General features: G+C 36.0%; 10 protein-coding genes across 12 annotated transcripts; 7 read left to right on the plus strand and 3 right to left on the minus strand.

The window, feature by feature from the left end:
* Positions 1–5,247: 5,247 nt before the first annotated feature.
* On the minus strand, positions 5,248–7,929 carry LOC108824857 (uncharacterized). The gene is given in 8 exon segments (XM_056994854.1): positions 5,248–5,589; positions 5,682–5,757; positions 5,759–5,793; positions 5,867–6,053; positions 6,055–6,116; positions 6,788–6,903; positions 6,906–7,059; positions 7,918–7,929. Coding segments are annotated over 8 exon segments (783 nt in total). The 3' UTR covers positions 5,248–5,448.
* Positions 7,930–15,485: 7,556 nt separating this feature from the next.
* LOC108826817 (RING-H2 finger protein ATL39) lies at positions 15,486–15,990 on the plus strand. Its single transcript, XM_018600167.2, has one exon. The coding sequence runs from the start codon at positions 15,510–15,512 to the stop codon at positions 15,924–15,926; it is 417 nt and encodes a 138-aa protein (XP_018455669.1). The 5' UTR covers positions 15,486–15,509; the 3' UTR covers positions 15,927–15,990.
* A 1,555-nt stretch (positions 15,991–17,545) lies between these two features.
* LOC108824858 (uncharacterized) lies at positions 17,546–18,106 on the plus strand. Its single transcript, XM_056994855.1, has one exon. The coding sequence runs from the start codon at positions 17,546–17,548 to the stop codon at positions 18,104–18,106; it is 561 nt and encodes a 186-aa protein (XP_056850835.1).
* Positions 18,107–22,831: 4,725 nt separating this feature from the next.
* Positions 22,832–23,709, plus strand: LOC130499890 (uncharacterized). Its single transcript, XM_056994365.1, has 2 exons — positions 22,832–23,169; positions 23,249–23,709. The coding sequence occupies exons 1-2, from the start codon at positions 22,869–22,871 to the stop codon at positions 23,527–23,529; spliced, it is 582 nt and encodes a 193-aa protein (XP_056850345.1). The 5' UTR covers positions 22,832–22,868; the 3' UTR covers positions 23,530–23,709.
* A 129-nt stretch (positions 23,710–23,838) lies between these two features.
* On the plus strand, positions 23,839–24,827 carry LOC130499867 (uncharacterized). Its single transcript, XM_056994320.1, has 2 exons — positions 23,839–24,218; positions 24,310–24,827. The coding sequence occupies exons 1-2, from the start codon at positions 23,903–23,905 to the stop codon at positions 24,534–24,536; spliced, it is 543 nt and encodes a 180-aa protein (XP_056850300.1). The 5' UTR covers positions 23,839–23,902; the 3' UTR covers positions 24,537–24,827.
* An 834-nt stretch (positions 24,828–25,661) lies between these two features.
* LOC108824859 (uncharacterized) lies at positions 25,662–26,993 on the plus strand. Its single transcript, XM_018598233.1, has 3 exons — positions 25,662–25,904; positions 26,032–26,826; positions 26,913–26,993. Exons 1-3 carry the CDS (start codon positions 25,662–25,664, stop codon positions 26,991–26,993), a joined length of 1,119 nt encoding a protein of 372 aa, XP_018453735.1.
* A 457-nt stretch (positions 26,994–27,450) lies between these two features.
* Positions 27,451–28,117, minus strand: LOC108824860 (uncharacterized). Its single transcript, XM_018598234.1, has 3 exons — positions 27,974–28,117; positions 27,614–27,873; positions 27,451–27,466 (listed from the first exon to the last, which is right to left on the minus strand). Exons 1-3 carry the CDS (start codon positions 28,115–28,117, stop codon positions 27,451–27,453), a joined length of 420 nt encoding a protein of 139 aa, XP_018453736.1.
* Positions 28,118–33,900: 5,783 nt separating this feature from the next.
* LOC108829933 (uncharacterized) lies at positions 33,901–38,772 on the plus strand. 3 transcript variants are annotated; one of them, XM_018603532.2, is made up of 12 exons: positions 33,901–34,308; positions 34,376–34,494; positions 34,570–35,014; positions 35,094–35,206; positions 35,293–35,998; positions 36,109–36,253; positions 36,330–36,484; positions 36,579–36,767; positions 36,844–37,071; positions 37,270–37,594; positions 37,831–38,014; positions 38,111–38,772. In XM_018603532.2, the coding sequence occupies exons 1-12, from the start codon at positions 34,129–34,131 to the stop codon at positions 38,562–38,564; spliced, it is 3,243 nt and encodes a 1,080-aa protein (XP_018459034.2). In that variant the 5' UTR covers positions 33,901–34,128; the 3' UTR covers positions 38,565–38,772. The 3 variants fall into 3 exon arrangements, with proteins under 3 accessions (XP_018459034.2, XP_018459035.2, XP_018459037.2); XM_018603533.2 differs by having other exon boundaries at positions 36,333–36,484; XM_018603535.2 differs by having other exon boundaries at positions 36,366–36,484.
* Positions 38,773–53,551: 14,779 nt separating this feature from the next.
* LOC130500131 (uncharacterized) lies at positions 53,552–53,995 on the plus strand. The gene is made up of 2 exons (XM_056994856.1): positions 53,552–53,632; positions 53,741–53,995. The coding sequence occupies exons 1-2, from the start codon at positions 53,552–53,554 to the stop codon at positions 53,993–53,995; spliced, it is 336 nt and encodes a 111-aa protein (XP_056850836.1).
* A 3,692-nt stretch (positions 53,996–57,687) lies between these two features.
* On the minus strand, positions 57,688–58,580 carry LOC108829927 (uncharacterized). Its single transcript, XM_018603527.2, has 2 exons — positions 58,224–58,580; positions 57,688–57,858 (listed from the first exon to the last, which is right to left on the minus strand). The coding sequence occupies exons 1-2, from the start codon at positions 58,537–58,539 to the stop codon at positions 57,842–57,844; spliced, it is 333 nt and encodes a 110-aa protein (XP_018459029.2). The 5' UTR covers positions 58,540–58,580; the 3' UTR covers positions 57,688–57,841.
* Between the last annotated feature and the right edge of the window lie 955 nt (positions 58,581–59,535).

Raw genomic sequence — 59,535 nt, forward strand, 5'->3', positions numbered from 1 at the left:
TTAATTTTTGACCAATATAGATTTATTCACCCTGCGTAAAGCGCAGGTCTCTACCTAGTCAATACTATTAAAAGACAATGAGTTTGAATAAATCTATTTAAAAAGTTGTTTGTACCTATTCATTAGCTAATTAATTATTGGTCTTCCCTTATATATTTGTAACAGTATATTAGTTAATACCATATATTCCCGACTTTTATTCTTTCCTCTAATTATATGTGCGATATATTAATTAATATCACTAGTAATTAGAGTGAAAAAAATTATGGGGACTTTCCTAAAACATTACAGTCAAAAGAAATCAAATTAATCTCACCATTTTCATTAAGTTTTTAAATAAAAACCAAACTCAGTACCATAAACACATATAGCCTAGTATATAGATTCTATGTAGTCTCAAAACTATAATTTTTGAAACTTAATCTCTTTACTATTACTTGAGAAGCATTCTTAGTAACAAACTTTGCATTCATGTGTGATTAACAAGAATGCTATTGCTTATATGTCATCATGAGAGCACTTCTCATAGCCTTTAATAAAAAGCCATCTTTTGCCTAGAATAATTACATGTATGACATTGCATTATATTATGTCTTTGCTTATTTTCTATTGCATACTATAATTGGGTTTGGATGATTTATATATTCGGGCCACTATATATTTGTGCGTATTTATAAAATGTAAGTGATATATGAAAGTAAATTAAATAAGACTATTGGAAAAGATTGCTTTGTTTTTACTTTCATGCGATACTTATTTTATTGATTATATATTTTTCGATTTAACAACTCAAACTGGTCGTGTTAATATACTTAATTCGATTAGGCTAAAACCAGATTGTATAATAAAAAAAATTCACATATATATTTGCAATGGTTTCTGATAATTAGATGTAAAACCATTCTATATTTGTTCCTCGTCATGTACTTTTCTATTGTTTTGGTATGTTACATTTTTTATATCGTACAAGTATATACATTTTCTTATATATATGTACGTCTCAAAGTTATTACATGTATTATATATATAAGACTATCGGGAAAAATTCATCTGGTCTTACTTTCATGCGATATGTGTCTTATTGATGAACACTTCTCTATTTGGCAACTCAAACCGTTCGTGCTAATTTTATAGGTTTACACTAATTTTAAATCTATCATATAAATTTTATTGGTTCTATTTTATACGTCATAATGTTTTGGGACTGGATAATATAAATGATATTATATAATATATGTCGTATAACCATATGTAACTTGAGATTATAAGATTTATTTATCATGATTGGATTGTCCAATATATTCAAAAAGGAAGTCCATATTAATTGTCCATTAATCACTTAACTTAAGCACCAAAACTTTGTAATTGAGAAATCATCATAAATGGTGATATACAAATTATTTGTCAATTTCCACAATTCGACCCGGTTAAGTTTATGGTCAAATATCATGATTAATATTATTTCCTGTTTTTTGTTCCCTTGCATATAATATTTTCCAAATTTTAAAATTGAAAACGAACAATCAAATATTTTCGTGATTGAATTGTGGATATGGAATATTCATTTTACTCAAATCTCGTGGACCTAACCCTAGCACTTATGATTATATATATTCATTCTAAGCGAAGAGATACGATATCATAACATATACGTTTCAAAACTAGTAAAGAAAATGAGTGGCATGAATTTCATCTCTGACTTGAAGTAAAAAAAATCTATATGGAAGACTAAGGTAAAATGCACAAGACTTAAAAGCAGTATTTGGCTGTTGGTGGAGAGACCATTGAAATGATTTTCGTAGATGCAAAAGTGTGTTGTTTTTACTCTATATATTGTTTAAAGAGTAAATATATTGTGTGTTTTCATATTTGATAATTTCGTTTGTTTTGCTTTTAAGGGGATAAAATCCATGCTTCGACCAAAAAAAAACTGATTTCACAGTTTGATATTTTAGTTTAGACTCTAGAGCTTTGGAAAATTAACGGACCGACCGTCAGATGGGATGGGATCCATGGGCCGAGTGATACAGCCTCAGAATCTCATTTTAGCTTTTCTCACAAGAAATCAAAACCTACGGCTTAAATGGATTGAAGATCGCCACTCAAAGATGTTAAAGACTGTAAGATAAGATCATGAACCAGAACCTAAGTGAATCTCACACAAAGATAAAGGCTCCACACTTGCATCCTAAGAAAGAATCTCACATAACTTAGAAATAACAAGAACAAGAGATCTTAAGAGAAAATATCACTTTTTATTCAATACTCAAGTCTGATTTTACAATGAAATGAGAGGATCTTTATATATAGCTCTTAGACAAAGGTTTCAGAATCAAAAGACATAAATGAAAGGAGGATTTTTAGGATAATTCATCATTAAGAAAAGAATCAAATGGCTGGTCAAAAGGCTGATCTCAAGGAATTGAAATCTGCTTATTAATGAGTCTTGATCAAGTATTTAATACCTTTGGACAGATCTTTTGGAGCTGATAAGGAGGCTTAAGTGGTGGCCTTTGTTTGGGGACAACCAGCTGATAAAACGAACCATAGGCTTGATGTCGTCTAGGTTCATCCGAGTCCAAACATGGAAAGTCTTGTCTACTTTATGAGCAGTGGATTTGATGCCCGCATCATACCCTCCTCCTTGAAAAAGTTTTGTCCTCAAAACTTGATCATGTGATATAAGGATGTACCTCGAATTTTGCTGGACCTCTTCTGATGGATCAAGCGGCTCAGGATCTTTGTTCTCATACTCAATTTGGAAGGGCTGTTGGACCAACCCGTCCAAACCATCACATGTGTATCTTTGTATGTGAAAACGTATCTCACCTCTTAGCCCGTAAACAAACTGGTCCATAACATTCTCATTTCTTACTCTTGGATTGAGCCGAATGCGAAGATGGTTGAATTGCTTGTGATACTCCATGACAGTCTTATCTTCTTGGCAAAGTGTACGAAACTGCCTCCGGATTTCTTGATATTGATCGCGTGGGATGTATTGCTTCATCATCAGATTTTTCATCTCATCCCAAGTTGATTCTCGAAAATACCGGCGACGATTTTCTTTTGCAGTAGATTGGCTCCACCAGTGTTGATCTTGGTTGATGAGTTGATCAGCAGCAATGCATATCTTCTCAAATTCTGGACAGCCGCAAGAATTGAAGAACTCGTTCATCTTGTGCTCCCATTAAAAGTACTCATCAGGGTCTGATCTTCCGGCAAAATAATAATCTTCTTGCTTCAAAAGACTCCAAGGATGGTTCCCCATGTTGCTGGACTGGTTTTCCATATCTCTTTATATATATTTTTTTGACAGAAACTTAGAAAAACAAAACAGAAAAGAAAGAAAGAGAAAAAACATTTTTTTTTTGGTTTTCTTTGGAGAATATAATGAAAAAAAAAATAAAACAAAAACAAAAGGATAGATGATAGGAGATTTTGGCTCTAATACCAAACGATACAGCCTCAGAATCTCACTTCAACTTTTCTCACAAGAAATCAAAACCTACGGCTTAAATGGACTGGATCACCACTCAAAGATGTGAAAGACTTTGAGATAAGATCATGAACCAGAACCTAAGTGAATCTCACACAAAGATAAATGCTCCACACTTGCATCCTAAGAAAGAATCTCACATAACTTAGAAATAACAAGAACAAGCATAAAAGCTCTCAAGAGAAAATCTCACTTTTTATTCAATACTCATGTCTGATTTTACAATGAAATGAGAAAAGCTTTCTATATAGCTTTTAGACAAATGTTTCAGAATCAAAAGACATAAATGAAAGGAGGATTTTTAGGATAATTCATCATTAAGAAAATAATCAAATGGCTGGTCAAAAGGCTGATCTCAAGGAATTGAAATCTGCTTATTAATGAGTCTTGACCAAGTCTTTAATACCTTTGGACAGATCTTTTGGAGCTGATAAGGAGGCTTAAGTGGTGACCTTTGTTTGGGGACAGCCAGCTGAATAAAACAAACCATGGGCTTGATGTCGTCTAGGTTCATCCGAGTCCAAACATGGAAAGTCTTGTTTACTTTGAGCAGTGGATTTGATGCCCGCATCACCGAGAGAGTGGGTGTGGGTGGCCCATTATCCGTGGACGTTGGGAACGTTACATATACCTTCCACTTTTTTAAGCTCGTTGACTTGTTTTTCTGAATTGATATTATTTTATATTTTACCGCTGACTCAGAACTCTCAGAAAACTCAAGATATGCATCATTATATCGAGTTAACAATATTATGTTATATGAACCATTATTTTGTACACTTGTAAGGTAGTTTAGTTATAACAGAACAAAACCAAATCAAACCCGTATCGCACCAACAATAGCAAATTAACAACACATGGTTTCATGTAAATCTTGACATAACAGAAATCAAATTCCCCACCCCTAGTAGTGTAAGCTTTGTGGAGGCTTCGCATTTTCCTTATAGAAGTTTTCCATTAATTTTCATTAGTTAGTAACATGATTTTCTAGTCAAGTTCTGATAGAAATACATGTTGGAAAGTAGCTTCAGTGAAGCGACAGTGTAACTTCGGGAAATCAGCTATTTCATACATCAACCGAGGATCGCGGTCCCGATCAGTACATGCACTCGGACCCTGTGCTAAAACATATATCAATATTTAATATTTTCAAATTTCATACATGAACAACAAAAATTAGGTCTATTCATACTTTAACCGTGTCTCCGTAAGTCGAAGATTACAGATGCTTATGCGGAGTTAACGGATTACTTACGCGTCAATTAGAAATTAATATGTGGCTTTTATGTTTTAAATATTAAATAGCTAAAAGTATACATATTTCTAAAGTGGTCTTTAACTAACGAAGATACGGTCAAAGTATGAATAGACCGAAATATTGTAGTTCATGTATTAAATTTGAAAATATTAAGTATTGGTGTATGTTTTAGCAAAGGGCCAGAGTGTATGTACTGATCGGGACCGTGACCCTCTGTTAATGTATGAAATAGCCAATTTCCCAGTGTAACTTCACACTTTAACTCATCTGTCTTTCGAAGTTTTCTGTAACATAGAGATGTAGTTGCAGGGCAAAGTTCAATTAGCTTGCTACGCCAGGTTGCTTTGCTTGGGACTTAAGAAGAAGTTATTTTCTGTAGCAGAGAGATAACTTTAGTAAGTTGCAAGGCGAAGGCCTCAAACTATTGTGGTTAATCTAAACCTGTTGTTTTTCCCTTTCCTACAAGACACACATTGATAATACAGACCACATGTTTGGTTGGAGGCTTCACATTTTTCTTATAGAAGTTTTTCATTAGTTAGTAACATGATTTTCTAGTCAAGTTCTGATAGCCATACATGTTGGAAACTAGCTTCAGTGAAGCGGCAATGTAATCCAAACCTGTTATTTTTTTTCCTTTCCTTCAAGACACACATTGATAATACAGAGATATGCATGCTTGATTCATCTGTCATTACTTCTTTTTGATCCTAGAATCTGATGAGTAGTTCCCCACAGGTGATAGAGGATTCCTTCTGATTTCTGGACTGCTACTAAACTCAAGCTTCTTCTCAATGGGACTGCTCATCATCTTCAGACTCTTTCTCTTGTTTGACTGTAAGTTGTAACATAAGAGCATCTCTAAGTTAGATAAAAAAGAATCCGTATTTAAGATAATCCTACTGCTTTTCATTTTGTGGCTTTTACCTTTGCAGATGCGCTTTTGTGACTTTTCTCACCAGAAACAAGAGGGCTTTGTTGCCATAACAACTTACGATTTTCTATCCAGCTTTCGGTTTTGCATGCTCATAAGTTCTGCCTGTTAGAAGTTTACAGGTTAAGTGTTATAATTTCAGAACAAGAGAGTGCGTTACGGTGGTGTATTATATTACCTCTTGCCCGGCTTTAGCGAGATTCTGGATAATGCATTACTTTTCTGCTTCAAATTTATTTGCCTTTGATACAAAAGTCAGAACCTTTTCCGTTGAAGGCTTTAATCGATCCCACCTGCTCAACAAGGCTTGGCAAGATTTGTCTTGAGTGTTTGACTCCAAGAAGAGACGCCCCATTGTACTTTCCGCTTATGAGTGATCCCAAAACTGAATCAGGCAAATCTTCTTCTAATGGTGTGCAGTTGTCAACCTTTTGAAGAACAAAATGAGAACACATACATTTGTCAGATATTTCTCTGAGGAACACAAAGATGTTATATTTCCAGATGAAATTATGAAAAGTAGATGCTGATAGATGCATCGACTGACTAATAAGTGGATGATGGTAGATACACCTTTCTAACAGAAACACTCAAGAAGGATGCGGAAAGATAAAATCAAGAAATGAAGAAGAGATCTTTCAAGAAGCATAGACAAGGCAACATCTTACAACTTTCTGTATCCACCCGCAGCTAGAGGAAAACGACTAGCAGTAGTGCATAAGTGACAAACCAGTCTAATATCGAGATATGGAAATATCTAAATGATCTATTAACTTCAGCAAGCAAAACAGTATGGACTGACAATTTCCAAATGGCAGAGTGTCTTTTTAAAACAGTGTTTAACAATGTATGGACTGACAATCTCTTCCAAGTGCAAACTTAATAGACAGGAAATGTATATTAAGGATGTTATGCGAATCTCAATGCCCCAGTTAATAGTAGAGGCAATAGTACTTAATAGGCATGAAATGTATATGAAAAAAATTAAAATGCAAACTTGATAGACAAACCATTTGATCCATAACAGCCTAACCAAGCGATAGATCTGTAAGTGCAAAAAGCTAACTAATTTACTTATATGATGAAGAAAAGGTTTTACTTGGTCAATCCCAATTTCTCGCTTAAAGATCTGCAATTCCTCATACTATCTACCAATTTCGTCTTCCAAATCACGAACCCTACCTTCTGCTTCTCTGGCTCTCTCATCAGATTCATCCCGAATTCCATCAACGCATAACGATCTTAATGATAGAGTAAGCACTCTTTCTCCCATTTCCTACACTGACTCAACAGATTTCCACACTCCTCAGCCAGTTTCTGGTTCTCTTCGACGAACTAATTCAACGCCTGGGCATTCAAACTCGCTTCTGACTAAGAACAAACAAGATCAGAGTTCAATCAGTATGTAACAAACACTACAAGAAAAAAGGGTTTTGATAGCAGTCGAGAATAGCGTTTTTTGCTTTTTTCCTATGGTTGACATACCCGTTAAGTTTAGATAGCGTTCACGTATTTTAAAACGCTATGATAAAATTTTATATCTAGAAACGTTATGATAACTTATTTTTAATAGCAAAAAAATTAAAATGATATGTTTAGCTTTTGAATCCCTAAACCCTAAACAAGTTTTTAAACCTTAAACTAAAAATATAAACTTCAAAAATAATATATTCATACTATAACTTCAAATATTAAACTTAAACTAAAAATTTATGTTTTTAATTTTTATATATAACTTCCAAACATACAGACCTTAATTCTTGAATCAAACTTTATACCCTAAACCCTAACACCAAACATATATATTAAAACCATATATTTACTAAATATAAACTTCAAATCTAAGTTTTTATTTAACAAATTTCAAATCTAAATCTTAATCACAAAATCTTTATATAAAAACTTAACACTTATACTTTCAAAACTATAAACCTTTAAATCATAAACATAACCTTTTATACAATCTAATCACACAAACCCTATCATGCAGTTTTTAAACAAGTGTATAACAACAAAATTCTAATCAAAATTTATATTTCAAATGTTAACTTATAATATATAATCTATAAATTTCGAAAATTTCTAAAAGAATTAAAAAGAAATGTAAAAACAATTTTATTGTCTTTTCTTTATGGCCATTGATTTGTTCTAATCCAAAGATTAAAATTTTATCTTTTATCTATCTTCGACCTTTTCTCTCATTGGCTAATTATTTTTGTCAAGGATTACATTCTTAGCCATAGATTTGTTTTTTGATCCAAAGGTCTAAAATCATCCTCTCTCTTTTCTCATGGATCTGAGAACTCATTCTTATCATCCCTCACTTCTCAAACAATTCACTTAACACAAACATCTCATCTCTCTGTATAACCCTCATCTCTCCTCACACACACACACGAAGGTGGAGCCAAGCCCAGCGACCCCGGATCTGAAGATACTGGACCACCGCCATCTCTCCCATTCGCCACCGTCCTCTCTCACCACCAACGGTCACCTCTCTCTCTCTCTCTCTCTCTCCTCTCTCTCTCTCTCTCTCTCTCTCTCTCTCTCTCTCTCTCTCTCTCTCTCTCTCTCTCTCTCTCTCTCTCTCTCTCTCTCTCTCTCTCTCTCTCTCTCTCTCTCTCTCTCTCTCCTCTCTCTCTTAAATCTGACTTTGTTAGCAGATGTGGTGGTCATTTGGTTTGCGGCTAGGAGGCAACAGAGAATCCGGTGGTCGTTAGCAGAATGGTGGTCACGGGCTTGCGGTGATGAGGAAACGGAGAAGCTGGTGTTCGCGAGCAGATTGGTGGTCATGGGGCGGTGAGGAGGCGACAGAGAAGCTGTTGGTCGTGAGATGAGGCGGTGCTCATGGGGCTTGCGGCGGCAATGAACGGAGAAGTTCGTGAGGAGGCGGCGGCAAGAACATTATTAGGTTTAGATTAGGTTTAGATTAGATCTAATTTGTAAACCATCTGGTTTAGTGTAAACCTATCTCCTAGGAGGCCTGGTTTTCTTACTAGGTTTAGTTTTGGTTTAGTTTTAGTTTATACTTTTAATTTGTAAATCATATTCTTTTTTGTACATTAATAAAAAAAATTAAATATAAACGAGTTTAAATTTCAATTATGTTTCTAATTTTTAATTATTTTTTATTTTTTATAATAAAAATAATAACGAAAATTATTCGCTATTAGAGAATATTTAATTGCAGATAGAAAAGCGCTATCGTAGCGGAAGAAGAGATAGCAGTGCTAAAAATCGCTATGTAATGTACGTCACCTATTATGACGGGCGATGATACATCGTTTCAAAAACAGCTATCATATCGTTATATAGCATTTTTCATCCGCTAATAAAACTCATTATTCTTGTAGTGAAAATCTCTCAATAACACAAAGAAACAAATTACTAACCCTAACTTGGTCGATTACATGGTCTTTCTCCTTTAATCTAGAGAGGAGAGCCAGGTATTGATCTCTTGTTGGAGTAAAACAAAAGAGCTGTTGGTTACATGAAGTACAAACAAGCAAGATTGAATCAGTCGTATGTAGTTTGTTTTAGTTTGTTTCAGTCTTTGCGTTGTGCTTAGTGTTTCCGTTTATTTAGGTGCAAATGTGTTAGTTGGTTAGTTGCTTCGTTTTAGGATCTTTTTTTCCATTAAGGCTACTTATAGCCATTTCTCTTGTTCGATAAAAACCACCGTATTTTTAAAGAGATTTTGATCAAACAAATTGGTATCAGAGCTCTGTTATAAAAGAGAGAGAGAGAGAGAGAGAGAGAGAGAGAGAGAGAGAGAGAGAGAGAGAGAGAGAGAGAGAGAGCCCGCAGCTTCTAAGTGAAGAGTGAAAAGAGATGGTAAACGACAAGATGAAGTTACCTCAATTCGATGGGCATTGGGATCACTGGAGTAAAGCGATGGAGAACTTCTTCCGAGCCAGAGGGCTATGGAGGACAATTGAAATCAGCGTGGAGGAACCAGCAACCACCGCTGTTCTTTCACCTGAGCAGCGACTTCAACTCAACAACGCAAAGACCAATGATCACAAAGTAAAGCACTATCTCTACCAAAGTATTGATAGGGTGACTTCTGAGCAAATCCTTGACATGAAGAACTTTAAGATCATATGAGATTCAATGAAGACAAAGTTTGGAGGAAATGCAAGAGTGAAGAGAGCTCTGCTACAAAAGCTGAGAAGAGACTTTGAGTTGTTGGAGATGAAAGAGTCTGAGAGTGTGGAGGAATACTTCACACGGGTATTGAGAATCACAAACCAAATGAGAAGCAATGGTGAGGAGATGATGGACTCAAAGGTGATGGAGAAAATCCTGAGAACTCTCAGCGAGAAGTTCACATATGTTGTGATCTCAATAGAAGAATCTAAGGACACTGAGAGCATAACTTTGGAAGAGCTGCAGAATTCCTTGATGGTGCATGAGAAAAAGATCAAAAGAACCGAGAAGGAAGATGATCATGTGCTAAAGGTGACTCATGGCAGAGGAGCAGGAACAAGAGGCAGGGGATTCACCGGACGTGGAAGAGGCCGTGATCGAGGCATAGCGTACTTAAACAACAGTACCATTGAGTGTTACAACTTCCATCGACTAGGACACTTCCAAAATGAGTACCAAAAGTGGGAGGAGGAATCCAACTACGGTGATCTTGAAGAGAATGAAGAAATTCTCCTAATGGCATATCTCGAGGAGCAGCCCATTGAAGGAAGTGACAACAACAACATGGTGGAGAAGTCATTGATGACTCGATCGGGAAATCAAGAAAACATAAGAAGGTGTGCATGGTTCTTGATTCATGCTGCTCCAACCATATGAGTGGAAACAAAGAGCTGTTCTTAACTCTGAATGAAGAATTCAAACACTCGGTGAAGCTTGGGAAGAGAATGGAGAGGGAAAGGAAATGTGAAGCTGGTGCTACATGAGAAAGTGTATACTATCAGAGAGTAAGATGAGGCCAAACAGAATGTCTATTCTATTTGATCAGTCAGATGGAGGAGTGAAACAAAGGGAACAAAGATGCCTACAGATCACCACCGAGGAGATACCAAACCTATGGCATGAACAATTTGGCCCTATCAGTCATCGTGGAATGAAAACTCTCCAAAGGAAAGGCATGGTGAGACGTGTTCCAAACTTTGACATCCAGACGTACACATGTTCATGATTGCCTAGTAGCCAAACAACCGAGGAACCCCATTCCCAGAAGCGTTCATGGAGAGCCAAGGAGATACTGGAGCTGATTCACTCAGAAATTTGCGGTCTTATCAACCCCATGTCAAGCAGTGGTAAGAGCTACATACTATGCTTTATCGACGATTATAGTAGGAAAGCATGGGTGTACTTCTTAAAGGAGAAGTCTGAAGCTTATAACTTCTTCAAGCTGTTCAAGAGTAAGGTGGAACTTGAATCAGAAAAGAGTATCAAAGGATTAAGGACTGATAGAGGAGGAGAATACACCTCAAACGCATTCTCTGACTTCTGAAAGGAGCATGGGATTCACAGACAGCTAACAACAGCGTACGCTCCCCAACATAACGGTATAGCCGAGAGGAAGAATCGCACTGTGATGAATATAGTATGATCAATGCTGTCAACAATGAAAGTTCCAAATATCTTCTGGCCTGAAGCATATTGGACATTTTATGTCCTAAACCGATGTCCAACTCATGCCGTCAAAGAGACAACACCGCAGGAAGCTTGGAGTGGTGTAAAGCCGAATGTAGATCACTTTCGAGTATGGGGAAGCCTAGCACATATACATGTGGGAGATGAGAAGAGAAGAAAACTCGATGACAAGAGTATTACCGGCTTTCTACTCAGTTTTCCAGAAGAATCAAAGGGGTACAGACTGTGTGAGCCAAAGAACAAAAGGGTCGTAATCAGCAAGGAAGTTGTGTTTGAAGAAACCAAGGGAGGGAACTGGAAAGGAGAGCACGAGATGATGACTGAATCTGATCTTACTTGGAATGATGATGGAACTTGGGAAGAAAGTGATCGGAAAGATGGTGATGATGGTGGCTCTGAGGAAGAACAAGAGCAACATGTCAACAATCAACCTACAGAAGCTCAAGCAGAGCAACAAGCGGGAGTCAGGGAAGGAAGAACAAGGAGAATCCCACAGTATCTAAACGATTATGTCACTGGAGCAGGAGTTGTAATGGAAGAGGAGGAAGATGAACTTAACATGGTGTACCTCAACCTAAACTCAACTGACCTGGCTACATATGAAGAGGAAGAGAAGATAACTCAATGGAGAGATGCAATAGACGAGGAGATCAAATCCATTGAAAAGAATCAGACATGGGAGCTCTGCACTTTCATGATGGCGCCAAGTGCATTGGGGTGAAATGGATCTACAAAACAAAGCTAAACGAACATGGAGAGCTCAACAAGTACAAGGCACAGCTCGTTGCAAAAGGATACTCACAAGAACATGGGATCAACTTCAATGAGGTGTATGCACCTGTAGCAAGAATGAACACAATCAGGACTATCTTGGCTACTACAGCGCATAGAGGATGGGAGATATATGAGTTGGATGTGAAGTCATCCTTCCTACATGGTGTTCTAGCTAAGGAAGTCTACGTGTAACAGCCAAAGGGATACATTATGTAAGGAGATGAGGAGAAAGTGTACAAGCTACACAAGGCTCTATACGGATTACGTCAGGCCCCACGGGCATGGTTTAAAAGGATTGAATATTATTTCATTAGGGACGGTTTCTTCATATCTCAAAACGAGGAGACTCTCTTCCTAAAGAAGAATGATCGAGGTAATGCACTTATTGTCAGTGTGTATGTTGATGACCTCATATACAGTGGAGATGATGCAGCAATGATGGAGAAGTTCAAGAAGTCTATGCAGCAAGAGTTCGACAAGTCGGATCTGGGGAAGATGAGATATTAGGAATTGGAGTACTGCAACTACCTTAGGGAATTCATTTTCACAAGCCAAGTATGCTCTTGAGGTCTTGAAGAGGTTCAACATGGAAGAATGTAATGATGTTTGTAATCCAATGGTGCCAGGGATCAAGCTGGATGTTGATGGAGATGGTGAACGGGTTGATGAGACACTCTACAAGAAAATCATAGGGAGCCTTATGTACATCACAACAACTCGACCTGACCTGCAATTTTTTGTAAGTCTTTTGAGCCGTTATATGTCTAAACCTACACAACTACACTTACAAGAAGCTAAGAGAGTGTTGAGGTACTTAAGAGGAACTATGAACTTTGGGATGTGGTATAAGAGAGGAGGAACTGGAGAGCTACTGGTGTATACAGACAGTGACTTCGCAGGAGACATCGACAGCAGAAGAAGCACCTCAAGGTATGTATTTCTCCTCGGTAATGCAGCTGAGGCATGGTCCTCAAAGAAACAACCAATAGTTACTCTCTCCACTGCGGAAGCAGAGTATGTGGCTGCATCATCTTGTGCGTGCCAAGCTATCTGGTTCAAGAGAATTCAACAAGAGTTGGGATATGATACAAGTGGAGGCACAATGATCTTATGCGACAACACATCAACTATCAAGCTCTCAAGGAACCCTGTGTTTTACGGGAGATGCAAGCATATTGGAGTAAGGTTTCATTTCCTCAGAGACTTGGTCAAAGATGGTGAAGTAAGCCTCAAGCACTGTGGAACGCAAGAACGAGTGGCAGACATCTTCACTAAGGCGCTGAAACGAGAAACATTTGAGAGGTTGAGGAGTCAGCTTGGAGTGTGTTCATCTGAAGTTAAGCTAGGCTTTCATTTGCTGGATTAAAACAAAGGATCCGTTGGTTACTTGAAGTACAAGCAAGCAAGTTCAAATCAGTCGTATGTAGTTTGTTTTAATTTGTTTCAGTCTTTGCGTTATGGTTAGTGTTTCCGTTTATTTAAGTGCAAGTGTGTTAGTTGGTTAGTTGCTTCTTTTTAGGATCTGTTGATTCCTGTAAGGCTACTTATAGCCACTTCTCTTGTTCAATTAAAACCACCGTATTATTAAGAGTTTTTGATCAAACATCTCGGAGACGCAACTGTGATTCTCCACCCGTACAAAGCTTTTTTTGGAGAGACTCCATTGAGATCGAAAGACCCAAGGAGTGATCAATACTGTCTTGGATGAAATCATCCACTTCTTGAGAGTGATTCATTCTCGCTCTCCTTTCTGTTTCTTCTGAATACGTTCTCTAGTTTCGCATGATTAATTTCAGAAAGAAAAAAAAGAAACAAATTAAGAAAAGAGTTCAGGGTTTGGAAGTTTCCAATAACTGGAGCAAGGGGAGAAAGAGAGAGAAGAAAGAAAGAAAGGATTTTGCAGAGACGAGTTGGGGAATTCAAAATGAAATGAGAGACTAGCCGTTATAACTTTTCAATGAAGTAAATTTTGGCTATATTTTATTGCTTAGAAATTTGGCTCTTAACACAATATCTATAAATAGAAATAGACAAATATCAGTAAAATTTGATTCAATCTGTTATTCATTTCGATTCGATCCCAAAAATTCAGATATTTGTAACTTTAAGAATCAAAAAAAATAACAAAATTTAATACCCGCCGAAGATGGAGTAAATTACGAATACTCATTTTTAGAAAAACGGATATCCGATCCGTAATATACATATGCATATATATAGAATTATATAAATTTATATCTCTAAATAAAATTTTAATATCTTTATCCACTAAATTAATTATCTGGTCATTAAATTTTTGAAAGTATATAGTTTTTAATTAATTTGTAGTGAAATATTATTATTTCATATAAATTTTTCTTTTTTATTTACTTATCAGAAAGAAAAAAAAATTAATTATTGTTACCGGATCGATTGATCGAAACACCGAATATCCGAAAAATTACGGATCAAATCAATTCGAAAAAATCGATTATTCATGTGGAACAGAATGAATCACAGATATCTATAAAATTTTGGATATCTGCTATGCATCCACCTCTACCTATCTATAACAATAAAGTTGACTGGAATCCCTCCTCATCCCTCCACCTTAGCATTGGACATCTAATATTGTGGATATCCAATATGCGAAGCAAAGAAATAAGGGCGAAGCAAAGCCTAACCATTTTACCTTTGTCCAGTTTGGGTTGATAATTAATATAAAATATTTTATTTTAAATAGGGGCTCAAAATTTTGTTCTTTGATTTAGATAACAATTACCTTCGGACCAGGTCTTGTTTGATCTTTTCTTATTTTTTCAGCCTAGGCTAATCTGTTGAGTTCGATAACTCATTTGGAATTTATGTGTCATCTGCAAAATTGTTTACGTTTTTCTACACAATCCAAATACTGTTTTATTATTCTGTTGCAAATTTCTTGTGTCACGCAGATAAATGTACTTTTTTCTTTCCTGGAATGGAACCCTTTTTCAAACGGTTTTAGAGGTAGAGTTTACAATATCACTGGTAACTTCACTTCCAATAAGAGGAATAAAGTACAATTTGGCATCATTAGTAAAACATTTGGATAACATGTTCGACCAATCTTATTCAAATTACATTAAATTAGAATTAGTTTGGTCCAGTTAAAATTTTTCTTTTGATAAAAGAATTATATCAAGGTCCAGTTAAACCACTCAACCTTGTTAATCTAAAAAATTAGCAACTGGGATAGTGGAAGAGTCATTGCCTTTATTCAAAGCGAAACAGGGGATGCGTATCAAACGCAAAGTACAGTGGCGCATGGAAATTAGCTAGAAACTACGAAGAAAACGTGAACGCCACTTCTCTCTCACTATGTATATATGAATATGTCCGCTTAGATCGAGTCTCTTGTTATCTCTTTATCTATTGCCATTTAACGAGAAGATGTTAAAAATAAAGTTAGCATCATGTCCTACTTCAGAAGAAACGAAGGAACCATTGTGTTTGCGTTTGCGAGTTTAGCGTTCATAGCGTTTTACTGCATCAATTATTTTTTCCGGCGATGCAGAAATCGAGACGTTGCTTTGGCCGCAGGGGACACCGAGGAGGCTGTATCTAGTCCAAATCGGCCACCGCGTGGGCTTGACGCTAAGGGCATCGAGTCGTTACCCTCGTTCATTTACACAGAAGCTAATGGGATTGGGCCAGGACAAGGCGAGCTAGTATGTGCGGTTTGTCTGAACGCATACAAAGAGGACGAAATGCTGCGTCTAGTACTACCTTGCGGACATGTTTTTCATGTTGACTGTGTGGACATATGGCTCTCTCATTGCTCCACGTGTCCTATTTGTCGTGCTGATGTAACTCTTGATCCAGTCTATTAGCCTTTGACTTTGTATTTTTTTCCCACTATTGGCTTTGTGAATAAATTTTTATCTGTACTATTAAAAGGGAAAGAATTTAAAAAATCGATTTTTTCATCTTTTAAAAAGTTTATTTACAAAGATTGTTTAGATCTTTTTATTAGACTTAAATATTTTTTTGGTCTTACCTTATATATTTTTAACAATAAGTTAGTCAATAACATTATACCATATATTTGTCGATTTTTACTCATTTCCTTTCTTGAGTTATTATATAATTGATCAAATATTTTTTTATGTTATAAATCATATGGTGGACGAACCATAACCAACCCGGTACTGGCTCATGCATAGATCATAGGCTGCCAGCTTTTTCCTTTTATGTTCTGCTCTTGTTTTCCTTTTCCTAGTTGGATTATGATTTGTTATCTTTCTATTTATCAATGACGGTCTATTTATAAATCCCTTTATAAGGAACCTTTATGCTTATGAATAAAATAACAATTATTCCCTTCTAGTTTACAACAGGTTATCAGCATGATAGCCTCTAGTCCTAAGCCCCCACGAAATATTCTTCAACTCAGCCGAAAATCATCAAACCTTAAACGCAAAGAAATCTGTCTAGGAACTTCAAAGAGGCCATTCTTTCAAACCGTGAGGAACCAAAAAACGATCAAAATATCAAATCGAAGCCCTCGCCGAGACGAATCCGCAGTGAAAACCGCTTGTCGATCTGACCACCGACGCGCCCTCACGCACATATACAGTGCACGTCAATTTGCTTTGGAAACCAAATCCTATTCCAACAAGGATTTTCTAGCCGAACTCAACTCTTGTGAAAAATAAGTTTATCATACCTTAGTTGATTCATGTTATTTGGTTAGCTTATGGCGTTCATGTTATCTAATGCTCCTCGTGTTGTTTCACGAGCCGAGGAAATTAAAATCTAATATCAAGGAGTTCAAGCCAAGAGGAGTTGCTGCCCGTGCGATCAAACTCTCTTTTCCATCAAAAAGAGTTCATAGCTAACAACGACTTCCACTCGTTCAAACCGACGATCCGACGAATCCAATAGCACAGCCGACCGCCGAACCCGATCCGTGTCCGCGACCCGATAGCAACAAGCTCTCGTTCGCAGCCTGTTCCAGATCGATCACTTTTCTTCGGTGGTATGTTCAACCCTACTTGAGGTTAAGGTAACAATCAAAACCCTAGAACCTAAAGAACCCTAATTCTCGATAAAAACCCTAATCAATAATGAATTAGGATTTGGTTTTAGGTTGATTGAAAGTTAGGTTGATAGATCATAATGGTTACTAAGTGGCAAGATGCATATACCATATTTCATAAGAACGCTCATAGTGTTTTAAAGGAATTAATGGACTGATTGTGTTGCTGTGGAAAATTAATTGAAATTGCGTATGATTTCCTGAAAGCTAAGATGATAGAAAAGAATTGCACGACCAGGTTAATGGAAACCGTTTGATAGGATTGATCATTCCATGTTGTTCTGGCCGTGCGGCTTGTTTAAATATTACATCATACCCGTTTGGTCGTGTGGCCAATTTGCATATATGATTGTCTTGTATGCATTAAACATGAACACTTTTAAATCTAAATTATAAAACATATGATTTAAGATGTTGAAAATAACCAACTTGGATTTTGCTGCCCTAAATCTCTCTGGAGATAATTATTTGCAATATGCACTTGATAATGAGATCATCTTGAAATCCAAGGGACTCGGTGAAAGTATCACTGAGGACAATAATGTCAGTAAGAAAGATCGGTACAGAGCCATCTTGATCATCCGCCATCATCTAACTGAGAGTCTAAAAGACCAGTATCTGACCATTGAGAATCCATTGGACCTTTGGACAGAATTAAAGGCGAGATATGATCACAAGAGAACGGTGATCTTACCAAAGGCTCTGTATGATTGGATGAATCTCAGGATCCAAAACTATAAGTCTGTGGACGAGTATAACTCGGCACTGTTTAAGATTGTTTCTAAATTGAAACTGTGTGGTGAGAGTGTAACGGATAAGGATATGCTTGAGAAAACCTTTTTCACCTTCCACATAAGCAATGAGCTGTTACAACAACAATACCGTGAGAAAGGATTCACGACTTATGCTAATCTCATTTCTTGTCTATTGCTCGCTGAGCAAAACAATCAATTGTTGATGAGAAACAGTTAAATGAGACCTCCTGGACCAGCCCCTCTACCTGAGGCACACACGGCCACAGAAACCAAGAAAGAAGCAAATCACGTCCAATATAATGGCCAACACGGCCATGGTCGTGGAAAATGGAATGGGTGTGGCTGTGGTCGAGGTTCATTCGGCCGCGGGCGAGGAAATCAACATGGTTGAGACCGTAGGCAAGGTCATGGTCGAGGCCGCGGATCTTCATTCAAACCACAATACTCAAAAAACTCGACCAAATCTGTGTGCCATAGATGGGGTATGAGCAATCAATTGGCAAAGACATGTAGGACTCCCAAACATCTAGTCGATCTCTATCAAGAGAGTATGAAAGGGAAGAATCATGAAGCCCACATGAAATATCAAGATAATGAAAATGATTTCGATCATACCAAATATGATTTTATGGAATATGAAACCTCAGATTTCCTAAAAGAATAAGGCTGATTTCGACATCAAATTTTGTGTTTGCTTTGCCTTTGTGTTTTCTTTGTCTTTCTGATTTCTTTGAGTTTATTTTAATATCTTGTCTGATTTCTACTTAATAAGATGAATGTTTTTGAAAAACGTCAATATGAGTACAAATTGCGGGTATAAAAGCCTAGTTGAGGGCCACGGCCAGGCTAAATATATTGTTGCCTAAAGGGCACACATCTAGAGATATCTGATGCATTATATTCACCCTAGAAAGGCCCATTGAATTTTAAAGATATAAGAGTGAATGGTTTCCATATAGAAACAATGGGCGAAGGAAATAAAGAGTTCCTTCAAATATTTATAAAATTCACCCAAGGCCATTAGAAAGTGGTCGAGACTATACATGCATTCTCTACTGGTCTATACTATGCAAATATCAGTATGATAGAGGCCAAATGCCACGGTTAAACAGAGTGTTTACCCACGATTTCACTAAATGGCATAATCGGCTTGGCCATCCCGGTTCAAACATGATGCGAAAATTGATAAGTAATAAAAAGGGCACATATTGAAAGAAAGAAAAAAAGAGTTTTCCCAAATAATCTCACGTGTGTAGCATGTATAGAAGAAAAACTCATTGATAGGCCATCACCAGTCAAAGTGAGTAAGTAAATAATAAACTGGTGAATCCATGTCCGAAGCGTTTAATAATTATCGTATGTCCATGGGGGCAAGTGTGGAACATTGGCGCATGTGCATACATAAAATGGCTTGGCCGAATCTTTTATTAAACACATACAGCTGATTGCTAGACCATTACTTATGAGGTCAAAACTCCCATCACAGCTTGGGGCCATACAAAATTTACATGCATCTAAGTTAATACGCATCAGGCCATTTAGTGAGTATAGATATTCCCCATCTCGATTATTAACGGGTCAGGAGCCCGACATATCCCATCATAAGACATTTTGATGTGCCGTTTATATACCAATTTCTCCACCACAGAGAATTAAGATGGGACCTCAAAGGAGGACGGGGATATATGTTGGATATGGTTCTCCCACGATTATTGAATACCTAGAGCCAAACATGGGTGATCTATTTAAAGGCCAGGTACACGGATTGCAAGTTTAATGAATCCAACTATCCAACATTAGGGGGAGAAAATAATAAGCTGGTAAGAGAAATAGAATGGCAACGAACATCATTGTATTGGCAAGATCCTCGGACTGAGAATGAGAATTAGACGTCCAAAAGATAATACATTTACAAAAGCTAGCTAATCAATTGCCAGACTCATTTGCTGACCCGGAAAGAAAAGAAAGAGTGACTAAGTCATATATACCAGCTTGAAATGCACCAAATTCGAATTTGACGTCCAAGAGAGACACAATCAAGTTGCTACAGAGTCTAAACAACGTGTGAAACCTGGTAGACCAATAGTTCCAAAGATAAGAATCCTCGGAAACAAAAGAAGGGTGCAAAGAATGATAGAAGTGATATATTTAAATTTGTATTGTAAACGATGCTATGCTATTTTTTAAAAAAAAATGTTGTAATTTAAATCTTTTTTGAAATTTTGAATTTTCTAAATTTTAAAATATCTATGAATTTTTATTTAGTATTTCTGTATTTTAATTTAATTTAATTCATTTTTGAAATTTTATATTTTTTTTTATTTAATTTTATGATTTTTTATTAAATTTTCCGTATGTTTTTTAAAAACAATTCTGAATGTTTATTTAATTTTATGAGTTTTTATTAAATTTTCCTATTTTTATTTAATTTTCTGAAATTTTATTTATTTTTGTTCATTTTATTAATTAGATAATTATTTAAAAAACCAGACACATCATTTTTTTACCAGTATAGCCGGTCAACTTTTCAATTTGGAGGTTTTTATGATGCAAATGTCACTTTGAAGGTTAAATGTGTTAGTGAAAAAACTTCAAGTTTAAAGTGCTAGTAAGTGACATTTTGGAGGTTTTAGAAATAAAATTTCATTAAAATATTCGAGATGTAAGTCCAAGTAGTGCGATTTCAAGTAATAAAAATGTATAAAACATTAAAATTAAAATATACACATTTTCTTCGGGTGAGAGTTCTTTAACAGGTAAATTATAGAAAGCAACCACTAAAATGCCAATTATTAAAACAAAGAACGGATTAAGAATTTTTAATTAATGTTTTTAGAATAAGATTTGGAGAGATATAAAATGAAATGAATGAGTTGTAAGTGTTTTTTTATAGATTTTGAAGACACTGTTATTAGCCGTTAACTAGCCGTTTGAAAAGTAATTGTTTTTTCAAATTTATTTATGACTGTTGGAAGTAAAAATTATCCGATGGTGACCTCTGCTTAGGCTCTGACCGCGGCGGAGCTGAGGTAGATGGAGGAAGACAGATCTTTGGAACGGCGGCAAGCAGGAAGAAGAGGAACCTCCGGGATGGGTCGGCTTTTAGGGTTTATTGGTGGTCGTTGACGGTCGTTTTCAACCTTGATTCATCAGATTTCAACTTAGAGATGGAGGTTTGTTGATGTGCTTGTGTCCCTCTTTCTCATTGATCTGAAGGCTGGTGTCTCATAGAAGAAAGAAGAGGGCCCGTGGTGTCGAAGTCTGGAGAGCTTTCGGCGCGTGGAAAGACTCTGGTCTCAATCCCCGACAAGTGAATGTTGGGAGCCTTTGTCTTAACGGTGGCACCAGAGCTCATAAGGCTGGCGTGTGTCAGCTGGCTGGGTTCAGGCGTGGCGCGTGGCTGTGATTCCCTCAGTTGCAGAGTTGTTTATGGCCAACTCGGAGGAGGGAAGAATGGCGCTTCATTGTGGACATAGGGAGCTTCGTCAGCGGCGTGAAGGTTTTCTCAGGAGCAGCTGCTTCTCCGGTTTCGGACACAGAACATGGGGAGATCCTAGCTTCATCGATTGGTCAATGAAGGAGTTTTGGATCTCGGTGGCTTCATGTTTCAAAATGGAACATTCGCAGTGCCGAATTATAGTCTTATCCGGCAGTTTTTCTTTGTCTCCTCTTGGTGGTGAACTGAATAGTCATTGTTGCCAAAATCTCAACTCGACTTTGCAAGGATACATAGCCTTAATTTAAGGACAGTTGAAACTTACACATGGGAAATGCACCTCTCGGTGTTGTGGTGGTTGGTTATGTGCTGCACTCAAATCATGAGACATCAACTGTTCTGAGCTTATTTGGTTTTCCTCTTGTGTTTCCTTTTCAATTGTCTTTGAAATAGTTCTGTATCTTTGTTTGCTTAGTGGTAGAACGTAAGTGGTTTAAGGGGCGGTTCATACTGAGTCGTAGTATGGACTCGTCCCATGTGGTTACAAGAGAACAATAGAGTTTGATTGGGTAGCGTAGGATCCATAGACGTGTTTCTAAAGTGATACTAGATCACTTCATTGTCTCGTGGTTGAATCTCGTGTGAGATGTAATCTCATTGTAAAACTCTTTGGTTAATGATTATTGAAGTTGAGCGAAAAAAAAGTTCCAAGGTGTTTAAAAAAGAGCTATTTGCACCATAAATATAGAAAGATGATGAAATTTGCACGGATGGAAAACCGTTCGGCGCAAATGCAAAGCCCAGCTTCTGATGGAGAGAAAAAACGACAATGACCCTATAGCTTCTTTCTCTTACGTATTAAGGTGGAAAAAGGTGAGCAATTATGACATGCATGTAATGATTACGAAATCTATATATATCACCTGACCGTAAGTAATTATCTAGGTTTAATCTAAAAATAGCCATAAAAACTGATCATTCATATTGTCTAGAAAAGATAAACCTTTTCGACTGTTTACCACCGGTAACAAATCGATATGCATGTTGTGCAAACTGTAACGCCGTGCGTATATATTTCCCTCTATATAACAAGTCTTGGTCTGTGGTTAAAACACACTCCATAACTATCACTTTCTTATAGAATCGTCTTTAATGGCTATTTAAGGTTTCTCCTTCATCATTTCCAGTTCTTGAATATAATCAGGTTAGTTACTTCTGTCATTTATGTCGTAGTTTCACATGTTACATGCGATGGTTTTTGCATTGATGATGGATGCATGTCAGTCTGGAACATAACTATATCTTAGAAAATATTATTAATCTCAAAAAAAAAATCTTTTTGCATGAGGTCTTTCTCTTTTGTTTTTGGATTACATAATGATTTCATGTGAAAAAAAACTTTTCAGATGGGGAAGCTAGTGAGGCTTTGACGTGGTGAGTGGCTCAAGGAAGAAAACGGCGCTTCGAATTTTCATGCTGATCGTACTGACTTTGGTTCGGGGCGATGATAAGAGACGATGAAAGTTACGAGTCTTTGCTGAACATGGCGAGGATGAGGTATGTGGTTGGACAAGGGACTCCGATCGTGCTTTCTTACCAGTTTCCGTCATGGATTCTCGGTCCAATTGGGAGGCGGTCTGCGCCGATTAGCATCACAACAACCGCTGACATACCAGTCATGCTAAGTATAAGGGAGTGGTTCACCGAGCTCGTGCTTGTCGTGACCATAGGGGCTGAAAGCGTCGCTAGAATCCACTACAACTGGAGAGACAACTTCATCGTCGGCCGAAAGCGGTATGTTGTTGACGGAAGTCAAGACGAGTATGAAAGAAGGGAGTTTCAAAGTAAGTGTATGGATGTTTATGTTGTTATACTTTCGTTTTGTTGTTGGTATAAATGGCTCTTTCTAATTTTTTTTTTCAGGGCTCGTTGTTGGTAGAAGGATGACATGCAGCAGATCCATCTTGGAGGATATTTTTAACGACCATGAGATGATGGTTCTGCATAGGGTTGATCTTGAGATGGACCTAGCCGACAGACTTCAAAAACAAGCTGACCGCCGCTACGAAGCTATTGCACGTGAAGTGATATTGGTGGAAGACGACGATGAAAACATGGCTGATGCGCAGATATGTCTGGTTTATATTTTGTTAGTTCAAATCTGTGATGATTTTGTATATGTTAGCCGGTTAATTTCTATATAACCGGTTAAAATTTTAAATGATTGTGCATGTTTCTAATTATTCGGTTAATTGTGTTTTTGGGTTACAAAGGTGGGGGCGATGATCATGCGGCCATCACGGATCCTACGCAGTTGCCCCTGACGCAGCCGAGCACTGACCCAGCTGAGCCACAAGCAGATACGGATAAAGTTCTCTTGAAAATTTTCCCCTATTTGTATTGTTCGCTGTATGTAACTGTATGTTATTATCCGGCTATTACTAAAGTTGTGTGTACATATTATATATTAACCAGTTAATTTTAATGTTCTCATCAGGAGCACTACCGTTGACGCAACAAGCTCCAGCCCTCCCGGAAATTACTCAAACTGAGGGCAGAATCTTCAGGCGAAGTACTATGGAGACATCTATGGCTTTTTGGGAGGGTCTCATGGGTGAAGACCTAGTTCTCCCCGATGGGGTGGAGCCAGATCGGGCAGTAGTCGAAGGTGAAGGACGCGAAGAGGAGACAATAAGACTCGTGGATGATGGACTAGTTGTCGCAGCTCAGAAAGAAGATGATGCTTCCTCCACTGGCTCGTGTGTGGGTTTGGTTGTGGAGGTCACTCCGCCTGTATCTGTGCCGTGTGAACCTCACCAGGCAGTTCCCACCATTCCTGCAGCTGCCCCGGAACCGGCTAACGAGTTGCTCGCAGCGTTTGAGAAGTTTTTACGTAAGATGGACAATATGTTATCTACATTTATGTTATAACGATTGCAAGGTGATCCAAACAAAGATTAAATCGGCCTCCGGTTTGCATGCAGCATCTAATGGTGGATCTAGCAGCCAAGTGCCTGCACCCGTTGTGGTGTCTGGGAGTGGAATTTCAGTTGGAGAAAAAAGTCAGGACCAAGCTACTGTGGTTGTGACAACAAAGCTCGGCCTAACCATTGACTGCGGTGGTGTGGCGGATCCCGGCCCCCATGATGTGGCAACTAAGAAACCAAACTCCTCGTCTGATGAAAGTGGAGATGATGGTGGGTTTAAATAAGTTTATTATGGGCTGCTACTGCGATATCGGTTATCTAAAATATTAATCGGCTAAGTTTCTAATAACCGGATTGTTACATTTTTCCTGTGATATATTAACCGGCTAAACTGTGGTGTATTGCGGCTAATTATTAGGATAACGGTTAAGTTGGATGTTTTCAGTAAAAAACGGAAGTGTGTTTTCTCATGTACCGTTTATCCGGCTTTATAAAATTATGTAAGGTTATGTGTTTCTGGTTAATCTATGTTTGTATGTTCCATTCGTCGGTTATGTAATGAAGTGTGTGTTTGGGTTTTATGATGCATTGTGTTATTTAGTTGGTTATTCTGTCACTTGTATCAGCTATTCCAGTCGCTCATGTTGACTAAGTATTTGTGAGAAAATATACGGTTAATTGATTTTGTTGCTTTTTAAATGAGCCACTTCATGTGTTTAAGATAAGCTGCGCTTTTACTATCCATGCCGCTATGTTAATGACAAAAATATTTATAAAACCTTTACACTAATGTGCAGGCTATGTGGGATCAGGTGATAAAGACCTTTTCGTTGGAAAGACTTTTGAGAGTCGAGATGCATTCAAGCATCACATGGCTCGGTATGCTATCAAAAACAAGTTCGTTTACCGTTGTGCGAAATCATCACCTTCGGTTATGGTGCTCGAATGTGTTGGTCTGACATTCACTTGGCGAGTTTATGCGGTGCTAGTCAAGGGTTCGAATATATATGAGGTCCGTAAGATCGGTGGTGAGCATTGTTGTAGTGTTGATGAGCGAGCTGGGTACCAAAGACAGGCGACATCAAGCGTCATTGGAGGGTTGTTAAGGAAACAGTTCAATGGAACAGGTGCGGGTCCGCGCCCCGGTGATATCAAATAGGTCTTGAGGGGGGATCATGCTGTCAACATCTCGTATTGGAAAGCTTGGCGTTCACGTGAGCTGGCGGTGGACATAGCCAAGGGGTCGTGTGGTGCTTTGTACAAGAGCCTTCCCAACTATTTACAAAGGCTGTTTGAAGCTAATCCAGGGACCATTACCCAGTTACATACATAATATGTGGAAGAGTTGGGGGTACCGCTTCAAGTATATGTTCGTTGCTTTGGGGGCGTGCATGAAGGGTTTTCAATATATGCGGAAGGTTGTGGTCGTGGATGCCACACATTTGAGAGGGAAGTACGCGGGTTGTCTCTTGACTGCTTCCGCGCAAGATGAGAACTATCAGATCTTTCCCCTAGCCTTTGCTATAGTCGATGGGGAAAATTATAAGTCGTGGGAGTGGTTTTTTCATAAGTTATTGTCGTTCCTGCCTGACAATGACAGTGTGGTGTTCGTTTCAGACAGACATGCCTCGATTTACCAAGGATTGAGCAAGGTATGATGTCTATGATTGTTGTCCAACTATTTTGATAAATGTACGTCTAAGACTAGAGATATACGTAAATTTCTTATGATGTCCGGTTAATTTAATGTTTGTTCATGTGTTTGTGACGACCTTGCAGGTGTATCCACTCGCTGGGAATTGTGCATGCATCATCCACCTAAAGAGGAACATCAAGACTCTTTTTAAAGAGCGACAGCTGGGTTACCTCGTCTCTAAGGCAGCGAGGGCTTTTAGGATGGGGGAGTTTTACACAACCTTGACTGAGATTAGGTCGATCAACCAACGGTGTGCTGACTACCTCGTTGACATAGGTCTCCAGAATCGGACTAGATCCCACTTCCTAGGGGACCGCCTCAACATCATAACGAGTAATCTGGCCGAATCTTGGAATTCGGTGCTTCGGGATGCAAGGGAGTACCCTGTTATACCATTGGTGGAGTTCATAAGAAAGAAGCTGGTTAGCTGGTTCACCTCGAGACGTGATGTTGTGAAGGACGTGGATGCGGGTTTGACACCAAAGGTTAACAGTTTACTAGCTGCGAGCTTTGAAATATGTGGCGGATACGATGTAAGGAAGCTGGATAACGATGAGTATGAGGTCCAGGATCTGAAAGGAGCATCGTTTGTCGTCAGTTTGACAGATAGGTCATGCTCGTGCTTTGAGTTTCAGAAGCTAAGTATCCCATGTTCTCATGCGATTGCGGCTGTTTTGAAAGCAAACGTAAAGGTGGAGGGGCTGGTTGGCGATGTTTACACTATCGAATATGCTGAGCATGTTTTACCGCCTGTTGAACTGAACACCAGTAATCAGTTGGCTGATGATATAGCTGCGATTTCTCTGCATCCACCAGTTACCCGACGCCCTCCGGGTAGGCCAAGGAAGAAGAGGTTTTTCTCTCGTGGTGAAGTTAAGGTATACGATCCATATATGCTCAAAAAGAAAATTAAAGAAGAAAAACATCTTGAAAACCTTACTAACGCAAATGCTATTGCATGCAGATGAAGAAAACACACATAAGGTACTGTAGCCGGTGCAAGGGGAATGGGCATAACCGTGCTACATGCAAACAAGCAGTATAAAAAGTACTTGTGAGTCAAAAGGGGGGTTGTTGTACGAGGGGAGTTGTATGCATCATCTGGTGGTTGCCTTGGGCTTCGATACACATGTTGGTTTGCTTTTCTGTTATGAGTACTCGGTAAAAATAAGTGTGTAAGTCCTTGGTTGTGGATGTGGTGTCTGTATGAATTTGTATTGTAATCATAAATAAAGCATTCCGCCCCTGTTTTTAAATCTGTGTTTAACTACTAACATGTGATTTGTGCAGCTAAGCTATTAATTATAAGGCTAAGACAAAATATATATGTCTTTTGTCTGAGAACTTGTCCGAACAGTTTTATCCTCGTCATGCATGTATTAGCCAGCTACCTAGAAGCTTATGTGGTTACGTGTACTAAAAACCAGCTATTTGGGAACTTATGTGGTCACGTGTACTAATGACCATATATCTTGTAAATCGAAAGTTCGTGGAATAAGTTACTAGGAAATAGATATACTGAGACATACAAGCATAGTTGAGTGAAAAAGGGATCTACCGAAACGGTTGCATAAGTGGAAGCATTATATTACAAATGATAGCACATGTTTAGTTCTTGCATATGAACTAGCGAACCAAAGTTTCAAACAAAAAAGACCGAGAAACCTTCCGCTAAGGCTTGTACTTGGTTCGCTGTCATCGTCATTTTGGCTGTTGGGGCTAGAGTAGACTTCGTTGGGACGGTCTTCCTCCGCACGACGATAATTCTCGATCTCTAAGCGAAGCGTGGCTACGGGTTTGTTTAGCCGTTTAATCTCTAGATTTTTCTTCCTAATTTTGTCACGAGTTTCTATCAGAGATCTTTTCAGCCACCCCTTGATTTCTTCTGCATCGTACCATTCGAAGAAGTTGCAGGCATCTTCCTCCTGCAAAAGTGCACAGCAAAAAGGGACATCACTGAAATTCTACAGATCTGTAGATTTAAGGCGGAGTTGGAAAAAAAAGACTGAAAAAGTATACACACACCTGATATCGATCGCAACCCATGAACAACCAGTCTGGGTTCTTGTCAGTCCACGACTTCTTGATCGACGTGGGACGGCTGCAGTGACAACACTTGTGGGAATGAGGACGATTTGATCTATGGGTTGTGAGTGAATGAGCTTCCATGACTTCAGTGAACTAGATCTAAAAAGCGTTGGGCTCATATATAAATGTCGATAGAAACAAGGTGTGTTGTCTAGATGTATGATACGTGGCAGTCATACGTTGAGAGTGTAGAAGGTTCTGATGGTAAATACAACACAGACTGAAAAAATAGTCGGCTAAGTTGATAGATTAGGTATGTTTGTTAGAAGATTACAGATACCAAAAGCGTGCAAGATGTTTGCTTTACTAGACGATAAGCAAAAGTGATTGTATCCGTCCTAATGAAGTTATGACTGATATGTCAAATGAAACATGCGTCCTAATGAAGTAGTGTCACAGAATGCATAGAAAAACACATGGAAAAGAAAAGTGTTTATAGTACATGACCAATGAAAACCCCAGCTACTTAGATTGACCATGTGTTTTCTTCGTAGATCATCACAGTCAGCCTCTTAGCCTCTTGGTCCAGCACCTCGAGGGTCATATATTTGCATGCCTCTAGGCCAGCAACAGCGTGGGCTTGCATCAGTAGAGCGGTCATCACACCAGAATCCGTGGATTTGAGGTTTTTGAGGGATTGTTCTTGGCCTCTCAATGGTCAGCGCCCTTAGCTCCCTTGGACACATGTTCCTGCCGGCTTGTTTGAGTAGATAAGGGAACATCTGGGAAATTGGAGTCATTTCTTTCGTCATAGCCGAGTCATTCCTGAGGGAAGCGTTGTAGTCAAGTACAGTCATGGTCCATGTAGTGGAGTCCACGCAAAGGCCAGCCCAATAGTTCCTGTCGAAGTTGAATGGTAGGTAGAAACGTGAAGACAAGAAAAGTTGTGCCTCGGGGTCGCCAAGGAAATCTACAGCATTAGGAGTGAAGACAAATTTGTCTTTCCTGATGCATTTGATGAATCTTGAGTAGTTCTTTGAGAGTATAGATACAAACTTCGTGTTGAGGAAGAAACATCTGTTAGAGGTGTTTGGCAGTTACGAGTGATGACCTGAGAGTGGTGCATATGTACATCCACTATCTGCAAAAACACATTACGCACAGAAAAAAAGGAATTCTAGAGAAAGAAGAGCAAGTGGTGCCGATGTCTCGAAACACTGCTTATCCATATACCTTGGACGAGAGTTCCCTGCCCCTCCCAGCAATGTCTTGAATATCTTTGTTGGTGACTGTAATGCCATCTACTGTGATAGACCGGAGAATAACATGTGTAATACTTATGTTAGGTTCAAGTTAGCCACATACATGATTTATTGTTTGGAATGGTCAGCTAATTTGATCGGTGGCCGGATAAATATACATGTGTCTGGCCAAATGTATACGTGTGCCAAGAGACTTACTTTGTCGTCTTCAGAATATCGAGCAACTTGCTGAACTTCAAAAGAAATTCTGTAGTGGTGTCTTTATTGATTGCGCCCAGTTCTGCCTCACGGAACCTATTTAGAATGAGCTTGTCGCAGTGGTACACGGCAACCAGTGACTTCGTAACTGCCTTCAGACGGGTGCTTTTCCTAATTGGTATGGTGGCGTCTATCTGATCTGCTTCTGGAACAGGCGGCGGTGCTTTGTCATCAATGTGGGGCTCCACTTCTTCTGAGGACATACGTTTGTCTTCGGACTCGGCTTCTGACGGCTGCCATCCTGCGTCAGTCCAAGAGAGAAGGATGGCTGAGAAGTATAAAAAATATGGCTAATAAGTATTTACTTACAAAAGATTCATCCACGTCCACGTTTTGCTTGTCGTCATGGCTTTCAACATTGACGTTGTCTTCCGGCGGTGTCTTTTGGGTGATGTTTGTGTCCTCACTGATCATATCCGTTTCGCCACGGATCGCGGAGGGTGGCCGGACGGGTGTGGCGTTCTCAGTGCCTGGTCCATACATTACAGAGAGTAGGTTGGAGGTTTGAGCCTAAAATCAACTGCAAATAGCTCAAAAATGAATAAAAAATTCATAATATTGCGTATACGTCTGCATTAGTGTCCCAGTGAGACTCTGATATACCATAGTTTTACCCATTTTTACCCATGTTATATAAGTGTTTTATATACTATTTATTATGTATTGGAGTCTATTTAGAGTATTTACAGGTTCATGGACGATTTGGAAATATATGGTGATTTTGGTGCTTTTTGGAGTCTTTCGAAGTGCAGAACTGCACAGACGCTTCAGATATTTAGCTCTCAATGGAGATAGAGATTTAAGTTAGCTTTCCAATGCCACCGGTTTGAGATCAATTCAACGGTTAGATCCGAAGTTATGCCCGCTTTACTGAAGAGTGGTCAGTCTGCTTCGCGAGAGAAGGCTGCCGAAAAGAGGATTGTATGTCGATCGATGCAGCACACTGCATGTCGATCGACAGGGACATCAGAATGTGGGCTGAGTATATTTCATGACCGACTGAAGCCCATGAGTCACCACAAAGTTACCAAAATACCCTTGACGACCAGAAACCCTATTTATGTTATTTCTAAGTCATTGTTGACGGCTACGCTTTAGACGCTCTTTACGCTTTCATTGTTTTTCTTAGGAGAGAAGGGAGGAACTCCTTGAGAGTCTTCGTGGAACTCCTTTGCTTTTGGCTTTATATTATCTATTGCATTTTCATCTATATATCTATGATTTCTGTGACAACTATCATGTCTGAATAGATCCACCTGTTAGGTTTAGAGTTCAGATAGGTTTGTGGAATTAGCTCCAAACTATACTTGCTAAGTTGTGATATTCATCAAATGGATTGTACCATATGCTTGTTCTAGATTAGCTAACTAGAACATAGATCACTAGGATCTCTGATTATCTTGAATTATCCATTTGAACTTGCTTGTCTCCCGTTGAGAAGAGCGACAACTCCTCTTTGAGACCTTGTGTTCATATTCGGCTTGCGCCTAGGCATATCTGGAAGTCGTCGATCGATATCCCGACAGGTGAATCGATCGGCGCTGCGAAAGGTGTATCGCTCGATATCTCAAAAGGATATCGATCGACTCTTTTTCTGCGCCAACATTACGACAGTTGAGGCCAGAGATCTAGATTATTTGACCAGTGATACTTCACTTGAGTTAAGCGGCTGAGATCTATAGTATCATGCAAGCAACTTGTTAAGGCATTTATAGAAATTATAATCCCCAATACCTGAATAGAAGCCCTAGATCTAGCTACCATCCTTCCATCAAACAGCTCCTTGCCAAGTTGAACAATTATATTGTTCATCTTGTTTACTGTTTTATTTCATTTACTGCTTTACCATATTTATTTACTGCTTTATAAACTATTAGCCTAGCTTAATCTCATAACTATTAGATCTAGTGTGTGCCTTAGCTCCTTGTGGATTCGATCCCTAAGTACTATAACTTGACCTCTTTTGATGAGAGTAATTCACTCCTTAGGGTAATTTGAGTGATATCAGACTCCAAGACATTCGCTACTACACGGTCTATGTATGTTGTATCATCTGCTGGCGTCATAGGGTTACACTGACTCGTAGTTTGCTGGATATAGCAGTCGGTTGCGGGGTCATCGACAGCTGGGTTGACTTCCCCTGAGCGAGGGTGATCCTGGGCTGATAAAGAAGCAATATAATCGAGTATTGTCTTCTAACTGTTCTGAAAGACAAGCAGTTGGGCCGAGTGATCGGAGATGTGTTTTTTCACAAAGTCTTGCAACTGAACAAGTGATCCACGTAGATCATCTACTTTGCCTTCCACCCTCACCAAATCGCCTTTGATCTGAGCTGCTACAAGTGAGGCAATGTGCTCTGCATCGCCAGCCGCTTGTGTGTGTGTGTGTGTGGGGGGGGGGGGGTTTGTACCGTTTGGCAAGGGGTTTTACTCTTCCTTTTCTTCTTTGCTAGAGTTTCAGCCTCTGCCTCCTGTCTCATACGTTCTACATCAGCATTTGTCGCCCTCCCTATGAACATATTTTTTGCGAAGCTAGCGCCGTCTCTGATGAGGCTAACCATTTTATCTACGCTGACATCATCTTCGTCCTCGAAATAACACAGCTCATCTTCGTCAATGTCGAAGCCAGTGTCCGGTGGGATAATCGGAGTCACACGAACCTGCAAAATCAATCGTCAGCTCAGGGCTAAAGGGGATAAAATTATATACGAACAACATCCTTTTTAGCAGGCTACCTATATGGTGGTATGGTTAATAACTTTGTTATCCGGATACGTGAGATAACATAAACATCAACCAAGTGAAAAACCGGAGGAAGTGTTTCATGAGTGGGAGACGCTTACATTGTCTGCAGTATCCAACGTCCTTGCGTGAGCTGGTTTTATACCATTATTGGGTGGGGGGAATGCAAAGTCGCCATCGTCGTCACCCGCAGCATCCGTCGAAGAATCTTGACTGATATCTTCGGCTAGAGCTGGAACGGCTTTTGTCATGACCATCTACAATGCCTGCACGTAGCCTTGCAGAGCGATTGTGTTCTGAGACAAAGCTACCTCATCTCTCTCTTTTATGCTATTCATGAGCATTTCGAAAGATACACGGCCCCACGGGTACAAGAAGAACTCATCAAGGTCCCTGATTTTTTCTGCGTGTTCGACTAGAATTTTGAGGACGTGGGTGGTAGGCAGTAGCACATTTGCGAGTATAGCAAGACAAGCATACTTTATCCTTGTGTCACGGTCGGTGATAGTCTTGCGCTTGAGCATCCTGATAACAGATGTTGTGGTTACCTCCTTCAGCATGCCGAAAATTGTTGTGTAGTAGGGCTGTTCAGTGATCATATTCTTCAGCTCTTTCTGCGGTTGTTTCGGGTATTTCCCACACGGAAGACCTGTGACGATGGCGAATTCTCTTAGTGAGAACCTTATTGTGTTCTCAGCAAACAGGAACCAAGCTTCGTATTTCTTGCGGACTTTCAACTGCCTCGAAAGCATGTATCAGCTAGACGAGCAGAGTATGGCGTCTTATCGGCTAACTCTATGAACCTTCCAAACGGTGATCTTTTTAAGATCTCGATTTCATATGTTTCGAGTGAATCTAGTATGTGGCCAAGTGCGCCGGGTTTGTGGTATGGTGACACTCTTAATCCGACGGGTTTATGGCCCAGAGCGAAAAATCTTCTTGGTAAATCGTTGGTCTCCGACATGACTGACTACACCACAAGTCAAATATCTAAAAAAAAGGGAAAAACAGGAAAACATGAAGTGGATTGGAGAAAGGAATGAATAATCGATTGAGAAAAGAAAATCCATAAGATGTATGCTAACTTACGATTGTTTCTAGATGAAAGAAACGACAGGCCGTCTGGTTATGTTCGCAGTGGAGACGAGAGAGTCGTACTATGCATTGAAATTGGATTACGAACCGGGTGGAAATCGATGATTTCTATTGTGGCTGGGAACTGTTTCAGATAAACTTGAAGATGGTTATCGAAGATGTTTCCAGAGAAATATCTATGAGAGGGGAACGGGTAGAGAAGAGAGGGGGCGAGTAATTAAAACAAAAATAATGGGGGACGGTTTCTATTGGATGCATGTAATCGGTTATTGTGCTTCTTCCGACAAGCTATTTCACGCGAGATATATGTATATAGAGTATTTGTATAGTAGTAATGACGATAAAGTATAGTTAAGAATAGGAGTATAAAGATCAATAAAAAAAACACATCATCGAAAACTTTCGCTTTCCATCCGTGCAAAATAAGCAGTTATGTTTGTATATGGGTGTCAATTTCTCTTTTTTTAAAAAAAGACATACAGTTCCAATGTGTTTTCTCGGTTATAGCCCGGAAGCCCATAACGGGAACAACGTAGATTATGTGGACCCACAGAGCTATAGATGAGAAAATTCAGGTCATTTCCAGAAATTACGGGTTCCTCCTCCTTATGCCAAACTGCTCTCATCCTCTTCTTCTTCAAAACCAACAATTCGAAAAAACAACCTAACGCGTCCGTCGTCTTCCACACTGAACAGCTTTCGTTTTTCCAATAAAAGTTTCCTTTTTTTCCTTTCAATTATCACACTTTTATATAACAGAGATTAGCGATCTGCAATCGCGTTTGTGAGATATCAAATGACAGAACCAGAAAGATTAGGAGGAGGAATCTCCCTGAGTTTTCCTGCGAACGAAGATGATACCTCATCTCCAAAGACTCTTCCCCGGAGGCTCCGCCGCCGTCTTCTCGAGCCGAAAAGCCCCGTCTCCGCCGAAGAGATCGATTCCAAACTCAGAGATGCTGATCTCCGTCGTCAGGTATAATAAATTCACGATAGCCGAGAGAGAATTTCCTTACATCTTTTTGTTGTTTGTTTGTTTGCAGCATTACTATGAATCATTGTCGAGCAAGGCACGACCCAAGACGAGAAGCCCGAGATCGGCTCCTATAGAGGAGCTTAGCCAAAGACTCGAATCAAAGCTTAATGCTGCTGAACAAAAGAGGTATAAAAAAAGAGATTATTTTTTTTATTTAATGTCAAGGATTCTCCTCAATATAATTAATAATGCTTCATTCAGGTTAAGCATTCTGGAGAAGGATTTGGCTCGTTTAGCGAAGCTAGATGAAGCAAGACAAGCTGCGAAGAACGGGCTTGTGCAGAGAGTTGAGAAGCAGCGTGATGAGTTGGAGACAAAGGTTGAAGAAAAGGTTCAGAAAGCTGAGAAGAATAGGATGCTTCTGTTTAAGGCCATGGCGCAAAGGCGAGCGGCTAAGAGACAGCGTGCTGCACAGAGCTTGATGCAGCGAGCGATTCTGGACAATAGGTACAAGGAGAGCGTGCGTGCCGCTATTTATCAGAAACGAGCAGCTGCTGAGAGTAAACGGATGGGGATTCTTGAAGCGGAGAGGAGAAGAGCCAACACGAGGTTGAGACAGGTTTTTGGAGCTGCTAGTTCTGTGCAGAGTCAAAAGGAAGCTGAGAGAAGGAAAATGAAGGATCGTTTAGAAGAACGTCTCCAAAGGGTATATGCTTAAAGTTTCAACCTCTTATCATTTTTTTCTTTTGCCATGATTTGTCATCGTTTGTTTTGGCATTTGTTAGGCAAAGAAGCTGAAAGCGCAGTATCTGAGGCGCAGGAGAGGCGTTTTCAGTGCACGTCAGAGATCAGAAACAATGCGAAAGAAGCAAGAGCATCTTGTGAGGATGCTAGAAAGGTTTGTTTTTGTCCTTTGAAAGCCTCTAAGATGATGTTTCACTGTTTTAGTTTTGATGGTCTGATTGTCGTTTTAAATAATCTCAGGTGCTGGAGGAGATTTGCAAAGTACAAGAAATCTACTATTGTCTTGGCTAGAGCCTATCGGGATCTGAGGATTGATGCAAAGTCGATTGAGTCAGTGCCGTTTGAGCAGTTGGCCATTCAGATGAACTCTGTTGCTGTGATTCGAACAGTGAAAGAGCTGCTTGATCGTTTGGAGATCCGACTCACTCTATCTCAGGGATCTACTGTGAAGAATATTGACCATCTTCTTAAGCATATCTTTCCACCAGCTCGAAGAGGAAACTCGCCTAGTTCTGTGAGTCAAAGCGAGCAAAGGTCACCCAATTTCAAGAAGATGGGACATGAGAAACTCAAAAAGATTGCGAGATACCCAGCTAGAATATTTCTTTGTGCCTACATGATCAAACAACATCCAGATGCAACTTTTAGAGCAAGAGGTGAACATGAAATTGCGTTGGTGGATTCTGCAACCTTTCTTATTCGAGAGTTTGAATTGTTGGTGAAGATTATGTTGGAAGGACCGGGCGACAATGCATCTCTGTTAACCCCAGGTCCAAAAAAGTTCAGATCTCAGTTAGAAGCATTTGATAAAACTTGGTGCTCTTACCTGGAAGGATTTGTAGTTTGGAAGATTAACGATGCTAAGCTCTTAGAAAACGAGTTAGTCGGAACTCAAAAGCCAGAGCCGTCCGAGGGGTTCAAACACACTTCTTTAAATCAGAGGCCGGTATGTTCTGTTGTTCTTCTTTCCGTTTACCTTAACAAGATTCTGTCTACATGAACCACTGAAGGTCGGAAGCTTGATAGGGAGAATGACCCTTCTTTTTTGTTTTTCAGCTGAAGGTATCGTCTCCAACTGTTCGAGCCATACTCACTAAAACTGATGGTGGTGGAGCAGGAGAATCTAAAGCACCTGAAGATTCGCTTCGTCAATCTTCATCTTCTCCTGGATCATCAAGTTCTACTCCGTCTTTGAACTCTGGTAGTATTAACAATCAGTAACCTTTAAAAGCTCACAGATTATACAACATGTCTTCATCTGACACGACCTTTTCTAGCAGGAACTGAGGCTGTTTTTCCTCCAAATGTGACAGGTTTAGATGCAACGTTGGCTAGTGAGAACGAAGTAATAGTAAATGAAATTGTCCACGAAAATAGCAGTACTTTTGCTGATAGCTTCGATGCTGGCACGGGGGATTCAAGCAACCTTCAGGTATGTATATATTAGCTCTATAGATCTGTTATACATATGCACTAGTATTATTTCGTCAGCTGGACTCATATTTCTCACTTTCTCGATATCTTAGGTGAAGGTTAAGGAGACAATGGAAAAAGCCTTCTGGGATGGCGTCATGGAGTCCATGAAACAGTCCCAGCCAGATTTTAGCTGGGTTATTAAACTCATGAACGAAGTTAGAGATGAACTCTGTGAGATATCTCCCAAAGATTGGAGACAAGAGATTGTTCAAACTATCGATACAGATGTGCTGTCACAGGTGCTTATTACTGCAGCCTTAAGTCAACTCTTGCTACAACAAATACTTATATGTATGTTTTCGTGGCATGATTTAGTTACTGGCTGCGGGAAATGTCGACATGGGTTATCTTGGAAATATTCTAGAGTTCTCCCTTGGAATTTTACTGAAACTCTCGGCTCCAGCTAACGAAGAGGAAATCAGGAGTACGCACCATAAATTAATGACAGAACTTGGAGAGATAGTTCCAACTGAAGACCAGTCGAATTCATCGTATGCAGTTTTGATGGTCAAGGGACTACGCTTTGTTTTGCAGCAGATCCAGGTATGCCAATTTTATTTACCCACTTTTGTGGACGTAATAGTTAATTATTTCTTAGCTCTCTGCATAGCATGTAGTTTGTAATAGTAAGTTGCATATAACCATTAACCACCATATGAGCACTAAAAAACGCGAAAAGAAACACATGGTGGTGTCTAATTTGTTAATACATTTTTCATGTGATATGTCCTCTTACTACAGATTCTGAAGAAGGAAATCAGCAAATCTCGTTTGAAACTCTTGGAGCCACTTCTCAAAGGACCTGCTGGTCTGGAATATCTGAAGAAGTCATTTTCCAGTCGGTATGGTTCCCCAGACCAAGCTGCTTCCTCTCTGCCGTTGACAAAGCGTTGGCTTTTTAGTGTTCGTGGAGAGGCGGAGAAGGAGTGGGATGAACATAAAGATGCCCTTTCTGCTGTCACAAATAATAACCCTGGATCATCAGGCCTCCCTTCAACCACCATGCGAACTGGGGGCAATGTCCCCTCTGTTTCAAAAGTCAATGCCCCTTTGTCGCCATTTCCAGGTTTGATCTCAATCTATCAACTTACTCATCTTTAATAGTATTCTTGTTAAGAACCCAGTTCAGCGTAACTCAAACCAAGTTGTACATTTCACCTGTAGACCCCAAGCTTGTTTCCCAAATTAATGGATATATTTAATCTTAACAAGCTCTCAGTATTGTACGTGGCTGTTGAAGGGTTCTAAGCTCTGTACTCATTTGTTGATATATGTGCATACGCTGGTAATGTTCTATTGCAGGTATTGAACTGTCAGAGTGCAAAGGAGAAACTGTGGATCTTCTTGTTCGTCTTGGCCTCTTGAAAATGGTGAGCGAAATTGGTGGTCTTACTTTAGAAACTATCCCCGAAACATTTCAACTCAACCTCACCAGATTGAGAGCTATTCAATCCCAAATCCAGAAAGTCATTCTTGTCTCCATCAGGTCAGTAGTGACAAAACTTACCTCTTGATAGCCTCTGTCATTAACAATGACAAGAGTATAATCTCTTTTGTTATCTGCTCTGTGTCTTTCTTTTAGTGTGTTGATCCTTCAGCAAACACTTGCAAGCCCTAACGCATCTGACGTGGAGACCATTACATGGACCTGCATTAACCGACTCTACGAGATGTTAGATGCGAAAGCCGATGCGGGTCTTTCAGAAATCATGGAAACATTCTCCGAGCTTCTTGAGTCTGACGATGCAGAGACAAAGAAACAAGTGATTGCAAATATGCTTGTGAAAAGCTTACAAGCTGGAGACCCAGTGTTCACACGTGTGTCACAGACCATATACCTAGCGACACGAGCCGCGGTTATGGCGGGTAACAACACGAAGAGAAAGCAGTTGGTGGAGACAATGCTAAGAAGAATCGGAGCAGCTTCTCTCTCGGACAAGGTTGTAGAGGTTTCAGACATTCTGGTTCTTGTGGCGAACGTTTCGCGTAGTGTTCATGGATTCTGGTATGAGGAATTGCTGAAGAAACCGAATTGATATTTGAAGATTGTGAACGGTTTGGTGTGTTTATGGTTTGATCAAGACTTAAGTGTTTGTAGACGAAAGTGAGAATACCACGTTTGTATTTACTGAATACTATTAACATTGGAACATAAATTATAGCCTCTGGTATTTGTGTAGTATACGCAGGAAGACATAATATGTTTACAATATTTTAACTTTTGAATAATACTTAAGATAACTATACTATTATTTGAGAAATCTATACTAGTATTTATGCAATGATTATGCTTATTTGTGCTCTGCATAGTTTTAGGTAAATTTTTTTATTCATTATGTTTTTATTAGTTTTTTCCTAAAACATTGTTTTGTTAATTTAAATAAATAATTTGCTGATTTGTCATGTTTTCCATAGTTTTAAATAATTTTGTTTATTTGTTATGATTTTAGGCTGAGTCATTAATTTAATTAAATAAGTTTAACTAAACTGATTAAAGTTATTATATCTTAATAAATAATTATATAATTCATTATTTAATTGATTACAAATTAATATCATAAATATATCAGAAAAATAAATAGAAAACGTATTAGAAAAACAGATAATTTCATGTATTTGTGTTGTGCTTATCTACATTTTTATTTCTCATTTGTTAGTTTTTATAAGTAGTATTATATATACACATCTATAATAATTATATTTATCATTATACTAAAATATTAAAAATAGTTTTATGTACAAAAATATTCATATATTTTGTAAACGTGATATGCCATGGCATATTTGTTTTCAAAATATTAAATTTTGACGAAGTATATGAGCAATAACAATAAATTTAATTTACATTTTTTTGTTAACATGGTTTTTGTGATATTTTATTTTTATTTTTATTATTCAGTTGCAAAAATAACGTTTACTTGTTATTTGAGCTGAAAAGGTTAAGATTTATTTAATTTTAGTTTTCTGAATTTCTTTTTAGAATTATATTTTTAAAATATCTGCCTCCAAAACAAATAATTTCAGAATATTAAAATTTTTATTAAAGCAAGTAACTTATATTTATAAAAAAATAACTCTAATTATTTTTAATTTTTTCTAGATTTTCACAGAATTATGACTTTTTTGAATTAATTTTTCTTTTAAAAGACTACTATGTAAGGAAAAATGTGATTCTATATTTTTATAAGAACTGTATTTTCCAAAATAATTTGTTTTAGTTATAGTTATAAAATTTTGAAAGTTAAAAAACCAATTTGAAAATAACAAACTATGATTTATAACAAAGAAATACTATTGTATAGGAAAATAGCAATTTCTATTTAAACTAAAAAAATATAGATTAACTATAACTTATTTTTCTTTACTATAGCCTTTAGAAATGAAAATAACAACATATATGAACTGTTCTTATCTTATATATGTCATATTCATGCTTTGTTTGTTAACATAGTCTGTTTGAGAGTTCATTCATTTATTATGTGAGGTATTTGACAATATAATTTTACATATATCAATATTTTTATTTACTTTAGTTGATATAATATGTTAAACTGGGTTTGGTTTATCTTGTGCTTTTGATTTTTTTGGGGGTTTTGTAGGTTAAGAAAATATGAATCTATGCACAAATGAAATATTTCAAGGTAATATATAATAATAAAGATGCACGCGAGTGGATTTCATATTTAAGATCTGAATATAAAACCACTGATAAAATAGTTTTGCCGGTTTGTTTGTTTGATGTCCATATAGTTTAGGACATTTATATATAGATATTTTATATATATATAGTTTTAAAAATGTTTCTGCTGCATTTTAATAACAGGTAAATTATGATATGAAATATCAACAAAATATAGAAATAACTATTTTATGAAATATTATCATAAGATTAGGATATTTACCTATTAAAATTTTAATATTTATATAGTTTATAACAGGTTAGTCATCAAAGTGCCCTTGTTATTTACAGATAAATATTAAATTGATAATAATATGATCATGATCAAAGAGATGCTAGCTATGAATCACACTAAAGTTTAATGATCAATTATTTTATTTTATATATTATTAGAAATCACCCAAAAACGTATCACTAAATATAGTTAATAATAATAAAAAAGATTGGTCTTTTTTTCTATAGTTGATATATCCAAAGATAAAATACTATCTAATCTATTAAAACTCAAGTACAAATTAGAAATAACTCTAAATTTTCCTCAATAATTACATATCTATGTCATTGGATTAATTTTTTATTTTTAATAAAAATCAAAATAAAACCAAACTGTTTAGACATTAATTTTCATGGAGCTAGTATAGGAAACTATTATTCTCGCAGTATTTACCAAACTATTAATTCACAAACCATTTAACACATTTATACCAAAATAATAGAATTGTTCACTAATCCAATCCAACTTAACTTCATGAAACTATTTTTCTCGACAGTATTTACCAAACTTCATGATTAGTTGGTTTTCACCCTTATAAAAATTAACACCAAATGTCCACCCACGTAACTCTTCTTCTTTCACAAATATATGTTTTGCATTTTAAGAATATTTATCAAATTTATTATTCTTTATGTGTGTTTAAAGCACTAAATAGATATACTACTCAAATTTTAGGTTACCCATATTATAAAAACACCCCTCCACACATTCTTCAAAATCATAACCAATGATTTTATTGTTACGAAATTTTGCTATTTATTTAAAATCATAAATAACAAACATAATCATCAGGTTTTTATGACAAAAAATATTTAAGAATATTCCATATTTATTAAAAACTCAATCATTTGTTAGTTAAATCATAATCTTTCTATATATTTGGACTAAACCATTTTCAATAATCTATGCTATCTTTTTTTTGACAACTCTATGCTATCAATATTCTAAATGAAACCATATACGATAAATTTAGCATTTAGATAGTATTTTCTATAATCTAGCTAAACAAAAAATATTATATTCACGGTAGTATCATTAATACTATTGATTGATGCAGACGACTAAATTTAGGAACCATAGACCTCAACTATTTCGACTGATTCATTACATATATTATGACATTTATACAAAAAATACTTATAAAAACGTAAAAGCAAATATCCGTGAGGTCTCATGGATCAACCACAACATATATGTTTAACTTATAAATATATGAATATCATTTATATAAAAAAAATAACTTGCAAATTGAAAATAAATACCCGCTCGGGCCAGCGGATCAAGCTCTAGTTTAACTTAAGTTAAAAGTGACTAATCAATAAAGTATATTTTAGCATCACTAAAAGTATTTGTATTTAAGAATTGTCCAAAATTTGCTTACATACAAACTTGAAAGTTTATATAAAGTCTAGAATCTATGGTAAAATTTCAAAATAATAAAGGTAAGCATGTATAAAATTTTACCGCTTCATAAAATGTTTTTACATTTGTTAACTATGTCACAAAATTCAATGTACTCAATTATGGCAAGTAGTCCGGAATTATCCGGTTTACACGGAGTGTAATGACTTTGAACTTTACCATAGTAAATGATGGGGAACCTTGAACCACTACGAAAGATAGCTTCGGATATGAAAAGTCTAGGTGTGTAAGAGATGAACGCAATCTAATAGACTGAGTTTGAACTTAATGAGGTTGATGATGGTAGAAAAGGTTAAGTCATCAATGCCTAAAACAGAAAATGTGAAGGAATTTGTAGAGTAGATTTAAGGAGTGTTTATAGTCGAGCTGGTTGTGATTCTGATGTAGCGGAAGCTTCTAGGGATAGAATTAGATCCGTTTATTCCAAGAATACACGAATTTAGGGTTTGTGAATACTCTTCACAGTGCTTAATTAAAAGCTCTTAGGGGATTGTGAATACTCTTCACAGTGGTTTATAAAAACCTCTTCTGGAAAACTCCTTTTATTAAATCATCATAAACTGAATACAACCATAGAGTCTAAAAGACTATATATAAGAAAGCCATAAAACCCTAAAATATTAAGATAATTATCAAAACCCTTAATTAAATAAATAATAATATATTTGGAAATATTCCAAATATTTATATGCATCATTCTCTCCGGGTTGGAGAAGATTCGTCCTCGAATCTTGATCGTAGTCTTCGAATCCAAAACGTTTTCCAATAAAAACTCTTCCTCGAATCTTCAATATCATGTTTTGCACGAGTTTTGCACGGATCTGTTTGTAACTTGAATCTTCATAAATCCGTTTTTGCACAAATTTTGCACGCATCAGATTATCAAGATTCTTCACAAAATCTTCATAAATATTATTTCGCCCTAATTTTGCACGGCTCCGATTTTCAAAGGATCCGTCTTTGAAAACAAAATCAATAACTTGAACATCATCTTCATACACGTCATAGATCGGATTACCATAGATCTCTCGATAGATCTCATGGTTCTCTTCTCTCTCAACAAAAGGACTTTCGCCCCGGATAGGATAGATGCTAATACTCACCATAACATCCAGAATCGTTCTTCGATTGAGAAACCAAAGAGACGCGGCTCTGATACCAACTGATGTAGCGGAAGCTTCTAGGGATAGAACTAGATCCGTTTATTCCAAGAATACACGAATTTAGGGTTTGTGAATACTTTTCACAGTGCTTAATTAAAAGCTCTTAGGGGGTTGTGAATACTCTTCACAGTGGTTTATAAAAACCTCTTCTGGAAAACTCCTTTTATTAAATCATCATAAACTGAATACAACCATAGAGTCTAAAAGACTATATATAAGAAAGCCATAAAACCCTAAAATATTAAGATAATTATCAAAACCCTTAATTAAATAAATAATAATATATTTGGAAATATTCCAAATATTTATCTGCATCAGATTCGAATGTAGGAAGTTTTATAAATGGTAAGTTAACTATGAAAATGTTTCAGTGGTCCCGGCCAATGCATGATCATGTAACTCACATTCCTAGTCTGAGTGTAAAGTTAAAAACCTTGGGGATGGAGGTGCATGAGCAATATTTGGTTCAACTCATCATGAACTCTATATACCTCTTGATTTTAGTCAGTTTCAGGTATATTACAATACTAGTAAAGATAATCGTGATTTTTCAAGAGGAGAAGAGATCAAATAAGATGAAAGATCAAGTTGTTAACCTCGTAGGTTTTGGAAGTTCCAGTAGCCAAAAAAAACAAAAAAAAAAGAATCCCAAGTAGAAAGGACAAACGAATAACAAGCCTTTCTTGAAAGGACTCAAAAGTTAAATTCGAAAGGAAATGAAGTGTTTCTTCTGCAAAAGAAATTGAGACTCTTCAAGTATGATTGTCCTACAAGAAAGAGTTGTTTTGATAAGAAAGTAAACATAAAATTTTGTTTGTTATGAAAGGAAACTTGTTGAAATGTCTAGTATTATTTGGTGGTTAAAAGTAGAGGCATTAAGCGTAGAAGATCTAATGAGAGTTATGTTTTCTTTTGGTTTCAAAGACTATATCACATTTCCAAGTAAAGAATTACGAGGTTGATAAAGAATTTAATTCTTCCTCAGTTGAATTTTAGCGACCTAGATATATGCATAGACTATATTAAGGTAAAGTAGATTAAACATACTTTAAACGATACAACAACAAGAAGCACTCATCTTCTTCAGATAGTACACATCGTATATATGGCCCTTTCGATGCTCTTTCATGGAGCGTGAAAACTATTTCATCACCTTTATTGATGATTACTCATGGTATGGATATACTTATTTATTGCATGAAAAGTCTAATTCTGTAGATGTCCTAGAGCTATTCATTGATGAACTGGAAAGAAAGTTAGATAGAAAAGTAAAAGTAGTGAGATCTGATAAAGATAGCGAGTTCCGATAAAGGTAGTGATTTCCATGGAAAAATTAATGAAACTAGACAATGTCTAGGTCCATTTTCCAAGTTACTTGAAAGTAAAAGTATTCGTCTGAAATACACAATGCCTGGTATTCGTCGCAAGAATGGTGTCGCGGAAAGGCGGAACCATACTTTGATTGAGATGGTTAGGAGCATGTTAAATAATTTCTCTTTACCCCTTTCTTTGTGGATATATGCATTAAAGACTGCAATGTATGTTCTGAACCGGGTTCCTTGCAAGGCAGTTCCTAAGATACCTCATGAACTGTAGATATGAAGGGAAACCTAGTTTAAGGCATCACGTGTATGGGGTTTCCGAACAGAAGTAAGACTATATAATCCAAATGAAAATAAAGTTGATCTTCTTACAATGGATTTTTATTGGCTATCCTAAAAAAAGGAATATCAAAGGGGTAACAAATTTTATTGTTCTAACCATAGTACGAGAGTAGTTTAATCGGGTAATGGTAGGTTAATGGTTAAACTAGTGGGAGCGGTGAACTGTGAATGATGAACATTAATGAAATTTGGGTTGAAGCTCCTTCACCTGAAGACCTGAGTAGTTGTTTCTACACAATAGAAATATATATTTGATGAATATGTCACAATTCAAGTAGAGAATAGTGAACCACAAGTAGCTTTAAAGATATCGTAAAGGGAAAGAAGATTTGGCATATCAAATGACTATGTGGTTGCTATAGAAAGTGCATGACTTAAAAGTGATAATTCTAAAGAAGGTTTGATGCCGCAAAAGAAAAAATAAAATCTATGGGTGATAACAAAATTTGGTACTTAGTAGAGTTGACTGATGGTTTCAGAGGGTCTTTAAAACCAAACACAACTCGAAAGTTAACATTGAAATATACAAGGCTCACATTGTTGTTAATGGTTTCACCCAAAAATGCGGGCATTAACTATAAACAGACCTTCTTTCCATTTTCAAAGAAGAATTCTCTTATAATTCTTTTGGGTTTGGTAGGCCATTATGATCTTGAGTTTCATCAGATGAATGTTTAATCGCCTTTCTTAATGGAGAGCTTGAGGAGGAAGTATATATGGACTAACCTGGAGCTTTTTTGACCGCATGAAAATAAAATAAGGCATGGAAGCTGAAAAAATCAATAAATGGACTAAACTAAGCTTCCATACAATAATATTTAAAGTTTAATGATACCATTATGTCATATACTTTTTATAGAGATGATTGTTGACGATGATCTATATTAAGGTTAGTGGGAGCATATTTGTGATGTTAGTCTCATATGTTGATATTTAGCTTGATTCAAATGATCTGGACTTGTTACATGATGTAAAGAATTATCTCTTTAAGAATTTTGAAATGAAGATATGGAGATGAATCTTATGTGATCGGAAAAGAAATCTTTGTTATAGATCAAAAGGAATGATGAGTTTGTCTCAGAAATGATCTATCAGTAAGATCTTAGAGAATATATAATAGTGAAAAAGTGCTCCATAGGAATAAACTCTATTTTAGAACGGAGAAGTTTAGTAAAGTATAATGTCTTAAGAATAAATTGGAGTGTAAAAAATATATAAAGAATTCTTTATGCATTGGTGGTTGGGAGTTTGAACTATATCGGACATGTATTCAGCTACTTGATATCAGTTTTGATATTAGAAAGTTGGATCGATATGAATGTAATCCCATAATGTTTTAAGAAGCACAATTTTCCACGAATAGAATCATAGGGAGAATGTTTCAAAAGAAAAGATATATATACATATATTTCATTGGACAATTGTTTGTGGGAGCACACTATTTTCTACAAATAGTATTCTTTGGCTGGTTGCTTGTGGGGACCAATATTTTGGCTTTCATTAGACTATTAGACCATTTTTCTTAAGTTATTATCCACAAAAACTTTAATCAAACGATATCATATCACATCATTCGTATGATATAAGTGATCGCTCTCCCACCGTATCGATTTGGAGCAAATCGCTCAAAAACTCGGAGGCACAACGAAAAGTCAATTTTTTTCTGAATTCTGAGCTTAGAATCATGTATCACAATGAAAATCTGACATAACTGAGCAGGAATCGTTAAAAAACATAAGTAAAAGAGGGGAAATCGTGAAAAAAAAAACAGAGAGGCGGCTATTAGGGCAGGCGCATCAGTAAACCCTTTGTGGGGTTCATAAATTTAATTTTTTATTATTTTTTTTTTATTTTTTTGTTTGTTTTGAGAAAAAAAGTAGGTGGACCAATCGTGGACGAGACACGCGGCGAGACGGGTTCATCAGTAAGATACGCAGCGAGACAGGTTCATAAATATGCGAATAGTTTAATATTTTTTTCTCTCGATATCCGTGTGAACTTCTACTAAAAGTCTTCAATGCGTATGGTCTTAGGGTTTTCAGTCGCAGAGGTTGAAGAAGAAACGAAGCTAATTTGGTAATTTTACGCTCATTAATAACAAATGAGCAAAAATCAATAAAAAATACATACTCTACACTCGAACCCATGATCACTGTGTTTTACTTGAGAGGACTAACCACTAGACCATGCAAACTCATTTGCAATAATGTCACATATAACTTATATATATCATAACATTTTTAAAATCGTAAAATTAATCTCCGATTAATCATCGATTAATCTCCGATTTTTTCATTAATTGCTAGATCCAATCCGAGCGCACGGATAATGCCTAGCAAGTTTCCGAACATGGGATATAACAAACTTTTGAACTTTGGCTAAAACTTTCCACAAATAGTACAAAAAGGTCAAACAGACATATCGCGTCGAGATCACAAACAATGACATAAAGAGACGCATATATTTACACCGATGGTAGAAAGTCAAGTGTTCAATAGTGTTCACATTTGAAATTTATATGAAGGAAACAACAACGCATATCCACCGCTTCCGTTTCGTGACAAAGGTTATCATAAACAGAATTTGTAATTGTATCTATATTATTAAAACTGAATATTATTAAAACTGAAATACAATTAGATTTGTTTGAAAATATAGATAACAATTTTAAAAAGATATTTGTTTGGAAACTTAGACAACAATTTAAAAAATAAGTTTATTTAGAAACATAAAAAAAACTTTTAAAAAATGTTTTGCTTAGATATATGAATAGCAGTATAAAAATATATAATATTATTTGGAAACATATATAACATCATATTAGGAAAAAAATGAATTATGTTATTAGGAAAAATTGTAAATCTATAATATTACGAGAAACTATTTATTTAGGTCAACTTTAAAATATATGAAATGAGCTAATCTAGTTATCTAAAAATATTATTTTTCTAAAATAACAATAACATAAAATTTAAACTTTATATATATATTAAATCAAAATAATAATTTAAATTTAATTTATATCAAAAATTGATTTAAAATATACATATATTCAAAATTTTATTTTTACTAAAATATTTTCCAATAGTCACTATTAAACAATATTTTCAATATATATAAGAAAAATACAATACAAAATCAAATTTTATATACCAATTTAAATTATTATTTTTATATTTCACATTAAGTTTTTAAAATATAACATATGTGACTATTTATATGATAGTACGTATAAAATACTATTAATTATATATTTGCTTTGTTTTTAAAGGAAAAAAATAGACTGTGAATTAGGGGTGGGCGTTCGGGTACCTTCGGGTTCTGTTTGAGTTTGTTTGGATTTCGGGTCTCTGAGATCAAATATTTCATTCCCATTCAGATATTTGTAAATTTTGGTTCGAATTCGATTTGGATCTTTGCGGGCGTTTTTTTTCTTTTTTTTCATCGATCTTTGCGGGTTTGTTTGGGTTCGGATAACCTATTTAAATTAATTTTTAAATTCATTATATACTTTAAATTTCTCAAAATATATAAACAAAATAATATATTACATATAAATTTGAATAACATATGTCAGAATACCTAAACTTAACATATAAATTGGTTTGATTTAAATACTTGGATAGAGAATCAATAATTATTTAAAATATTTTTGGTGTTCTGAGATACTTTAACTATTTTAGATATTAACATTTGACTATTATATATATTTTTCAATTATTTAAACCAAGTGAAAAGTACCATATACATATTCTGGATGTTTTTATATAAATTAAATCTAAAAATAATATATATAAGTATATAAATCTATTCGAATACATTCAGGTATCCGAAATACTTCGATTCATATCAGATTTGGTTTCAGTTCTCTAAATATCAAAAATTTGATATTTAATCAATTTGGATTCAGGTTTGATATTTCTTTTTGGGTTTTTTGTCCAACTCTACGCCCGTGCAGATCAAAATCTAGTTAGTATTAGGCTAATAGCCTTTGTTCAACCAAAAATGGAAGAAGGAAAAGGTTGATGTGGAAAATTTTATCAGCCTTTGTTGAATTATAGTTTATGTTTGTGCAATATGTCGTGTCACAAAACAAAACGATCTACGAACAAGTTTCTGAAAAAAAAAACATAAAAATTGATGGGTTATTTGGAATGTTTGGGTTTAGATCTAAAATTTCAGATCCAGCGAATCCGAGATATAAGAAATTTTGAAAGTAGATATCTTTATCAGGGTAATATATTACATAATATTTTTTCTAAATCAAACTCAGCTTATAATAACGCACTAGGATAAGATCTGCGACTTGCGGAAGATGAGTTTATATAAAAGTTATTTATAAAATATTGCATAGAAAACTTAAATATATACATTCAACCGAATTAATATTTTTGGCCATATAAAACATTTTTGTTAATTATGTAATTTGTTTTCTAATGAAATACCTCATTTTTCTTAAAGCGTTTTGGTTCTTTGATGAAAGTTCTGTTCGGTTTCAGTTCGATTATTTGGGGTTTTGGTTCGGTTTACATCTGTTTAGGTATTTAGAAAGTTTTAGTTTGGTTATTTGGGTTTTTGTTTGGGTTTGAGTAACAAAGCTGGGACCGACTTATATCCATGGTAATTTTGGATCCCTTTTGATTTCAGTTTATCGATTAATTCAGGTTTAAAAATTTTAAAAAAGAATTGAGGGATTGACAGGAGAGAAGGAAGTAATGATAAAATCTATTGTACTGGTCTTCCCGACATATGTTATCTCCAGTTTCTTGATTCCATTAGATATTGTGATAAACTTGCAAGGGCCATGGCACGCTTGTGGGCGACCTTGAAATTTCCTAAGAAGGGGGGGGGGGGGGAGGGGGGGTTCACTGGGTCAGTTTGGAGAAACTATGCAGTCCAAAATATGGATGTGGCCTTGGAAATTATATGATCCGCAAGTTTAATCTTTAATTGTTGGGAAAATAGTTGTGGAAGCTTATACAATTCTCAATCTCTTTTAGCTGGGGGGGGGGGGGGGTTCACTGGGTCAGTTGGGAGAAACTATGCAGTCCAAAATATGGATGCGGCTTTGGAAATTATATGATCCGTAAGTTTAATCTTTAATTTTTGGGAAAATAGTTGTGGAAGCTTATACAATTCTCAATCTCTTTTAGCTAGGGTGTTTCGTGGAATGTATTACAAACTTAACTCGCCTTTCCTGTCAAGTCCTTTGGTCAATCCATCTCATATATGGACGAGTATTTCAGTTGCAAAGCCATTACTCGCCTTGAGAATCAAGAAAAAAGTGAATCTACCTCTGAGACTAAATATTAGGAATATCTTTGGATTCCAACAACCCCTGTGAGGCCAGCCCGGGAAAATGTTCATGTTGTTCACCCCACATTGACAGTAAGCTAGTTTACCCACAGAGAGACTAAAAGATCGAATGTGGAGAAGCTAGAGACCTTGATGGTACTAGCGGTTGTGTAATTGATACATAGATTGGTTGTGAGAAAATCTAGACAGCAAGATACTTTTTTTTGAAGTTAAACAAAGAATGGTTAGTCCACATTTAAATCTAGATATGGGGTGGAAGGAATATCTTAAATGTTGATACCGAGATCTTTTATTCGCAGCCCAATACGACTCAGCTTCAAATTTTTTTTTTGGAAAATTAATACTACTCAGAAGATACGACTTAATTCATTATCCAACTTGGTCTTTTTCACCAAAAATATATTATCGAAAAATTCCCGCCAAATTCTAAAAACAAGGGAACAAAGATGTGGAACATATTGTGTATCATTGTTAGATGTTTCTCTTTATGGCCCTCTCGCAAAAGTTTCATCATGGTGGAAACCTCCATGCTTAACCGATTGTCTTGAGCCAATAGTAAAAAGTAAGAATCCAGTGAAAGGATCTAAACACGTTTTTTTTTTACTTTAGAAGTCAATTCTATTACTCAAACTAGAGGTGCTTTGTGAATCCAAAAAAAAAAACATAATCACCGACGACTATTATATATAAAAAGTTCTTGCAATCTTAACTAATGAATCTATTGATTTGTTTTGTGATCCAGGAAAGCAATCTGTTGTGAAATCTTGGAATTCTATTTTTAGGATTCCTGATTTCTTATATTCGGTGAATAAGCTTGACCATGATGCTAGATCTTCGGTCATCGATACCACGTCTTTGCAGTATGTTACAAAGTGCAACAGGTTAAGTAGTGTAACATGATTTCCATTGTCCATAAAAGTGCCTCCACGTCTTTATAAAGAGAATATAGTCATCTTCTTTGATTTCTTATGCCCAAAATTTGGGTTTACCTAATGAATCTTCTTAAACCAATACTAGATCTTGACCCGCGCGACCGCACAGATATTAATTTTCACTTTTAGTTTTGATTTATTTATACAAAATAGTATATTTATAATATTTGATCGTTTTATATTAACTAAGTTAAGGGTGGATATTTGGGTACCCACTCGAATTCGGTTAAAATCTATTCGGGTTTAAGATTTTTGAGTTTAAAGATTCTAGCTTTGTTCGTGTATTTATAAATTTTTGTTCCGGTTTGATTCGGATCTTTGCGGGTTTGATAACCCGTTTAAACTATTTTTAAATTTTCAAAATTTATATATCTTTAAATATCCCTAAATCTAAAAATAAAAATAATATAACATGTAAATTTGAGTAATGTAAGCCAAAGTACCTAAATTAAAAATTTAAAATATGTTTAACTTGAATATTTGGATGGAGAATAAATATATATTTTAAGTATTTTTGGTGTTTTGATAATTGTTTATCTACTTTACATGTTAACTTTTGACTATTTTTTATATTTCAAATATTTTAAACAACTTTCAAATAGCTTATATCTTGGATATTAACTCTAAAAATAGCTAACATATTGAACTATATAAATATGATTTAAATACATTCGAATATCCGAAATATTTCATTCAGATCAGGTTTAGTTATGGTTCTCTAGATACTAAAATGGTAAATCCGTTTGGATATTATCTAGTTTCGGTTCAAATTTGGTAATATTTTTCAATCAGATTCGTTAAATAAAAAATGTTGATATTATAATTTCTATGAATTGTTTGTCCAATAAAAATGTAATTTTTTTAATTTGACATTGATTTAGTGGAGAAGTTAATGAAGTGTATTTAATTCAAATTTAATTTTGGAAAACACATTAATATAAGTGAAAAAAATAAAGCATTAAAATATGAAGTATTATTTAATTCTGTATTTAATTTTGGAAAACATATTAGCTAAAGTGAAAAAGACAAGCATAAAAATAGGAAGCTTAATTAATACTACAGTGGCATGAAGTGTAAATAAAAGTGAAAACTAAGAGGTATTTTTAAATGGACACTTTTCTTTTAATAAGATAGATACCGCGTGTCCTAAGTCCAAGATCCATCGAATATACTTATATTCTGCAAGCTTATAATATACATATATTCTGTAGGCTTACGGCTTGTGTAGCTATTAGGGGTGGGCACTTCGGTTATTTTATCGGTTCGGTTCGGGTTCGGTTCGGTTTGGTTAATTTGGTTCAATGATTTATCCAACCAAAGTAAACTATAGTTAGTTCGGTTTGGATAGGTTTCGGTTCGGTTTGAACTCAGTTCGGTTTGAATTCGATTAGGTTTTAAAACACAAAAGCATGGTCATAAAATCATCGTGTTGACGACTGTAAAAAACGAAATTATGTTGACTAAATCCAATATAAAACCAAAAAAAACTTTTAGAAACACAAAATATTTATAAGAGCACAATCAAATCAAAGTTAACTATAATAAATAGAAAATTAAAAAAATAAACTATGTAAACTAAATATAATGTAAAACTGAAATAAAAACCTTATCAAACTACAAAATGTTTATAAGAACACAATTAAACAAAAATTAACTAAAGTAAATAGAAAACTAAAAATAAATCCTTAATAAAGTTAACAATGACTTTAGTTTTAGAATTTTAGTATATTGTATATTGCTAATATGCACATTGGTTATGGATTCGGTTTAGTTTGGTTCGGTTCGATGTGGTTCGGATCGGATTCGGTTGGTTCGGGTTGAGAAAATCTTAAACCTAACTGTTTGATAATAGACTTTGGTTCGGTTCTAATCGGTTTCGGTTCGGTTCGATCGGTTCGGTTCGGTTTTTTCCCACCCCTAGTAGCTATTATATGATGTTGTAGTTGTTCCTCTGCATGGATATTGCATTCCCTGCAAATCAGGCTTGACGTTCCATCCAGATTTCTAACCAACTTTACCTGAGTTTGGCTGTTTCTTCTCATTTATGATTTCTAGTTTCTGAGAGATATAATAGATTATCTATAGATAAAGATTTCTATCCAACTCAAAATTTTCAATTTCGTTTTTTTCTTAGAAGTAATAGTCCAAGTTGGTCTTTAACCCTTTTGTAATCTCTTAGGGGAAATTTCATAACTACACATTGTGTGGTACCACAATTCAACAATACCACCAATAGAGGGATATTTTCACAAATACACTTTTTATTAATGTGTAAAAAACAAAACTAACCTTACCTTATCTCCAATTCGTCTCTCTCTCCGCTGGATCCATCGTCTCTCTCTCCGTTGATCGACTCTCCGGCGGCGAAATCCGATCACGTTCTTGTACGGCGGCGGTTTCGATCTTCCACCGTATGCTCCTCTCTTGGAATGTCGTCTGTGACGAATTGCTCTATGAACTGTACTGTCTCCTCGTAACGCTCTGCTATCTTCGTACTGGTCTCTGTTTAATTTCGTATTGGAGAGAGAGAGAGAGGGAGAGATCTCGCAGAGAAAGAAGAAGAAGAAGAGGAGATGGATGCGAAGATTAAAGATGGAGTCTTGAGGATGATTGTCTCGACAACAAGTGTACTCGCTTTCTCCCTCCTAACACAGGTTCGAATCCTTCCTCTCACTCAAAAAGATCACACCTTTTTTGCATTAGGATCCATTAAATGCTTAGTTTGTTTATATATAAATCTGGGAGATACAATATGGATGAAGGACCATCCATTTGTGGTGAAAGGTCGTAAGCGTTTAGGAGATAGTACACAACGAAAAGGTGATGGAAGTGTTTGCGTTTCATTCAACTTGCCAGGTGTTTGTGGTGTTGATATACTGGTGATGCCTAATCAGAATGAAGTCAAGTTATACGCTGAGAACAAGGAGGTGTATGAGCATGATGAGAGCTGCCGTATCTTCATGGGAGCTGTCAAATGTGCTTACTTTTGCTCATGGAGTCCCACTATTGAGCCATGACATCGCTTGGGATGCTGAGTTTGGTGTTCTCACGGTCCTCATCACCTTTGCCAAAATCCTCATCACCCTTGCCAAAAATACGCTATTTGGTCTGATCCGTCTTTCAATATATCTATGTATCTTCGATGGATTATTTGTGCTTGCAAAGAAAAAATTTATAATGGTTGATAACAATACTCGTGTGTGTTTATAAAGGTTTATAAAACCAATCATATGGATACTTAAAACAGTTTTGTATATCAACCATTTATAAGATCTTATTATACAGGTTTCACCTTCATCCAAAACCAGATTTGATAGCTGGAACCCATGCCTTGGGGATAGCAAAGAAGCAAATGCCCCACGTGGTGTTGTAATAGAGTCTCTGAAACTTCACCTGGATGATAGTTGTTTCGATAATTTATAAGTATTTATAATTTTTATAGCTAATTTATAAATCTTTATAAACTAAGTTATAAACTCTTATAAATTGGTTAATGAATCCGGATAAATGACTTATAAGGTTTTATAAATCATTTAGTTGTTTCTTTTAAATTTAAATTACCCAAGAGATCATATGTGCAGTTCTAAGCTACTTTTATTTGAAATCAAACTCGTTTACAGTTAGTTTCACAATACATATGTCAAGTTCTATGTCTGATGTATAAGAGTTGTATAGGTTTATAAGAGGTTTTATAAGTGTTGTATAGGTTTATAAATAAACTAAAATAGTCTATAACCATTTAGAAAGTCTTATAAAATAATTTATAATGGTTTGTATAATAATTTATAAGGGTATGTAAATAATGTATACGGATTTATAAAAATAATTTATAAAGTTTATACACCATTATAAAAGATTATAAAATGATTTATAAGGGTATTTAAAATTTCTGAATCGGTAGAGCCTTACTTGCTGTCCACATGTACCTCAGAATCTGCCACGTATCATCATCTCTTTATAAAGCTTTATAAAGGCTTTCTAAATATATTATTAAAGTATAGTTCATTTATAAGAGTTTATAAAATCAGCCTATAAGGCTTTATAAGGATTATAAATAATTTATAAATGTTTATAAACCATTTATGAAGATTTAGAATCATTTATAAACCTTTATCAATAGTTTATATATATATATATATATATAAATATTTATATAAGTATTTATAAAGGCTTATAAAACCATTTATAAAACATTTATAATTTTTATAAGGGTATGTAAAATTTCTGAAGCGGTGAAACCTTGCTTGCTGTCTACATGTGCCTCAAAATCTGCCACGTATCATTATCTCTTTACAAAAACTTATAAGGGTTTGTAAAATTATTTGTAAAAGTATATAAATCATTAATAAACGCATATAAAACAAGTTATAAAATCCATAAACCATTTATAAATGTTTATAAAAAAGTTATGAAAGTTTATAACTAATTTATAAGGGGTATGTATACTATTAATAATGGTTTATAAAAGCTTTATGAAAGCTTATATTCAATTTATAATGGGTATTTTGGGTATTTAAGAATTGTATAGGTTTATAAATCAACTAAAGAATCTATAACCATTTAGAAAGCCTTATAAAATAATTTATAATGGTTTGTATAATAATTTATTAATAATTTATAAAAATAATTTATAAAGTTTATACACCCTTATAAAGGATTATTAAACAATTTATAAGGGTATGTAAAATTTCTGAAGCGGTGGAGCCTTACTTGTTGTCCTCATGTGCCTCAGAATCTGCCACGTATCATCATCTCTTTACAAAGCATGCACGTGTTCTTTAGATTTATAAGAATATTTAAAGTTATTTTTAAGGATTTATAAATTCATTTATAAAGATTTGTAGAATATCAAAAGGTAATTATTTTATAAAGTCTTATAACGTTTTATAGAGGCTTATAAATCATTTTTAAGAAATAATTGTCTGCTCTCCATAGTACTCGAGCTAATTCTGAACTTAAACCTTCATGTTTTGGAAAATTTCAGGAGCACAAGCTCTTCAACGTCAGTAGCATAAGCACTTAGCATCTTTCATCATCACCAAAAAAGTTATCCCATCCAAAACTATTATTGATGTGTCACAAACAACCACCTGAAGCTTTTCCTTCTCTGTAAAAATCCTGTCTCTGAAATTATGCCTTTCTTTATTGGGTTTATATTTGAATTGCTATGTTTTGTAATTTACTCAAGACCTTGTGTTGCTGTTCTCTCATTCCTCTTAAAATCATTTGCTCAAACAATTGGTGTGCAACAAAGCCAGCAACTTCAAGTGACTTTTGAATGAACTCTTCCACATCTAAAATGAATATAGGCTCTACTTTTGGAGAAATCCAAACACAAGTTCCTGAGAAATACTTGATTCAGTGAATAGAATCTGTGAGCTACCACTTCTAAGCAACACAAAATCCACTTCGTCTATGGCTTGGCTCCAAAATAAAATTTGGTACCTCTTTTAGAACTACCCTAATCAACTCTTTGTAAGATATATATTTAGGAATAACACTAATTGAACATTCTCTTTCTTTATCAACAGTGAAATCCCAATGAATTATATCCCAATATATATTCAAACATCAAAACTTATAAAAATAGTATGTTTTTCTATAATATGAAATTTATAAGGATTTATAAATATCACAGAGTAAAATTTTAATTTCAATATCAACACTTTCGTCAACATCACATAAATATATCATGTTTGAAAATTTTCAAGCTGAAATTAATTAAACAAATCATTTTCTGAAAAATAAAAGTAGAAGAGAGAAATCACGTTCTTCGATGCTTCATTCTCAAATTATCTTGACACCTTCGCTAATCTTCTTCCTCTGTTCGCTGGATCACGTCTACATCTCGCCAAGTTCGCCAGAGATAGCAAGTTTAGTGGTAATTTCGTTTGGAGCAACTCCCAATTTGATCGCGGGACAAAGATTTGGAGAAAAAAGAAATATAAATTAGTATGAGTAAAAATATATTCAACACAAAAATACTCAAAGCTTGAAGGATCAACAAGATACATCAAAAGACGATAATACATAACACTATGTTCCTCATCGACAATATTTATAAGGTTTTAAAAATTTGAGATTTTTAAAACCTCATGAGAAAAGCTTCGTCTTCCTTCCCAGAAACTGATCGATTATTAGAAATCAAGCTAAAATTACAGAATGTGACGAAATCACCATATATTATCCTCTCACATTTGTTACGCGTTCGTGGTAAGAGATCGTCTTGTTCTGTCCGTTTGAGATTGAAGTCTTTGTCAAATCTCACCGGACGTCGGCGTCATCAAATCTCGCCGGAAAACTTGTCTGCATCGTCGAATCTTGCTGGAGAACTCGTCGGAATCGTTGAATCTCGCCGGATTTGATCACCGAAGATAATTTGATAGATTGTTATTGGTGAATCTGAAATTTGAAGAAATCGTGGGAGAAAGACACTATGTTTATGTTTGATCAATTATGGATATAATAGTATTTTACCTATTAAAATTTTAAGGTAAAATTGGTTAGTGTAAACATGAAAAGTGGTACCTTGAAAGTGGTATTAGTGGCAATTTCCTAATCTCTTAACACGTTTAGAGTATATAGACTTAGGGAGTGTTATCATTAATGGTCAAAAATATATAACACATGTCACATTCTTAAAACATAAAAACGTAAAAGAATGATATACTGATTCTAGTCAGTTATTGACCACCGAATTGAATAGATATAAGGTTTTTAACTTGTTTATTGGCCATGAATATAATTTACAAGCATTCAACGAGATCATAAATGGCATACGACCACGCTCAAATGTTACATAAATAGTACCCATAGGCTATAGTTTCAGACACATCGATTCCTTATTCATCATCAAGAACGACTCATGGAGCCGTAAGACCTGCAAGCCCAAACGCAAATTGATGAAAAATACTATGTAAGAAAATCAATAAAAGAAGAATTTCAATCTAAAACTAATTATTTCTGGAAAAGATTTCTCAAAAATATATATATTGAACGTTGTAAAACATTTTCAGTTTTCATAAAATAAACATCAAATATAACAAAATTTTCTCTTCATCTCCGTTGATGTCCACGGTTAATTAACAAAAACAAGTCGTAAACAATCAAAGATAACGGAGAAGCCGTTTCTTAAAGAAAAAAAGAAAACACAACGCAAATAAATAATCGAGACCAAAAAAATAAAAAAAAATTAACGATGCAGAGTGCAGATTACTAGCTGTGATTGATCATATACAAACTTACTTCCACATTTGGTACCGCGGGCTACTGGTCGACCGCATTGACGAATGACCCCAACAGCGTAGCTTACATCATTGGCATTGACGAGAGCCGCAAGCTGCGGGGTTATAATAGAGCAAACGCACCACATAGGAGTCCTCCTTATTCTAAGACAACATTCAGCTGTTGGAGACTGCCTCAAGATCAGCCTCTTGCACGCGTTCACTAACACTCGACGTTGTGCATGGCAGTAGCTCTCTGCAGCCACCATATTGAGGGTAAAATTTAAAATCAATACGATTAGGATCAGTGACATCAAAATAGCTCTCTTTTTCTCCATTTTCCTAAGTGACCTTTTGAAGTTTATATTATTTCAGAAAAACATCCCTATTTATAAAGACAGAGTTCACAAAATACCGTAGGTTCGTTAAATATTTACAATTCTGACTTATCATTTAGAATTTCACTGTGTGCAACATTAAAAAGTCGTGAGGATAATAATGGGCTACTAGCGATGGAAAATATGTGGTGTTCTTTGATTATCATATAAACTAGATGTCGGTGCTACTCGACGAAATTAATATGAGACATCATGTCTGACAAACATGCTTTTTTACAATATTTACCCAAAGTTCCAAATGGTTGAATCAATTGAATGGACTACAGCATCTTTAAAAAATTTAGTCTCTTCTCACATCTTCATCCTTTGGAGAAAGAAACTGTCTAGTGTTTTCGAATCCAACTATGTTAAGAACTGATTCCGGTTTGTGACCGGATTATATCCTTTTTGTGCTAGTTCTTTTTGTTGGAACTCATTTTTGATGAGATGGTTTTAGATCATTTTCGGTAAGTTTCCGGACGAAGACGTTTGTTGGTATAACCGAATATTTGACAAAAATAGTGTATTAGTATGTTAAAAATGGAGTTCATCTGAATGAAAAATTGAGTAATAAAATGTGTGACTTAAATATACACATTGGATATTGAGTTTTAATTTGGATTTAAATATGTTAGATAGACTTATGTTTAATAACTTATGGTTTAAATCATATTCATGTTATCCTTTATATATCTTTAAACATAAAATGTAAATCCATAGAAAAATAAATTAGTTTTGATTGGTCAAAAATATTAATATATTTGCTAGTAAGTTACGGTCAAGAGGTCAATGAAAATATGTTTTTTCATAAAGATAATTGATGTGGCTTAATGCTCCATAATACCACTTACTTTTGACTTGGTAGAACCATAACATAATGGTTTGTCATTATTGTGTGACTTATGATTCTCACTCTTTTGTTTCTATATAAAGGTGCTTGCCATTATACAAAAGAGA

Source organism: Raphanus sativus, chromosome 9 (genome assembly GCF_000801105.2).
Source record: "Raphanus sativus cultivar WK10039 chromosome 9, ASM80110v3, whole genome shotgun sequence".
In the NCBI taxonomy this organism is placed as follows: Eukaryota; Viridiplantae; Streptophyta; class Magnoliopsida; order Brassicales; family Brassicaceae; genus Raphanus; species Raphanus sativus.

Bases quoted from the DNA above. Each gene is read 5' to 3' on its own strand.
- LOC108826817 (XM_018600167.2), top strand. From the start codon at position 15,510: ATGTCCTACTTCAGAAGAAACGAAGGAACCATTGTGTTTGCGTTTGCG.
- LOC130499890 (XM_056994365.1), top strand. From the start codon at position 22,869: ATGGCGAGGATGAGGTATGTGGTTGGACAAGGGACTCCGATCGTGCTT. The intron at 23,170-23,248 runs GTAAGTGTATGG...TTTTTTTTTCAG, and splicing joins TGAAAGAAGGGAGTTTCAAA to GGCTCGTTGTTGGTAGAAGG.
- LOC108829933 (XM_018603532.2), top strand. From the start codon at position 34,129: ATGACAGAACCAGAAAGATTAGGAGGAGGAATCTCCCTGAGTTTTCCT. The intron at 35,015-35,093 runs GTATATGCTTAA...GGCATTTGTTAG, and splicing joins TAGAAGAACGTCTCCAAAGG to GCAAAGAAGCTGAAAGCGCA. The intron at 36,485-36,578 runs GTATGTATATAT...TCGATATCTTAG, and splicing joins GGGATTCAAGCAACCTTCAG to GTGAAGGTTAAGGAGACAAT.
- LOC108824860 (XM_018598234.1), bottom strand. From the start codon at position 28,117: ATGGAAGCTCATTCACTCACAACCCATAGATCAAATCGTCCTCATTCC. The intron at 27,874-27,973 runs GTGTGTGTATAC...GCACTTTTGCAG, and splicing joins TGGGTTGCGATCGATATCAG to GAGGAAGATGCCTGCAACTT.
- LOC130499867 (XM_056994320.1), top strand. From the start codon at position 23,903: ATGGAGACATCTATGGCTTTTTGGGAGGGTCTCATGGGTGAAGACCTA. The intron at 24,219-24,309 runs GTAAGATGGACA...GTTTGCATGCAG, and splicing joins AGCGTTTGAGAAGTTTTTAC to CATCTAATGGTGGATCTAGC.
- LOC108829927 (XM_018603527.2), bottom strand. From the start codon at position 58,539: ATGGAGAAAAAGAGAGCTATTTTGATGTCACTGATCCTAATCGTATTG.
- LOC108824858 (XM_056994855.1), top strand. From the start codon at position 17,546: ATGTTGAAAATAACCAACTTGGATTTTGCTGCCCTAAATCTCTCTGGA.
- LOC130500131 (XM_056994856.1), top strand. From the start codon at position 53,552: ATGGATGCGAAGATTAAAGATGGAGTCTTGAGGATGATTGTCTCGACA. The intron at 53,633-53,740 runs GTTCGAATCCTT...ATATGGATGAAG, and splicing joins CTTTCTCCCTCCTAACACAG to GACCATCCATTTGTGGTGAA.
- LOC108824859 (XM_018598233.1), top strand. From the start codon at position 25,662: ATGCGGAAGGTTGTGGTCGTGGATGCCACACATTTGAGAGGGAAGTAC. The intron at 25,905-26,031 runs GTATGATGTCTA...ACGACCTTGCAG, and splicing joins TTTACCAAGGATTGAGCAAG to GTGTATCCACTCGCTGGGAA. The intron at 26,827-26,912 runs GTATACGATCCA...TATTGCATGCAG, and splicing joins TCTCTCGTGGTGAAGTTAAG to ATGAAGAAAACACACATAAG.